The 60948-nt window shown below is 43.0% G+C and overlaps 1 pseudogene; it reads right to left on the bottom strand.

The window, feature by feature from the left end:
• Positions 1 to 645: 645 nt before the first annotated feature.
• Positions 646 to 3612, bottom strand: LOC122882693 (annotated as a pseudogene).
• Between the last annotated feature and the right edge of the window lie 57336 nt (positions 3613 to 60948).

Here is a 60948-nt window from a genome sequence, read left to right as displayed (position 1 = left end):
TTCCAATTTATCTTTACTATGATTCTTTCTTTATATATACACTAAGTGGTCACTTTAACAGTTTTGGATTGCAGATTGTACAGGTGTACCTAATAAAGTGAAAACTGAGTGTGTAGCAGGCCCCCCCGTACAAGGATGAGACTTTTACTGGTGGTTTTATGATGTTTAATCCTTTCCTTTGAACCTTAAACCATACACCATGTCACCAACGTAAGAGCTGAAATGCATACAAAACATGTGACCGATTAGTTCACATTGTTCACATACTGCTGTCTTACATTGATGCAAAAAACGAACACATTATCAAACAAAATGATCATATCTCAACTTATTTAAATACCTTTTGCCTCTTTGGAGGGGCTGCAAATATGAATCTAACGTTCATCACTGCTCCGTGTCGAAGTTACTGCCGTATTTGGGCTAACAAGCTGTACACTGCAAAAACTGCACTAGCAAGGGCGCGCGCTTCCAAAAGAAGAGGAAATGCGCGTAGCTTAAAACTGGAAGTCAACCATTTCACTATATACATTTCAAAATAAAAGACAATTACCTTTTCTATAACAAAAATTTACTTATGGTTATTTACAGAGTGTATTTGTAATCACTACAGGCAACAGTTAGGAAAGGAGTGAGCTGAAGTGAGCCTGGGCGATGGTCTGAGGAGGATGCTCCGAAAAATTGGGAGCAACTTACTCTGGGAGAAATATAGCTTTAAGGGGAGAAAGGAAAAGAGACCATTTTATAAATTACCAATAAATAAAGCCATAATATGTAAGTACTTTTTAAACTAATTTTGACTTAAACATATCAGTGTCTGTGCTTGTTGAAACATTTTCAGATTCTTAAAATACATCTTCTGATGAACCTGAATACATAATCATTAAGGCTTTGTGGAGTGAGTGCCCCACAAATCCTCTGCAGCCTACCTCAATAGGCATGCGTACGATAGTTGATGACCAGCTGTTCATACTTGGTCCTTTTCCTTTCGTGAGCCTCCTCCATGCGGTCCTTCCATGGCACTGGTCAGCTCCATGATGATGATGTTCTTGGTGCTCTCTGAGACTGGGAGGATATCTGGCCTCAGAGTGGTACTGACAATGTGACAGGGGAATCTCATCTGTTTCTCCAGGTCCACTGAGAGCTGCCAGTCCTGGGCAGTCGCCAGGATCCCTGCTGGACTCCTATGTTCTGCCCGTGGGAGCTCTCCTATCTTCACAAAAGCAATTGCTCGGGTGGTGGTGCGTGCTCGGCTGCGGCTGCTGATTCTCTTGCGGATGGCTTCTGTAATAGGTTTCAGCACCTGATTGTGGCATATCGGCCCTGGCTGAATGCTTTTGGGCAGGAGCTCAATATGTGCTCCAATGACCCTCTTGCTGTGGGCAGCTTCAGTGGGCAGTTTGGAGAGACCACTTTGCCCCAGCTGAAGAGGTTCACTGGGATAGGCAAGACGTTGTACACCACCCAAATCAGGAAAGTGATGCGGTGCGGCTCTGCCTGCCAGAGATCCGTCCATGTGACTCTCCAGTCCATGGCTTGCTCCCACCTTGTCCAGGCCCCCTGCTGGCTCATACCAGCAGCTCTGCTCGACCTCCCTTCCTCCACTGCAGCCCTTAACTTCTGCTGAATCAGCCTTTGCTTCTCCTTCCCCTTACTGTTGCCGTACTGTGGTGTTGGGAACATTCCCAAGCCCACTCTATCACGGGTCAATAGTCCCACCAGAGCTCTGTGGTGCAGTTGTGACTCAGCTTCCAGCACAGCATCCTTGGCTCTCCTCTTCCTTCCGGTCTTCACCACCACTCCTGCCTGGGCCACACTTGGGTCACTCGAGTCCCTGTACATCAGCACCTCTCTCGTCCATGTCATCTTGAACTCTACTTCCAAAGACTTTAAGAGCAACTGGAGCTTCGTGCTGTTCCTGTAGAAGGCAATGTTGCTGCAGCTTCTGGGCAACTCCAGCCATCTCCTGACAGCTGCTTTGTAGCTCAGATTGTATAATAGCAACGACAACTATTTGCTATACATTTAAATGTACACTAGTTCTGCTCAAGCACTCATAGCGCTCTCCTTCTTTTAATGACTTTTTCATTAACCCCACAGTCCAACAACCTGGAAGAATCTCGTTTAGTCTGGCAGAATCTCATTTAGTCTATTATTAAAGAAACGCATGAAGTCGTTACTGCTGAGGGCTATAGGAATACATGGTTCAATAGAACTATGACTCTCTGTCATAAGACTCTGTTAAGACTATCTTTCCAGACTAAACGAGATTCTTCCAGGTTGTTGGAACGCCATTTCCTTTCAAGTTTTTGTGATGTTTGCTTAAATTTGCGGGTTTGGAGATTATACCATGGCGCTAACCTTCTTTGTTTTATTATCTTCTTTTGTAGAGGGGCGATAGAAGCAAGTGTTGTTCGCAGTGAGCCTGCAGCGCTATCAACTAGATGGTCAATTTGGGAGGGGCTGAAATTAATATAGGAGTCCTCTGTTATATTGAGATATAGCACCTTATTAAATGCAGATGGGATCGCTTCCTTAAATTTAGCTACAGCACTATCAGACAGACATCTAGAGTAGGAGATTTTGCCTTAATGGCGTGTAGTCCAGTAATACCAGTTCAAAAGTTATTAAATAATGGTCCGATAATGAAGGATTCTGTGGAAAGACAATTAAATGTTCAATTTCAATGCCGTATACCAGTCAAAGGTCGAGGGTCTGGTTAAAACAGTGGGTGGGTTTATGTGCTCTCTGACAAAAGCCAACACACCACATGAATATTAAAATCACCTATAATAATTACTTTATCCTGGTCTCAACTCTGAGTTGTCATGGTTTTGGTCCACTAATAAACTCGGCCAGATTTCTAGATATGAGAGCTGCTCCATCCAAAGTGGGATGAATGCCGTCTCTCCTAATCAGACCAGGTCTTCCCCAGAAAGTCTGCCAATTATCTACAAAGCCCACATCATTTGCTGGACACCACCTCGATAGCCAGCGGCGGAATGAAGACATGCGGTTAAAAATGTCATCACTGCTCAGGTTTGGCAGGGGCCCAGAGAAAACTACGGAGTCCAACATTGTCTTTGCATATGTACACACCGACTCAACATTAATTTTAGCGACCTCCGATTGGTGTAATTGGGATTTGTTACCAGCGACGTGAATAACAATCTTACTGTATTTATCCTTAGCCAGCAGTTTTAAATAGGATTCAACGTCGTGCTCTGGCCCCAGGAAAACATTTGACTATGGTCGCTGGTGTCACTAACTTCAGGTTTCTCACAATGGAGCTTCCAATAATGAGTTGGTTTCTCAGTGGGGAGAACTTGTTAGAAACGTGAACAGGTTGGTGGTGAACCGTGGGCTTCTGCTTAGGGCTATGCTTCCTTCGGACAGTCACCCAACCTCCTTTGGGACTGCTAACATGGACTGCTAACATGGACTGTTAGCAGTCACTTAACAACTTACTAACACTTCACTTACCAAAATAAAACTAGACCAAAACTGATAAAATATAATCACAAATGGTAGAAACACTGGACACATTTTCAGATCAAGTCAAAATTCAATATTTAGGAGAAAAAAACCCAGAAGCGACAAAATGTGTCACTTCATGTCGCCTGTGGAACAACGCATGCAAGTTGAATTCCCTCATCTATTTCTGTACTTGACTGTCAGACCATATTTAAATGCAATGCTCATTTGACAAGTATTTACTTTTTAATATTTGTAATATTTTGTTAGTGGCTTTTCTTTTGTATGTACAGTGGAAAATAGACATAAGCTTTGAATTTCTTGAATTTGTAACATGCATTTTAATGCTATTTTGCTTAAAAATATGGGCTACAATGTTTAATGAAATGTTACACATACAACTCTAATGGTGTTTTACTGGTTAGAAAATGATTCTCCTCTTGAGGAAAAACAAAATCCCTTTTAGCCATGTCAAAGGAACTGAATTCATATTTGTATCATAGGCTATCTTCAAATCATCATTATGTTATATTATAAGTGCGCTTGCCAGTTTTTGGCAGAGCCTGTTAGCAATGTTTTGAGGTGAGATGGCTGTTTCTCTCTCTTTCACAGCAAGAAGGTCCGTTTGAACCTCAGCGTGAGCTCTCAGTGTGAGTGTGAAAGTTACAATTGTAAATGCTCTGTTAATCCAAAACCAATGTTTTGTATGTATTGTATGAGGAAGTCTGGAGTGGCAGAGAGGCATGTTAGAGTGGTGCAGGACATGTATGAGAGCTGTAAGACTGTGGTGAGGTGTGCTGTAGGTGTGACAGAGGAGTTCAAGGTGGAGGTGGGTCTGCATCAAGGATTGGCTCTGAGCCCCTTCTTGTTTGCTCTGGTGATGGACAGGCTGACAGATGAGGTTAGACAGGAATCTCCATGGACTATGATGTTTACGGATGACATTGTGATTTGTAGTGAGAGCAGCATGTTTGACAGATTTAAGCATGGCTCTGAAAAGACAGCAGGAGTCAGGTGCTGAGAAACGAAAGAAGAAGAAACTGCGAGATGATGCCCGTGCATCACTTTCAGGTAAGTCCATGTTTAATCATTCATAAATACGGGAAATGTGCTGCATGTGCGTGCTGCTGCTAATCGTAATGCGCCTCGAACTTGCTGACATTAATGTTAGCATTAGCAAACTATGTTATTATAACTTACAACTTCGGTGCAAGCTAAATTGAGATTTTACTGTTAAACATTACCTATTTTAAAAATAACTGACCTGACGCCAGCTAGCTGTTACTTTTTTTTTTTTACTATCTTTCTTTAGATATTGAGCAGTAGTTTATGGTTTATTTTGACGTGATGGTGGTTAATACTTTCTCAGTAACGTTAACAGTTAGCAGTCAGTGCAGTGCACATGGTAGGCTAACAATTCCTGTTATATATATATATATATATATATATATATATATATATATATATATATATATATATATATATAAAATGTCATTATGAATGATATAAAGCAAACATTACTGTTGATTTGTGTGCATTATTGCACCTCATTCTATTATGCTTTATATTAGATTAGATTTAGATTTACATTTATTTATTCATTTAGCAGATGCTTTTATCTAAAGCGACTTACAAATGAGAACAATAGAAGCAGTTAAACTAACAGTAGGACAACAATATGCAAGTGCTATGCCTATGACCCTTCTCAGTTTAATCTAACGCAGAATTTTTTTATTTTTTTTATTTTTAATAATAGATAAATAAGGAATAAAGGGGGAGAACTCCTTGGCTGCCATGCTTTCAGTTATAAATGTTTATAATATTTTTCTGGAATAAGATTCTTTGTTTGAATATTTTGTCTCTTTCTATACTGATCCTTTTTCTTCGTATATCGAAATTTTTGCAGGGGCAATGCTGAGATACGTACGAGGAGGAGCACAAGGCCAAGAGGAAGATACAGATGACGAGCAGGAGGAGCAGCCATGTACAAGCAGTTCAGGCACACATCAACCCCAGCCGGACAGCAGGTCTGTAGACTCCACAATAGGACCAAGCCCTGATCAACCACCCTCATCCAGCAGTTTAGGGACAGATACACAACAGATAACCACCACCTCTGAAAGCACAAGTCCTGTCATTGAGAGTCCATCAGCAGGTGACAATGTAGAGACCTGTGTGCCCCCTCCAACTGATCCTGCTTTTTGGCCGTCAAAGGTTTTAGACGCAGATCGTGTTGAAATAGTACAAAGAGGCCCATTTAAAGTCCCATCAGATTTTAATTTTCCAAAGGGACTAGATGGCAGGGCGTTTCATAGTAGCCTACAATTCAAAACACTCTCAAATGGAGAGAAATCATGAGAAGTTGGCTTGTTTACTCACAACAGAACAATGCTGTGTTCTGTTTTGCGTGTAAGCTTTTCAGTTTGAAAGCTATAAAGCTGACTGCAGAGGGCCACAGTGACTGGTCCAACATAAACAGTAGTTTGAGGAGTCATGAATGTAGCTCAGACCATGCCCAGTGCATGTTTAAATGGAGAGAACTGGACATGCGTTTACAGACAAATACAGTATGACAATAGACCACCAGGCACTGACATTGCTGGAGGCAGAAAAAAGAAGGTGGCGAGATGTTCTCAAACGCTTACTTAAAATAACCCTATCTCTTGCCTCAAGGAATTTGTCATTTAGGGGCTCCTCACAGTGTCTGTATGAGCCAGACAATGGCAACTTCTTAAAGGAAGTGGAGCTTTTAGCCAGTTTTGAACCCGTGATGGAGAACCACCTGACCAAGATAACTGATGAAAGCTCCCGAACGCATTATCTTGGACAGCAGACACAAAATGAACTGATCCAGATCATCTCCATCAAAACATTACAAACAATCCAGACACAGATTCAGGAAGTGAAATATTTCTCCATTATTCTTGACTGTAGACCTGATATAAGCCACAAGGAACAAATGTCCCTCATCGTGCAAATTGTTGATTTGGTGCCAAAGCCAAATATCAAGGAGTATTTCCTTGGTTATATGGAGGTGGTTGAAACAACTGGCCTGAACCTGTCTACTGTCCTTCTAGACAAGTTGAAGGAACTCAGCATTCCGTTTGATAATTGCCGCGGACAGGCCTACGACAATGCAGCAAACATGAAGGGGAAAAAGCAAGGAGTTCAGGCCCGACTGCTACAACTTAATTCGAGGGCGTTGTTTGTTCCTTGCGCAGCTCATTCGATTAATCTTGTCATAGCTGATGCTGCTAAGTTGTCCAGGGATGCCACTGGCTATTTTGGCTATTTGCAGAAGCTATTTTGTTTCTTCTCAGGAGCTACACAGCGATGGAGCATCTTGAAAAAACACGTCAACCTGACTGTGAAATCATGGAGTGATGTGAGGTGGGAGAGCAGGCTTAAGAGTGTCACAGCTGCCAGAAGCTAAATTAAAGAAATCAGAAATGCGCTCATCGAGGCTAGGCAAACTGTCAATGACTCAGTCGCAAAAATAGAGGCTCATGCCCTGGCAGAAGAGGTGGCATCTTTTAGATTTCTGATCTGTTCTGTTGTCTAGTGTGAAATTCTTACGACCACTAACCAAGTAAACAAGCTTCTGCAGACTAGGTCAATGCAGCTTGACATTGCTTTCAGGCTCATTGACAATGCCAAAACCTCCCTCTCCAGATACAGGCACTCTGGATTTGCTGAGGCAGTGTTATCTGCCAAGGAGCTTTGTGAGGCCATGAACAGAGCCAGAGCTCAAGAAGAAAAGGCTCAGGAACACAAAAAGGCAGTTTGCATATGAGACTGCTGACGAGCCCTTCAGTGATGCCCTCAAAAGGCTTGAGGTAACATTTTTCAATAGTGTTGTGGACTCAGCTTTGATGTCACTGCAGGAGCGTTTTGAGACCATGACCCAGGTCAGAGACAAATTTGGAGTGCTGCTCGATTTCAGCAGAGTGCACGGAATGTCCAAGGAGGACTTACCAACAAAATGCATTGAAGTGCAGAAGACACTGACTGAGGAAGGAAATTCTGATATTGATGGACTTGAGATGGTTCAGGAAATCATCAACCTTCCTCAACTGTCCCCACAGACAACTGCCTTGGAGTTGCTGACATTTCTCCATGAGAATAGCCTTCAAGAGGTGTATCCAAATCTCTGGGTTGCTCTTAGAGTTGCATTAACTCTCCCTGTTACAGTTGCCTCTGCTGAGCGAAGTTTTTCAAAACTAAAGCTCATTAAAACATACTTGCGTTCAACAATGGGGCAGGAACGTCTAAGTGGTCTTGCTGTCATCAGCATCAATGGTGAAGTGGCTCAGAAGCTGTCATATGATGACCTAATTAGTGATTTTGCAGCGAGGAAATGCAGACGTGTGGTTCTATAGAGCCTCCCAAAACTGGTGGAAATGCTTGATCCATACAGAATAGCATTATGGCTCCCTCAAAATGTATGTCTTTGGTTTATTTTGACAACATTTGGTCTAAGAAGATTTTGCATTTTACTTGAATGTGTGTTTTTAGCTGTTCTACATAGCCTACTGTGTTTACAAAGTAATTCAAGTTGTGACTTTTAGTCCTCTAAATCTTTGTTTTATTTGAGAAGACTGACTATTCTTGTTTGTACTTATTGATGATTATTTAATTTAATTTATTCAAAGTAACATTGAATTTGCAAAAAAAAAAAGTCTGGATTATTTTGATAATTATTTTATTTTGCTATTCTGTTTACTGTTTACAAAGTCAGCAAAGCTGTGAAGATTTTACTTTCTCTTTTTAGTGTTCTTAAGTTTTATACTGTGATGCTGCTATTGTGTGTTATTGGTATTGAGTTATGTTTGGTAATAAAAAGTTAAACTGGCAAAAACAAACGTTTTTTTTTTTTTTTTTTTTTTTTTTCGCGGGGTCGGGGTGGGAGGCATCATAAAGGAATTATGCTTAGGGCACCAAAATGGCTAGCAGCGGCACTGGGAGCAGGTGGAGGAAAATCTAGAGAGATGGAGGTCTGCTCTGGAAAACAGAGGAATGAAGCTTAGCCGCAGTAAGACAGAATACATGTGTGTCAATGAGAGGGACCCAGGTGGAACAGTGAGGTTACAGGGAGCAGTGGTGAAGAAGGTGCAGGAATTTAAGTACTTAGGTCAACGGTTCAGAGCAATGGAGACTGTGGAAAAGAGGTGAAGAGGTGAGTGTAAGCAGGTTGGAACGGGTGGAGAAAAGTGTCAGGTGTGTTGTGTGATAATTGAGTATCAGCAAGAATGAAAGGAAAGCTGTTCAAGACGGTGGTGAGACCAGCGATGTTGTACAGCTTAGAGACAGTGGCACTGAAGAAAAGACAAGAAGCAGAGCTGGAGGTAGCAGAGCTTAAGATAATGAGGTTCTCTTTGGGAGTGACGAGGATGGACAGGATCAGAAATGAGTACATCAGAGGGACAGCTCATGTTAGATGTTTCGGAGATAATGTCAGAGAGGCCAGATTGAGGTGGTTTGGACATGTTCAGAGGAGAGACTGTGAATATATTGGTAGAAGGATGCTGAGGTTGGAGCTGCCAGGCAGGAGGTCTAGAGGAAGACCAAATAGGAGATTTATGGATGTAGTGAGAGAGGACATGAAGTTAATTGGTGTGAATGAAGAGGATGCAGAGGACAGGGTTAGATGGAGGCACATGATTCTCTGTGGAGACCCCTGAAAGGGAACACCCGAAAGGAAAAGAAGATTATTACTTCTACTAGTAGTACTAGTGGTGGTGGTGGTGGCTGTAGTAGCCTAGTAATAATAATAATAATAATAATATTGATATTATAATAATAATTATTTTGTTTTTTGGGAACCTTTGTTGTGTTAGAACACAGACGTTATCCAGGCTTCTTTCAGAAAGGCTTTGCTTTCAAAGTTGTCAGAGTCTGTGATGTCGTGGCTTGTTGAATAAAATATCTCTGGCTGCTATAGGCCTAGACTGCCGGGATAATTCCCATGATGCATCTCTCTCCTCCTCTTCCTCTCGATCAGTGTGCATTTTTATTCCATTACTGCATGTTACTAACTTGACATCTTCTCTCTCCTGTAGATTTGTGCTTTCTCTCTCTCTCCTCTCTCCTTCTGTCACTTTCAGCAGGTATTTCTACCTCTGGAGCTGCAGAGACTGGATCTGCGGTTGTGTTCCTGCCCGACAACTGCTACTACAGTTGTTGTTAATGGCTTTGTTACTAATACTGACTATAAATTACTTTATTAATATTAATATTACCACTACCATTACATTATTACTATTACTACTACTATTCTAGGTAGAATTTGCATTGTGCTTCCCTCTCCCCCACCGCTTCACTCTCTCTTTCTCTCTCTCAACCCAACATGGCAGTGGCAGATGGCCGCCCACCACTGAGTCTAGTTCTGTCCGAGGTTTCTGCCTGTTAAAAGGAAGTTTTTCCTTGCCACTGTCGCTAAGTGCTTGCTTATCGTGATAATTGTTGGGTCTCTGTAAATAATATTATAACGAGTACAACCTAGAGCTACTCTATAGGACAAATGCAATGAGATAACTTCTGTTATGAATTGGCACTATATAAATAAGATTGAATTGAATTGAATTGCCATCCACCCTGACCACCTCCCTGCGACTCCAGCACGATACATACATGTAGTGTTTCATTCACTCAAAGAAACGTTGTCTCTGATGTGGTGACCCCTGCTGTGTCAGCTTGGGTTTGCTGTGCGATTCCTGTCTCTCTGCACACTCCACTGCAGGTGGATCGCTAGTGTAAGCTGTGTTCCCAGTTATTTAAGCCTGGCTGCAGTGCAGCTCTCTCTCTCTCTCTCTCTCTCCTACACACACACACATCCTTTACTCACGCATACTTACACCACTGACTGTACCGACATCCACACCCCACATCGTAAAAATCCTTAATTGGCACTTTAATATACTTGATTTGGTTCAATTTGGTTTAATAAAATATCTTGTTAAAACTTTATCATGGTGTATCTCCTGTTTGTTTGGCCTAAGAGCCGGGTCATAACATTGAACATAATCTAGGCAACAATTATGTAATTTCTAGGAGACAGGGTTGGCAGGGATTACTCTTTTCATTGATTACCTCAAACTTTGACAAAAATAGACTTCCACTAGATTTCTTCTATAATGGATTACACAACTCATGCAACATTCAATAGTCTGCTAATTGATTTTCATACCATATGGAAATTAATGGAAGACAATGGCTGCTTGGAATATTGGGAAGAAATACATCCAAAAATCTAAAATATAACAGCATGGTTTGCAAAATTGTTAGCTGTAATCTAAGTATAGGTGATACGAAGTAAATGGGCATTAATTTTGCAAAAGGAAGTGTTCCTAATATTTTTCTTTCCAGTGGTGGAATGTAAGTACATTTACTCATGTACTATATTTCAGTAGCCTACAATTCTGAACTATTTGTACTTTACTTGTGTATTTCCATGTTATGCATGTTATATATGTGGACATTTTCAGTATTTAGAAATAAATAAACTTGCTGGAAACCAGAAAAATACTGTTTAGAGGTAAATTTGTGTGTGACACTCATCCTTGTATTTCCAAAATTCTTCACCACACGCCACTAGACAATTGTTGACTATGGCTAGTTAACATGACACATGGAATTCCAGTGAGAAACTAGCAGCAGTATTAACACTAACACAAACTACATGATGTTAGCTCTACAGGTAGTGAGATATGACCTGTGTGTGTCCCAGACCATCAGCGGACAGCACAGGTTAAAAACACAGAAGCCTTCTTCATACAAGTTACATTAGCATTTTTTAAAGGTCCAGTGTGTAGGATTTAGTGGCATCTAGTGTTTAAATTGCAGTTTGCAACCATTTGAATACCCCTCGCATCACCCTCCCCTCCCCTTCCAAGCGTCTAGGAGAAACTACGGTGGCCACAAAACTCGTGAAAAATGCGAACACCCTGCCTAGAACCAGTGTTTGGTTTGTCCCTTCTGGGCTACTGTAGAAACATGGCGGTACAACATGGCAACCTCCTTGGAAGGGGACCGGCTCCCTATGTACATAAAAAAGGCTTATTCTAGGTAATGAAAACACAATAATTCTTATTTTCAGGTGATTATACACTAATAAAAACATACTTATGAATAGCATATTCCATTTCTACCAATAGGTCCTCCTAAATGTTACACACTGGACCTTTTAAAAAATTATCATTATCATTATCATATACTGTATAAAACTTCCGCTGTTGGCTGCACAAGTTCAGAGAAAAGAAGTCCCCTCATTCTGGATATTATATTAGTAAAGCATTAGCCAGCATGTATGAAAACTGCTATTTACCATCAAAATATACTAGACTCTAGATATATGCCAAATGCGTTTTATTAGTGCAAAATTTCAGATGACTGCAGTATATACACGCAAAGCTTCACTCACAAGAAAGTCATGTCATTACAGGATTTATAAGTATTATTTATCAGCCACACAGGATCATAAAAAGAGACACAGCAAACCTGTTTGATTTTTTTCCTCTTAAATATTCTAATAATGTAATGCATTTTCCATCCAAAGCCATGCATCTGATCTCTATCAGCTGTCACCAAGTCCCACACTGAAACTCTAAAAGCATGTCAAACTGTTCACCAAAGCATTGATTGTAGAGCCTGACAAACGTTAGTAATATTAAATAGACAGCCAGAAACATGCAGTAACAGTGTGAGCTGTCTTACCATGAAATAGGCGTTTCTTCCTGCAGGAATATTCTGCACTTAGAACTACAATATAAGGGAAGTTTCCTTCTGGAATGTTACATATTTTCCAGCCAGAACTTTTGTGGTTTGTGCAGTTTAACGCACAAAAACAACTATACATTTTGATCTTGTTATAATGCTCATTCATTTTGGTCTGTTTTCTACCCCCGCGTGCATCACATGATGATGTTGCTAGGAAGAAACATTTATAGTTATACATATATACATATAGTTTATAGTATACTGTTATATTTTACTATATCAAATATAATAATAATAATAATAATAATACATTTTTTTGTATAGTGCTTTAAAAGGTACTCAGAAGCACTTTAGAAGACAACAAGAAGCAATAACAGAATAAAAACAACTACAACAGTGAAAAAGGAGAAGGGGGACTAATAGATCACAGATTAAAAGTGGATTTAAATAGGAGGGTTTTGAGTGTGGTTTTGGAAGAAGGGAGTGAGGGAGAATGTTTTGGATGTATTGTAGTTTGTTAAGGATTTTGGTGGACGTGCCCTACAGAATGCTGTTGCAGTAATCGAGTTGTGAGGTGATGAAGGTGTGGATGAGCATTTCAGCAGCTGAGAAGGAGAGGGAGGGGCGAAGATTTGGGGCCAATGATGAGGATTTCAGATTTGCTGCTGTTGTGTTTGAGAAAGTTAGCTTGCATCCAGGATTTTATAGCAGTGAGGCAGTTTGTGAGGGTGGAGTGAGTGGCAGCAGTAATGGATTTGGTGTAGATGTAGAGCTGGGTGTTGTCGGCATTACAGAGGAAATGGAGGCCATGGTGGCCTATGATATGACCAAGGGGAAACATGTAGGAGGATGAAGAGGAAAGGACTGAGCACCGAACCTTGGGGGACACCTTGAGAGACTGGAGATGTGTTAGAGTTGGATTTATTGATGAACTGATTGACTGATGAACTGGTGGTGGTCGGAGAGGTATGATTTGAACCAGGAGAGGGCAGTGCCAGTGATACTGAGGGAGGACTCGAGGTTGGAGAGGAGGATGGAGTGCTGAGGTCAAGTAAGATGAGGATGTTGAGGGAGTGGAGGAGGTCATTGGTGACTTTGATTAGGGTGGTTTCTGTGCTGTGGGGCGACTGCGGCTTGGTAGAGCGGGTCGTCCACGGCGGTTCGATCCCGCCTTCCCCCAGCAGTGTCGAAGTGTCCTTGGGCAAGACACTGAACCCCAAATTGCTCCCAAGGGCTGTGCCTTTAGTGTGTGAATGGGTGTGAATGATTAGTTTCTTTGATGAGCAGTTCTGCCATGAATGGGATGAATGTGATATGTAGTTAAAGGCGCTATATAAGTACAGTCCATTTACCATCTGTGTTGGGACTGATATGGTTCGTAGAGTTGGGGGTTGGGAGTTGCGCTCCAGTAATTTAGATGGAAAGGGGAGACTGGAGATGGGCATGTAATTGTTGGGGATGTCAAGGCCAGGCTTTTTGAGGATAGGAGTAATAGAGGCGAGTTTGAGGGCGTCACACCGGAAGTGCGTGGCGCCGGAAGTGCGTGACGTTATGGGTGGACCAATGAGCGTGAAGCAGGCGTGGTGAGCAGGAGCTGGGATGGGAGTAAAGTAGGCGTGGGAATGAAAAACCCTGTAAAAGAAATAATATGATTAAATAATTCAATCAATTAAGTGAAATCAATAGTATCAAAAGTATAAAAATAATTGGTAAATTTACCATCTGTAAAAAAAACAAACTAATCTTTCAGGAGCAAAAGACACGTCCTTCTCTGTTGTCTGTCCAGTGCAGAGTGAGGTGTGAATGAATTGGAAAGATGTGGGAGGGTAGGCGGAGTTTGCGTGAACCAATGGGAGGGTTAGCCAATGGGAAAATAGGTTAGGAGGAGCTTGCATGCATCGAAAAAATAAATAAAAGCAGAATATTTCTGGTCTGAAACATCAAACAAGATGAGTCAGTTGAAGATGATCAGCCAGACGCCTGTGACGCATTATCAAAACGCAACACTAGGGGGCGCACCCAAGAAACAGGTGTTGTATTTGAGTGGTATGTGTGTATACCGACGAATTGTTCACAGTAACCGAACGTATACCTCGCCAACCCCCCGTGTGCAAACTGAAAGATTATGACGGAGAACCTATCCAAGGCTCGTTTTACGAAGCAGAGTTGCAAAAAGTCAAGGTTGGTAAAGACAAAGCGTTTCAAGTTAAAGAAATTCTGGACGAGCGTGTTGTCAGGGATAAAAAACAAATGCTGGTGCGTTGGAAAAACTGGCCTGAGAAATTCAACAGCTGGGTCAAGGCAAGCGACCTGAACAATGTATAAAAACAAATAGGTACGCCGAATCTGAATCATTACAACATGGACCATATCACAGGAGAAGGGTTCTACGTTGTCCTACCCTCCAACGCCAGTATCGATGTATTTAAAAATAACACGATCTCCAGGTACCACGCCGATTTAGCACAGCATATTGATTTAGAAGGCCCGTGGGAGGTAGCTCTGACAGAGATTTCATACCCCCACACCTGGATTAACATTTCTAGTGAGGATGCTTATTTTGAATGGAGGAATAAACCCCAAGATGATGCTTCAAAGAGCGAGGTGTTCACCCGTCAGGGGTTTAGGGGAGGTTATTATCACAACCTGGACCAGCTCAAGATAGAGCTGAATGCCTTTCTTAGAAAAATTAACTCCGATATTTATTTAGGGTTTAGCTCTATTCAAAAGAGATTTGATTTTCAGGCAGGAGGTCAATTTCATTTACGATTTTAGCCCCTTTGGCTTACATGTTGGGGTTAAGCCGGGAAAATGGCTTGTTTTCAATCAGAAGTTGGCTACCTATCTGACTGATATAAAGGGAGGATTTTATCACATGTATTGTTATAGTGATGTGGTACGACATCAGTTGGTTGGTGACGCTTACGCTCCACTCTTGAGAACGATCCCTATAGAAGGGACATACGGGGACGTCATCACGCAGTATTTTAATCCACCCTGCCCTTCCAAAAAAAATCCTCTGTGACAAAAACAAAATGATGCATCAGAGACTAGAGCCTCACCGTTTTGTGAGTTATTATGAGAATCAAGTAGGGGGCGCTCTCCCTGGTTTTTACGGGGTGCTTGTTATGTACGGGAGAGGAATCGGTTCGATTTTTTCTAAAATATTTCGTTTTTTTATTGCCGTTGGTGAAAAAAGGATTTTCCATTGCTAAACCTCATCTTAGATCAGCCTCAAAAAACATTGCCTCTGAGGTGATAAGCCACGCTGTTAATAGAATAGGGGGTCGATCGGCCGACGGGGCTCAAGAAGGATCCGGTGGTATGATGGTTTTAGCCAGACGACTGAGGAAGAGACCTCCCAGGCAACGAGTAAAAGAGCGTAGATCAAAAAAGAGAAAATCAGTAGGGAGAAGTAAGTCCAAAGGAAAGCACGCTGTTGCGAGCTCCGGAGATATATTTTAGAAAACAAATATGGCGCTTTTACATCACAAATCGGCCGAATGCACTATGGGGGAGCTGGATTTATTTTCAGCACCCATAACGCAACTGTCTATCGAAGAAAAGCTCTACACAGAAGTCCTGCCTTTGTCAGCCATTACTGACAGAGGTCCTATTGAATTTTTTATCCCCAGAGATGGGGAAAAATACTTGGATCTGAATGATACTTTGATTCATCTTCGTGTGAAAATTACCAATGCAGACGGATCAAACCTAGCTGCCGACGCAGCAGTGGGTCTCATCAATTATCCTCTGAATACAATTTTTAACCAATGCGACGTTATTCTGGGAGATAGGTTAATTTCCCAATCCAGTGCAACTCACCCTTACAGAGCGATGATAGAGACCCTCCTCAACTATTCAGACGATACGCTAAAAAGTCAATTCACTGCAGGGTTATTTTACAAAGACACAGCCGGTGCTATGGACTCTATAGTACCAAATAACGGGTCAAACAGGGGGTTAAATCAGAGAGCTCGGTTCACCTCGGAATCTAAAGAGCTTCACCTGCTATGTCCTCTTCATGCAGACATATTTTTCTGCGAGAGGCTCTTGAACTCTGTGGATTTGAGAATTAAGCTGACCAGAGCTAACGACGCCTTCTGTGTCATGGGCAACGCCACAAACACTTTCCGTTTAAAAATACTGGGGGCCTCGTTGTTTGTCAAGAAAGTCACCATTTCCCCCGCTGTGCGTTTAGGCCACGTATCAGCATTAATGAGGGGGAACGCTCTCTACCCTTTATCACGCATGAACATAAAAATCTACTCCATCCCTGAGAATACCAGAATATGTAACCAGGAAAATCTCTTCCTGGATATCTAAATATCTAGTGATAGCCATGGTGAACCATGAAGCCTTCACAGGAAAAAGAGATCTGTCACCCTTCAATTTTATTCACAACAACGTCGAATACATGGCTCTGTGTCAGGACGGGAGACAGGTGCCCACTAAAGCTTTCCAACCTCAATTTAATCAGGGTTTATAATATGTTTATAATATGTTTACCGCTACAGGGAGACACTTGACACTTGACAAGATTTACCTCTAAGCATTGACAGGGAGGAATTTCAGCAGGGCTACTCTTTGTTTGTTTTTAATCTCAACGCCTGCGAAGATGCCGACGCATTGTCGAGCATTTCCAACAGAAGTTTAAGACTGGAAATGAGATTCAGAGAACCGTTGCCCCATACTACCACTCTCATTGTTTACACTTGCTACGAGTCTATATTGGAGATTAATTCCAAATGACAGGTGCTTGTGGACTATTACTGAGACAATATGAACAATCACCAATTGGACGGGTTACTACGTCATTTACTAGGAGATGCTTTTTGCGGAGCGTGGGCCGCGGATCAGTTACCTTTACTGCGTCAGTCCTTTAGATTTCCAGCCTTTTTTATAGTCAACACGCACCCTGCACACGAACCAGGAGAGCACTGGTTGGCCCTCACTCTTGAGGAAGGCAAAAAAGGCAGCTTTTTTGATTCTTTTGGATTCTCCCCGGATTTTTCACATTATCCTAAAAGCATCTTGCAATTTTTAGAAAACCGTTGCGAATCTATTTTATACCACAACAGTCAGCTTCAACACGCTCTGTCTACGGTGTGCGTTCAGCATTGTGTTTATTATTTATGCCACAGAGCCTGCGGTTTATCTTTTGAAAATGTGCTGTCTTTGTATCAAGATGATGTGATGAAGAATGATGTTATGGTATCAAAGTTTGTGAAAAAATATCAAAGTTGTATGAGGTTGCAAAGAGCCGGATCTTTTCACCACACCGTCTGTTCTTTACAAATGTTTAAAGATTGTTACAACTTATAAATAAAGAAGGATCTGGAGACTGTTAAATTCGTTTGAATCATTTTTTATTCAAATAAAGCCAGCTAGGGGATAAAGGTATATGTTTCTTTGGTTTTCCTGATCTTAACGGTGGAGGTGATGTTTCCATCTCATAGTCCCAGCGCGGTGCTAAGGGCGTCTGTTTTTTCCCCTTCTTCAACACTAGGAGTGACCCCTCATCGTCGTCGTCCCAAATCAGTCCTCCCTTTTGAAGTTTATGACATTGCTCGCGAGCACGGGGGTTACTCATCAAGGATGAAGGGATGTTGAGCTCCCATAAGTATTTAGAAACCCCATCCATCCCTTGGGCTCTCTAGATTTTTTACGCGTGACGGAGAGATTTTTAAACAGGTCTAGCAAGTGTGAGCCTTTCACAATCTCTCCTTTATGAACAAACTCTCCAGAAGGAGCCCATCCGCTCTTGGTTAATTTCTTCATAATGTACTCTGCATTGTTACGGTAGCGAACAGGTAGCTATTGCAGCACCTCGCTAGCGGTTTCATCCAGCGTTACTTGTTTGTCTTCTCGCTGATTTTCTTGTTCCCCTGATTCTTGGGTTAGAGTCAAAGTGATACGACGGTCATCTTTCTCATCTTGTTTGAGTAATGCTAGGTATCTTTGCAGCAGAGCGTTGTATTTTTTAATTTTATCATGGGCGTTCAAACCCTTTTCATTTAACACATCCCTCATTTTTACATCCAAATCATTTTCTGCCGTACGTCTCATCGTTTCCCCGCCGCTGGGAGCAGAAGCTACCAACTGACTTAGACGGTTTAGCTGTTTGGCGAAATCAAAAACATCTTTTGACTCATGATTTATCTTCTAATAAGCCCTCCCAGCAGCTCTCCAAATATCGGTACAACCGCTGACAGCAAAGATAAAAGAAAACCTCCAGACTGTTTTCTCATAGCCTGGTGTTTGATTTTTAGACTGTTTTTTTTTTATCGGCCAGCAACCTGATAATTTTCTTTTGTTTTCTGAGTTTTTTATATTGAGCCGAGGACAGGGGAATGTTTCCTTTTCAGAGGTTTAAGGAGAGCTCGCACAGAGACTGCAGAAAGTCAGATGAACAATGGTTGAGAATATCTTTACGTTTCTGAGGTGTGGCGTGACATAAAGCGAGTAGTAAAGGCGCATTTCTTTTTAAACTCTGAACTTTTTTTGGAATGATGTGTTTTTTAGATGGAAGCCTTCCTTATCTCGCACAATACTGTGTTGAGGTATTCCAAGGACCCCCCTCTTGTCAGAGTTTTGCACATAATCCTGAACCAGGTCTTTGATGCTATCAAAGTTGACAATTTCACAGCATTGGTGTGTCTGTGTAATGCCTTTTAAGCGTAAAACAACCTTGTTGTTTCGAGTTTGGTAAGCATAACTTTTTGGACCCGCAGCCACAAATCTCCCAGGTAATTACCCAGCTTGAGCAGCGTCTCTTCCTCTTTTATGACATAGATGAGGCTGTCTGTATCGCAGTAAAGGACTCTGTCTTGCAGTTGTTCCAAATACCTGTACAAAGTCAGACGTCCGTAGGCTTTGGTGAAAGCGGCTATAAAAACGTTATCTACCTTGTTTGGTAGCGGGATACAGCGGTCTCCGTAAGACCACTGAACCAAAGCCACGTTGTCATTGACGAAGGAGAAGTACTTGACTTTATATTTTTCAGAAAACGTGAGGTTAAAGAATTCTTCCGGGTCTGTGACTAGTTTGGTTTGTGTTTGATTGCATCTCTGCATGAACTTATCCCAGAAGGAGTTCAGACATAATTTAGACACTTGTCTTTTAGCAGGGTTTGGTCTGATTTTATCCGCCTTCAGCAAAATCCCTTGGTTGCATGATAGTCGCTGATGTACTTTTCTCTGCTTTCCTGATCTACAACGTTGGACGGGTAACCCGAAGCTTCCTGTTTACCTTTCAGAAAAGTGTGCATATAGTCAACAAAAATAGAATCACTCTGTCTATCAAAATGCCATACCTCAGTTATTTCAGCTATCCGATAGCCCATCTACAAAGCCTTGTTAAATTCAGGAGTGACCCAGACACCGGTCAAAGCCCTGTCATCATCGCTATGCCGACACGGACCCTCCTGCAAATTGAGCTCAGCGCATGCTCGACAAAGGGTAAACACAAGCTTACCCCCCGTCGTTCTATGAGGCAGGACTGGAAAGTACAACTCTCTCGTGGGGTAGACCCTTGCCCTGATTAGCCCAAAGTAGCTTTGAGGTTCTTGGAAATCTTTATAGATTATTTCAGGGTGTCCGAGAGGATAGGGGAAGTTGGTGTTACAGTAAGGATAGAGAGATGTCATATCTACATAAGAGATTGTCTCGTTCGACGCAGCGCCGTGTCTCAACTTTACAGCAGAAGTACGCCCTCCGTACAAAGCTTCGTGGGGTGACAACGGTTGTGGGGCATTATATTGTTTGAGAAACTCCTTCAACCCTTGATGAGATTTCTTCATCATCCTCCATGTATGCTCACGCATGATGATGAGTTTTACCTTGCGCGTGGCTTCTAACTCACGTACTTTCTCCTCGCAGCGCATCTGCAACTCTCCGAAGAGTTGGGACGGCCCGTCAGAGGACAGGTGTCGTGCACTACCGTGATAGAAACATCCTAGAAACTCATAGGCATATTTCACCCCAGCTATTTCAGCATACCCGTCTACATAGAATCGCCCGAGCTGTTTTTCCCCCTTATTTAAAGCATGTTGGATAGGGATGTCGCGGGTTTGTGACAACCACTCTAACCACTGGATACCGGCGATTGAAAATGTTTTGAACTGACGCCTGTAGTCGTCCGGAGAGGGGATTGCTAATGTTTTCGGTGGTAGAAAGGTTGTCAGAAACACCTTCATGCATGCTGACGCGATGGTCGCACGGCTGAAGGGATCAACGGCGGTTTCAGCAATATACTGTTTTCTGAACAGCATGCAACCCTCAGCGAGAATGTCTACAACATTTTGACAATAGAGGCGAGCCTCTTTCATGAAGTTGAATGTGCCGTGTCGCACCGTCGCATACCAACTGTAAAAGTCTGTTAGTTGCTCTGTTGTCATGGTCTCAATACTGTAAGACTGAGGGGGAGGGTACTCACCTGTATAACTGAAATGGGCCTCTGAGCTGAAACCATGAGGAAAGTACCCCTTTATTTTATCACTGAAACCAAGTGTGTTTGGAAAATTAGCTAAACGTATGGTTAAAAAGGATAAAGAGTAAATGTATCTTTGTTTGTAATCATTATCGGTGACGCAAATTACTTTTGACCCTTGCATAATCAAAGAGGGCTTTTGCGTTTTTGTACAAAGGTCCTCTGAAATGCAGTAGAAACTATTTGGCACAATCTCTACCCTGAGAGCTCCATGTTTTACCATCTAAGGTTCGTGTACACACTAAAAACGGAACGTGAACGCCATTCTTGTTAACGTAGGTTTCAAAATCATAAAACACCACGTTTTCATTGTGTTTTGTTTCAGAGGGTAGCGTTTGCATGTAGCACTGATGAACCTCTGTCTCAGAGTCAGAGTCAGAGATCAATTTCTCGCCGCAAATTTTACATTTCGCAGTCTGATATTTGTGTTGTTTACCATTATCGTTCATAGCACAGTAGTACAGCCTTGCACATTTGGTACATTTTTTGTACAAGGCACAAGTGCTGGCATATGTTTTGACTTCTCGATCTCTCTGTAGGTTCTTTGTGTTTGGCTAAACAGAAAGGCGAGCGACACGTTCTGTTGCATTGGTCACACACACAACAGGTTGACACGGCCTCTGTGTACAACTGGGATCAAAGCATACGGTGCAACGAGCTTCGCAAGTATGGCCTAACACGGTGTTAAAACCTGTAAAGCAGTGCTCCCAAACATAAGGCGAACCTAGAAAGGCTTTGAGATTTTTAACCGCGTAGTAATGATTTTGGAAGAGAAACAAAATCAGGGTTTTACTCCGTCTTGGGCTATCTGTCAAGAATTTGCGGAGAGCCCTGTCTTCCTCGGTTCTGTAAAACACTACAATTTTACAGTCTTTACAGAAAATGTCTTTTTTTTTTTTTTTTCACTGTTTAGCATTTTCCCAAGGAATCGTTTCCCCCCACCCCTAGAGTTCTGGATCACTTCTACGACAAGTTCTAGCTGACCATCGGCCATAACGGCCCAGTTAGACTGCACAACACGGAGTAAGAGCCTTTCAAAGTCGGATAGGCTGGGGAGTCTGATTTGATAATTTGCAAATCGGCTTTGCCGCACAACGCGTGGTTGTGGGGAAATATGAGCACCTCCTTGTTGCACAGGAGGACTGGGTATGCTGAGATCGATATAGTTTTGGGGTGTCTGAGGGTTTGATACAGCTGGACGTTGTTCGAGCTGGACGTTATTGTTTCGTTCGGTAATGATTCATTCTCTAACTGCTCAAGGCTGGCGAGAGCTTGATTTAAAGCAAGGAGGGGATCTACCGGCTGTTCGGAGCTGTTAGATGTAGTGGCTGTGTCGCTTTCATTCAAATAATTTTCAGTTAAATCGTTTTCAAAACCCGACTCATTCTGAAGATTTTGTGCTCCTGAGTCTGTTAAACTCTCTAACAATTCAAGGGCATTATTTATTCTAAATGTTTCGTTTGGTGATGATTCATTCTCTAAATGCTCAAGGGTGGCAAGAGCTTGATTTAAAGCAAGGAGAGGATCTACCGGCTGTTCGGAGCTGTTAGTTGTAGTGGCTGTGTCGTTTTCATTCAAATCATTTTCAGTTAAATCGCTTTGAAACCCGACTCATTCTGAAGATTTTGTGCTACTGAGTCTGCTAATCTCTCTAACAATTCAATAGCTACTAGTGTGTGTTGATCCATGACCTAATAAAAATCAAACGCTTTTAAAAACCTTAAATCAACATCATTGCAATTTATACAGATGATAAACAATCACAGTCTGAAACAGTTTACAAATTGTCACTTTGTACACCTAACTTCTGACAGATGAGCCAAAAGGCTCTAGACATCAGATTCAATTGCTGGCGTGTAGTTCTGCAACACTGAGGGCACCTGGATGGTCTGGATCTGGGTCTGTTTGCTGGAGACAAAAAAGAAAGAGAGAAACAAAAAAAGAAAACATTAACTTTAAAACAAAAAAAGAAAACATTAACATTAACACTAACTTAACATTAACAAAAAAAGAAAACATTAACACTGTGTGTGTGTGTGTGTGTGTGTGTGTGAGAGAGTCTGTGTGTGTGTGTGTGTGTGTGTGTGAACGAGAGTGTGTGTGTGAGAGAGTCACAACTTGTTGTGAAGACAAGGGTAAGGACCAAAAACAGCTATTTTTACTTTAAGAGAGACTGATGAGAATAACAAATGCAAAAACCCAGAATGTCATATTTATAGCATCTTATAACTCAACTAACACCATTAATAGTTTATAACAACACGCAGTCAAATATCCCTTTTGAGACTCGGCTTTGTAGAAATTACATTTTAAAACACAACCTATATAATTTCACACATACAAAACCTTCTGTGTATGCTTATGATGTAAAATAAGAGAAAAGGAAAGGTACATTGCGCTCCCTTCTGCGAAATTATTACATTTATACGGCGTGATTGATTCGTCTCTCAAAGCACTGTAAAACAATTTAAGAAAGCAAATAGACTTACAGCATGCCGATGGAAATCCCTCGCTGGAAGCCGCACGGGATCTCAGGTGTGGATTCTCAGAACTGGAACTGGAATTGGTTCTCCTGTGGTTGCGACCCGATGAGAATCCTGGATCTCTGTCCGCTAGTTGAGGCCTAGACCTCTCCGCGGTCATCAGTGGTTGATTAGGGGTTGAGACAGACTCCTGGTGAAATGGCGGTTGTTCTTCAAGATTTTGATGTGGTATCACACCCCCCGGATCTCCTCCGGTTAACCGGGCAGCCTCTAGAGAATGTTTAACGTTTTGCCGCCTGAGGTATCCCCGGTTGTGTCATGCAGTGGCTGTGATGATGGCGTTAGCCCTTCTTGGAAATATTGATCCAATTCGCCCCACGGATCTAGCACGAGAAGAAAAAAAGCTTTTGATAAATATTCTGTGTAAGTTTTAGGTTAAAAAATTAAATTTAAAAAAATGTAGCAACTCACAGGGTAATACCACAACCTCTGAAACCACAGATGAGGAGTCAGTATCAGATGAGGTCTCAGATGTTGAGGTATCAGTTGATGACTCTGAAAGATGTCATTTATAATCACGGTAGGAAATAAAAGTCTTTTAAATATTTCAGTATTAAAAATACATGATGTAGACCTATACTTACCTCTGCTGAAGGTTCAGCTTGAAGGTTCAGCCCTCCGTTGAGAGTCACTGCAAAGAATGAAAAAAGTCCCTATGTTTTGGCCTAAAGGTCTCAACACGTAAAATATAATTTTAAAGATATAGAAAATTTACCGGATGCTTGAGCCATTCTCTGTTGTCAGATTCAGAAGTTATGTTCTCTGCGTCTCCCTTTGTAATCTGTCTACATCACTAGGTACCCCTGTCTTTATAGTGTCCTGTGTGAAAACAAGGGTTGATCTCTTGATTTTCTCTGGTCCCTGTGTGTGCGTGTGTGAGAGAGAGTCTGTGTGTGTGTGTGTGTGTGTGTGTGTGTTTGATGCAGAGATTAGCCTCTGAGATTTAGCATTTATTTTACTTTCTTGTCGTTTTTGAGATGTTTATTATCCAGACCTCCAACACAGGGCTTCACAGAGAAACTTCACGTACATTTGACATCAGGCTCAGTGTTAAAGATGCTAATTGTAATTTCCCTTATGATATTGTGAAACTTTAAAGTATAATCTTTTCAACATAAGAGTGAGTAAAGGCCCCCAGGTTCCTGATTTTATGGGTAATTTATCTTATTTTGTACAAAGTGTGTATGAAATTGTTGTCTGGCTGACACGCATTCAATATGCCTTAAGGCCATTGTGGAGGTGGGTATGGTTAGCTTTAAGCTGCAGAGGGAGAGGTGGGGGAGTTGCTCAGGTGAGCAGCATCAAGGAGAGATAATTGGCACAGCTGAACCCAGTGAACTAATTACTCTCTCCTTAAATACAGTAGCATGCTGGACAGGGAGGGGGAAGAGAGGTGGTTGGAGAGCGGACGGAAGAAGAGACAGAAAAGAAAGCAAGAGCATCCAAAAATAAAGAACATACACTGCAACCCTGGTGTCAGCGTGGTATCTCAGGGCCAAGACGAACTCTCGGTAGCACGATTACGCTACACCATTAAAGAGACGTTCCTTGATCTGTCTTCACACAATGGGTCTCCAGAAAGACCGGGAAACATTGATCCTTCTAAGGACAGGGGACGTATAGATGATTGACAATTGCCATAGCCTCCATATAGTTTTTTCTAATTACTCTGTGTGTGAGGTGTTTCACACGCCACTTCAAACTGCCTTTAAGCTGTTGGTATTACAGAGGAAATCTGATGCCCTCATTCCTTGATCTGTCTTCACACAATCTGCACAGGAGTTGTAAGGAATGCTGCATGTAGGCATTCATCAAATGGATATCCGGACATTTTATTCAGCTTTCAAAACTTTAATCATATTATTTTTTAGTTCACATTTTCACAAAATCATCACAAGTTCCTCCTAACCTATTTTCCCATTGGCTAACCCTCCCATTGGTTCATGCAAGCTCCTCCTAACCTATTTTCCCATTGGCTAACCCTCCCATTGGTTCACGCAAGCTCCTCCTAACCTATTTAACCATTGGCTAACCTTCCCTTTGGTTCACGCAAACTCCGCCTACCCTCCCACATCTTTCCAATTCATTCACACTTCACTCTGCACCGGACAGACAACAGAGAAGGACGTGTCTTTTGCTCCTGGAAGATTGGATTTTTTTTTTTTACAGATGCACTTCCGGCGCCACGCACTTCCGGGGGGAGTTCCTGGGAAAAGAAAGTATTGTTTATCTCTCTCTGTGGAGAAAAGGACCTTAGGGTTAGCGGAACCGGAATGGATGAGGCTAAAGTAGTAGGTGGAGTGTGCAGTGTTGAGAGTATCTTTGTATTGCTACATGTAGTCTTTGTATGCCAGAGTGAGGCACTGTGAGGCCAGTTTTCTTGGAGAGCCGCTCTAGTTGATGTTTCCGGGAGTTCGGGGGTATACCAGGGAGCAGTGTGGGTGAAAGAGATGGTTCTGGTTTTGAGGGGGGCAAGCTGATCGAGGTAGGAGGATAGTGTGATATTGTAGAAGTTTACCAAGTCTGTGGGGGAGGGGCTTAGAGGGGGGATGAGGGATGTTGGCAGTAAAGGGCAGCAATTCCACCACCGTGACCATCAGGGCGTGGTTTGTCCAGGTAGTGGTATCCATTGGGGGTAGTTTGGTTGAGTGTGAGGTGGTCCAGGGGTATTTTGCCAGAAGTGGAGGTGTAAATAAACTTGTGCTGGGAGCCTCTGTGAACATAGCTGGGTCGGCGAGCAATCCCACAGTCCTTGAGAGTGTTTAAGACAGTCGGGGTGAAATTGTTATTTAAACTGAGGAGATCAGAAGTGGAGTAACACAGAGCCATGACAGTTGCTAGCCTGGCATCAGAAACAATGTCACGCAAGGCTCGTGGCCAGGAGCTAGGTGCAGAGTGCAAATGGAGGACCGCATGGCAGCACAGGAAAGTCCACAACACAGCAGCAAACAAGCCGATAGTTGCGGGCCCATGGCCCTAGCCCACAAGGGCCAACCACAACAGGGCAGGGGGAGTCCCGCCAGGAACACACCCCACATCAGAACTGGAGACCAAACAGCTGTGAAGACTGGGAAGAGGCGATCCAGTCTGGGCGAGTCTGCTAGCAGGCTGGCCAATGCAGGGCCACAGATCCACGCACCAGGACAGAGGAATCAGCTAGGGGATACACACAGCAGCGGAGATCGATCGGGGATGCAGCCCAGGTGAGGCAGCCAGGTGGGGCCAGAGGAAGCGGCAGGCGGCAGGCGGCAGGCGGACAAGCAGGTCAGTGATGTTTGGATCAAGTAGTCCAGGCAATCGGGAGCAGACACAGTAATATATATAATTATGGACCTGCAGCTGATTCACTCTGTGGCTCTCAAACTAAAGGCTATATAAGAATATAAAACATGATGTATTGTTATATATTTAACTACCCAATAGTATAACAAATAGTTAAGATTAGCTCCATCTTTACCAGCTAAAACAGTAAAATGCTGCTGCTCGTATGTTAATGCATCATCAATAATAATAATCTAGTAATATAATATTTAGTAATATAACAATGAAACAATGAAATGGGACAGTGCACAATGAGTACTTTTACTTTAGATACTTTAAGAACATTTGACTGATTATACTTACATATTTTAATTAATTTGGAATGCATTTTACTTATTTTACATTGTGGTATTGCTACTTTTACTTAAGTACATGATCAAAATATTTCCTCCACCAATGTCTCTTTACATATGCACTGTCTGTTAAAATGTCCAGACTCAGTGAATCTTCTTACAGACATGACAGGTTTCAATAGTTTCCTGGATTTCAGTTAACAGGATATCTTAATTAACACATGAACAATAGAACTGATCTTTAAGGGTGTGTTTATTATACATGGTAAGAAAACATAAAAGCAACTTCCTTGCCACTCTGGATAATTGGTAAATAATAAGGCAATGTTTCCAAAGTTGATTAAATTCAATTAAATTTGAATTTAATTTGATATTAAAATGTTTGACTTCAGTTGTTTGCCTGAGCTGGAAATTACAAGCTGTGTTTTCATTTTTCTGAATATAGCCTAAGGTGAACTTGCACCTTGTATTTTGTTTCCAATCAAGTGCTGCAGCCCCAGCAACATCTTCAAGATTCAGCTGCACTTAGATAACATTAGATAAAAAACTATGACAAGGTAAAGTCTGCAAAGTTGTCTGTGCCTGTGTGGGCTGGCCTAATTAGGCTTAGAAATCTGGCCAAAATCTATGCAGTAACTGCTAGTTCCACTCAGACTGTGACTTGACATATTCCAGTTTTTACCCCAAATCACCAGGGGCATTTCTTGGAGAACACAATCCTTAATGCTCCAATTCATCAAGACCCAGCACTGTAACAATGGCACAATGCAGGAAAAAATAAAATACAGCAGAGAGAGTGCAAACTTTCAGGTTGTTAAAACTCTAAGCTTATCCATTTGGCATCAAGGCCCTTTTGCTCTGCACTCACATTAGTCCAATCTCTTATCACTCTCATGGTCCAGACACACACACACATATCTGGGCAGCAGAGGGAACATTGAGTTTTATATAAATCAATACTATGTCCCCAACACTTTGCTGCTCCCATCACCCCAGGGAAGATTATAAAATGCTTGGCCAGATCATCTCTCCCCAATCATTTCTTTCTGAGGTGGGAACTACGAGCTGAATTGAAGAATGTTTTTTTTTTTTGAGGTGGGGGACACAAAGGCAAACAATGTGGTGTTCTGCGGGGTAATGTGGGGTCAGCTCCATTTTCATGACAGTCAAATCTCAGTTGCTGGACACATTGTTACAAGTGAGTGTTGTTATTGAAGTCATGAAATAGTTGCTTTTTGAACTGTTTTTTGCCTTAAGTGCAATCTTCTCCCCCTAGTTCTGCAGTTAGACCAGTGAGAGGCTGCTCCAGTTTTAATGCCAGTGAATAAACCGACATAGTGTTATTGAAATCTTATTTGAAAATGTTATTGTCACAAGACTCATGGCTAACAAATAGTGAGCTTAGGAAGCCTTTCAATACGACAGGTATTCAGACTTTGGGGAGATGGGAACAGGTTGGATTAGATGGGATAGTCTGTTGCCTAAGCAACTGCTACACTCCACTGTGTTCGAAGAAATTACTTTATCTGTGAGGATTACACTGGGCGCAGGGAGGGAAAAAAAGCTGTTTACCTGGAGACTAACGGTTCAGCTTCAAGGCCAAAAGCTGTGTCAGTGTAGGGCTAAATCCTCCCTTGGTTTACACAGCAAACAAAAGAACGTAATCTGTTGACAAGGCTCGAAAACAAAGTCAAGTGAATCAAAGAAAGGGTGACAAGGAAGAGGGAGGAAAGATAAGAAGCACAAAATTATGCTGATGTATGCTAAGTCCACTCCAGACAAAATCATCCTGAAACAGCGGCAATGCGTACTTAAGCTCTTAGGTGAAAAGCGACTGGATTAGATAATTTTTTTTAGCTGACAAGTAGAAACAATGAAGCCACATGGGATGTATCACAATACGCAAAAGCTCTTCCAGCTTTTTCCCCAGTGAGGTGACATTTGTTATTATTAATTATTTACACCTTGTTTCATCATACAATGTACCTACATTGGAGGAGCTGCGGCCTGTGTTGTGGTGGTTTACGATTCTAAATTTCCATAAGGAGATTATGGAAGTTGTTTGATGACAGAGGGATAGAAAAACAACCTTCTATCAGAAAACAAAAATAAAACCACAACCTTGCTTTCATCTCAGGAGTTCACAGGTTTTGACTTGTCCTAATACTAACTACACCCACACACACAAACAAACTAACATGTTTTTGTGGAGCATGGCTTCTGCTAATCATAGAGAGTTAATGACTCTGTATGCTGTTATATAAACAGGCAAACTGATTATACAGCGATATTACACAATTTTTCTTTTTCAATTCAATTTTATTTATATAGTGTCAATTCATAACAGAAGTTATCTCATTGGAATTGTACTATAAAACAGGTCTATACCATACTCTTTATAATATTATTTACAGAGACCCAACAAATCCCACCATGAGCAAGCACTTGGTGACAGTGGCAAGGAAAAACTTCCATTTAAGAGGCAGAAACTTTGAGCAGAACCAGACTCAATGGTGGGCGGTCAGCCGCCGCTGCTGTGTTAGGTTTTGAGAGAGAAGGGGGCGGGGGGGGTCCACAATGCAAATTCCACAAGTCATAATAATAGGAATGATAGTCATAGGAATAATAATGACAATAATAGTAACAAGGCCAATAACAACAATTGTAGTAGCAGTTGTCGAGCAGGAACATGAGGGCAGCAGGTGGTCCACAACCAAAGATCCAGTCTCTGCAGCTCCGGAGGTAGAAATACCTGCTGAAAGCGACTGATGGAGAGAGGAGAGAGATAAGAAAGCACAAAACTATGGGAGAGAGATGTTGAGTTAGTAACATGCAGTAATGGGATAAAAATGCATACAGATGGAGAGGGAGAGGAGGAGAGAGGAAAGAGGTGCATCATGGGAAGTCCCCCAGCAGTCTAGGCCTATAGCAGCATAACTAAGGGATGGTTTAGGACTCACCCAAGCTAGCCCTAACTATAAGCTAGTTAGTGGGCTAGATAGTGTCTGCCTCCCAAACCCAAACTGGGACCTGATTCCACAGGACAGGAGCTTGATAACACACAGACATGATAAATATATTTTTAGATTCAGTGTGACTTACAATTTCTAGGAATATCATTACCTCTGATGTCCATCATGAAAAAAGATGCTCCTCATAACTCCAGAACTTTCCTGAGAATCATCATGTTGTCTTCAGTATCATTCAGTGATAGTTGTCCATGCATTCATGGGTATATTGCAAACAGGGACTGCTAATACCTTATTTGACTTACTTTCAATAGTGTCAAAAAAAACAACACTGTAGCCCACAGCATTACTCACTGAATCCATGGTGACATTATACTAAACAAAGACAAAAAAACACAAGCAAAAATGCATAGGGTTCAAAGGGTTATTTGAGATTTTTAAGCAAGTAAACCAGCAACCTTATAGCACTTATCAAAACAAAAGTTTTTTGTGCTTTACTGGAAAAAGAAAAGGGAAAGAAAGAGATGGAAGAGACAGAGAAGACAATATATAAAACAATGAGAGTTAACTATTAGGACATGCCAAGGAAAAATAGTTTTATGGTACTGTTTTAACTTTTCAGATGATCCATGGTGACTTTTAGACGTAATGTAGTTTAGTCATTTGATTAATTGGAGGGCACAATTTAATAATTTGAAGGATTTAATAATTCAAGGGAATTTAGCAGACTAATTTGAGATAAAAATGTAATGAATTTAAGGGAATGTTTATAATGTAATGTAATTTATGTGAACAAATTGTAATTCAACAGAACAATGTAATTTTCTTTGCTCCCAGAAAGGCAGAATAAGTAGGATTTTCCTTAAAAATAATGTATTGACTCGTACAAAAATAATCCCTCTCAATCATCACTTATGACCCATTAGACGTGTGTGGCGATGTCTGTATCTGCAGAGACCCTGCCCTCTGCCTGTATTTTCTTATTAGTCAACCTTTGGGCAGTAGTGTGTAGCCCCAAGCCAATAACAGCAGTGTGTCTGGGTCATACATGTATCTCCAACACTGGCACAGCGCTAAAACGAAGTGTGCAGATAGGTTAACCTATGCAGACTATGGATGTATAAAGAGCAGCAGGTCTGTGTTTCTATTTGACCGAGAGTGGGGCTGAGCTACACACATGCAGAGCAGAGAGCAGCAGACAAGATGAAGCTGGCTCCTTCCCGCAGCGTTGTGTGAAGGTGTGGGCAATTTTATTTATGCTTTATAACATAACCGTCGTGAAACAATCAGAAAATAATGTTTTACTGCTCTGATTCACTGCTTTGTTCTCACTAATGCCACTCCCTCTCTTCATTCATTCTCTTGCTTTCTCTCTCTCTCTGAGCTGGGGAGGAGGGGCCAACTTAATACTGAAGAATCTATCCATCCATCCATCTATATGTCTGTCTTATCTGTTTATTTATATATCCATATATCTACTGTATCTATCTCTCTATCTACTCTAGATGTCTATCTGATAGTGCTGTGGCTAAATTCAAGGAAGCGATCCCATCTGCATTTAATTTAGTGTTATGTCTCAATATAACAGAGAACTCCTATGCACATCGCAGCCCCTCCCAAATTGACCATCTTGTTGATAGTGCTGCAGGCTCACTTGCGAATGACACTCGATTCTATCGCCCCTCTAAAAAGATAATAAAACAAAGAAGGTTATCTCCATGGTATAACCCCCAAGCCCACTAATTAAAGCAAACATCATGAAAACGTGAAAGGAAATGGCATTCCAACAATGTGGAAGAATCTCGTTTAGTCTGGCAAGATAGTCTTAAAACATTTAGGAAGGCCCTCCGTAATGCCAGAGCAGCTTACTACTCATCATTAATAGAGGAAAATATAAACAACCCCAGGTTTCTTTTCAGCACTGTAGCAAGGCTGAGGAGAGTCATAGCTCTATTGAACCATGTATTCCTATAGCCCTAAGTAGTAACGACTTCATGAGTTTCTTTTATAATAAAATTTTAATAATTAGAGAAAAAAATTCATCACGTCCTGCCATTAACAGGTACCGATTTATCTTCAAACACAGAAACAACTGTAAAAACTGATATATATTTTGACTGCTTTGCTCCTATTGACCTTCTTCAACTAACTTTGATGATTAATTCATCTAAGCCATCAACCTGTCTCTTAGACCCCATTCCAACTTGACTGGATATGATCAATCTGTCTTTATTAACAGGCTATGTACCACAATACCTTAAAGTAGCTGTAATTAAATAGCTTCTTAAAAAGCCCACCCTTGATCCAGGCTCATAAACGTTCATTGTTATGCGGATGATACCCAATTATATCTATCGATCAAGCCAGATAAAACTAACCGGTTAGCTAAATTTCAAGCATGCCTTAAGGACATAAAAACCTGGATGACCTGCAATGTTCTGATGTTAAACTCTGACAAAACTGAAGTTATTGTACTTGGCCCCAAACACCTCCGAGACACATTGTCTAGTAGGCTTAAGGCTTTCCTCTTTGATAAAGCTTATAGTTAGGGCTGTCTAAGGTGAGCCCTGAACCATCCCTTAGTTATGCTGCTATAGGCCTAGACTGCCAGGAGACTTCCCATGATGCAACTCTTTCCTCTCTCCTCCTCTCCCTCTCCATCTGTATGCATTTTTATCCTATTACTGCATGTTACTAACTCAACATCTTCTCTTTCTTGTAGTTTTGTGCTTTCTCATCTCTCTCCTCTCTCCTTCTGTCACTTTCAGCAGGTATTTCTGCCTCTGGAGCTGCAGAGACTGGATCTTTTAGTTGTTACTAATACTGTCATTATTATTCCTATAGCTGTCAATCCTATTATTATTAATTTATTAATATCAATGTTACCACTACAATTACATTATTACTATTTAAAAAATTCTAGGTAATATTTGCATTGTGCCTCCCTCTCAATATATAAATATGCTATATAAATACATTTTAACTGAATTTAATTGAATCTATGTAAGTATCTAGGCCTGTCTGTCGGTCTAAAATTGATGTAAACTAAAGAAATACATTAGGAAAAAAGGAAAATAATTCAAATGAATGATTCAGAGACCCACCCTACCCTCACCCCTGATGAGGGAAACCCCTTATGATTCACTGAGCACTATTTGGATTAGACATGCTGGAGAGGCAACAAGACCGAAGAGTTCACAGGAGAAGCAAGAGGGTAGGTTAACCTTGATGTTAAACTTTTATTTATTTATTTATTTATTTTAGTTCACATAAAAGTTGTAATTATTGTTGTCGCGGATCTGCTGTAATTCGGTAAGAATGATTTATCTGCCTGATGGTTGCCTTGAATATTTTTAGTTAGCTAACGTTATGGCTTGCTATCTGTCTAGCATTTTGGTTAGGGCTAACCCACTTGTGCTAGTTAACGATATTGCTAACTAACCTGCGAAAGTGTACGCTCAATGGCAGGGCAATAACAGCAGAGCAGACCCACCAAGGCTGGAAACGGAGCAGTACTGGAAAAGTATATGGGAGAGGGAGGCATCACACAACAGCGATGCACAGTGGCTGGCGGCTCTGAGAAAGGACCACAGCAACCTCCTGAACACAATCCAGTCACCATCACAGCGGCAGACATCCGCTATATATATATGTGTGTGATATATATATATATATATATATATATATATATATATATATATATATATATATATATATATATATATATATATATATATATATATATATATATCATGGATCACTGAATGCTTAGAGATGTACAACATCAACAGGACAATGGCAAGCCACTTGCACAAGTATCCATCAAATGTGGCATATACCAAGGAGATGCTCTGTCCCCACTGCTGTTCTGCATAGGACTGAACCCCCTCAGCCAAATAATCAACAAGACTGGCTATGGATACCGACTCAGGAACGGGGCCACCATCAGTCACCTCCTCTACATGGATGACATCAAGCTATACGCTAAGAGCGAGCGGGACATCGACTCACTGATCCACACCACCAGGATCTACAGCTCTGACATTGGGATGTCATTCGGGCTTGAGAAGTGCAGTCGAATGGTGACAAAGAGAGGGAAGGTAGTCCACACAGAAGGGGTCTCACTCCCAGAAGGAACAATAGCAGACATTGAGGACGGTTACAAGTACCTTGGAATACCACAGGCAAATGGCAACCTCGAAGAGGCAACAAGGAAGACGGCAACGGCCAAATACCTCCAACGAGTAAGGCAAGTCCTAAGAAGTCAGCTCAATGGCAAGAACAAGGCCCAGGCAATAAACAGCTACGCCCTGCCAGTGATCAGATACCCTGCAGGAATAATAAGGTGGCCAAAAGAAGAGATGCAGACCACAGACGTTAAGACACGAAAGCTCCTCACCATGCATGGAGGGTTCCATCCCAAATCCAGCACCCTGAGACTGTACGCTAGCCGTAAGGAAGGCGGCCGTGGACTAGTGAGTGTGAGAGCCACTATCCAGGATGAAACATCCAAGATCCACAAGTACATCCAAGATAAGGCCCCAACAGATTACGTGCTCAGGGAATGTCTCAGGCAATGGGGAACAGAGGAAGACGTGCTGGAGGAAGGACCATCATGGGAGGACAAACCCCTACATGGGATGTACCACCGGAACATAACTGAAGTGGCTGATATCAAGAAGTCCTACCAATGGCTAGAGCGGGCTGGATTGAAGGACAGCACAGAGGCACTCATCATGGCTGCACAGGAGCAGGCCCTGAGCACCAGAGCAATAGAGGCCCAGATCTACCACACCAGACAAGACCCAAGGTGTAGGTTGTGCAAAGAGGCCCCTGACACAATCCAGCACATAACTGCAGGGTGTAAGATGCTGGCAGGAAAAGCATACATGGAGCGCCATAACCAAGTAGCTGGCATAGTGTACAGAAACATCTGCACTGAGTATGGACTTGAAACCCCGAGGTCAAAGTGGGAAACACCTCCAAAGGTGGTAGAGAATGACCGAGCCAAGATCCTGTGGGACTTCCAGATTCAGACTGACAGAATGGTAATGGCGAACCAGCCTGACATCGTTGTGGTTGACAAACAGCAGAGGAAAGCCATTGTGGTTGACGTGGTGATACCAAGCGATGGCAACATCAGGAAAAAGGAACATGAGAAACTAGAGAAATACCAAGGGCTCAGAGAAGAGCTGGAGAAGGCCTGGAAGGTGAAGGCAACAGTGGTGCCCGTGGTCATCAGAGCACTCGGGGCAGTGACCCCCAAACTGGAGGAGTGGCTACAGCAGATCCCTGGAAGAACACCAGACATCTTGGTCCAGAAGAGTGCAGTACTGGGAACAGCAAAGATACTGCGCAGAACCCTCAAGCTCCCAGGCCTCTGGTAGAGGACCCGAGCTCGAAGGATGAGAACACCCGCGGAGGGTGAAGGACAAAGTTATTTTTTTTTGTGTGTGTGTACCATGCAATGTTTTTAGCACAAAGTTTTTATTTGGTTCCCAGAATGTTCTACTTAGGTAGGATAAGGTAGAATAACATTTTCCCTCAGTGTCATTTCATCTTGGTTTATGTGATTTTCCCTGTCTTTGTTCCTTCTGTTTTTGGACTGTTTTCTCAGACCTTGCCTGTTTAGTGGACTTTGGATTTTCTACCTGAGGATTTCTTTGCCTTTGTTTGACTGATTCTATGGTTTTGACCTCTGCCTGTCTCATCATCTCGTGAGCCTTTTATAAATAAATCATTGAACTGCATCTGCTCTGCCTCAGTAGCTGCCCAGCTCTTTGCCCTCACTGCTGCCCAGCGCCCCAGAGACTCAGCTGTCCAGTGTCACAGAGCTGTCATCAGTCCTGCCTGGCCCCAAGTCTGCGGTCTGGCCTACTCCTGCTCCTGGCTCTCCGTTGGTGAACCAGTCAACTCCTGGTCCTGGTCTCCAGTTGGCTGACACAAGTTCCTGCGCTGCAACAGTGATGTTGGATCGACAAGGATGGAACTGCATTGTGCCTCCCTATCCCCTTCCCCCAAATCTCTCTCTCTCTCTGGTTCTGTCCAAGGTTTCTGCATGTTAAAAGGTGTTAAAAGTTTTTCTCATGGTTGGATTTGTTGGGTCTCTGTAATCAATATTATAAAGAGTATGGTCTAGACCTGCTCTATAGGAAAAGCATTGAATTGAACTGCCAGATTAAAATGTGTCTCTGAACACATGATTGCACAGCCACTCATCACTCACCCTGGGACGCTCCCCTGGACAGTCAAACCCCCTTCCTTCTACTTGCCTCTGCTCTCCTCTTTTTCAAACAAATAAACTCTTTTTGAAGAAACCTGTGTGCTGCTAAAATGCCACATGCCTGGGAGAACTCCTAATTACAATTGACCTCTCCAGCACAACTTGATTCTAAATTTACCACAGCTTTTACACCAGCTGCTTCCAGTGATGGTCACAACTCTCATTTGGTATATTCATATGTTACATCCCTGCCAAACTCTGTTTCTGCATTCATATTCCTTAACTGTTGCGTCGTTGTATGTGTAGTTAGCGTTGTATTGAGTCATTGTTGTGTCTTTCTTTGTTAGTAATGTTTTAAATATAAATTTGTTGCCTCGGTTTTCTATAACTTACATCCAGTCACTTTACATATTGTTCCTTGTTTATCGTGCTACCTGAGTTCAGATTAATTTCCAAAGCAAATTTGTGTGATATAGACACTCTTGGCTGCACCAAGAGAAACTGTTATCAGTTCTTGTTGTGTGTCTGAAATTATATTGCTGGACAAATTGTTAAAGTGGTTCAGTTTAATAATTCTGATTAATGCTATAACTGAGCTAAACATACATAAACTTACATATTACGGTGGAGAATTCTTGAAACTACTGCCGTTTCCCAAACACACAGATTTTCCTACACACCGCATATTAAAGAGGATGTTGATGATGATGTAACATGATGAAACAATCATTTATGGAGACAGAACATTAGGTTGAACAGATACGATTAATTCTACTCAAATGCGATTCCAGATACCCCTTTGCATCTTCGGAGCCTACCCAGTAAGATACTGTGATCAATATTAAACAAGTCTGCTTAATAGACAATGAGACCATGAACCTTTTATTAAAGCTGCATTAATCAATATTTTTATATTAACAATCGATTCATTGGCTATGTAATGTGAAAAGGGTGGCTTGTAGAGACTAGACTCACAAAGAATTAGCACCCAACTCTGCAGTTCTCCTCTTCTTGAACATAACTGTTTTGGTTTACTCCTACCGCTCTCAGCATCCTTGTTTAGCAAAATAAAAGCTCTGACTAACCCACCATATGCACAAAGAAAATAGTTTAAAGGTGCTTTTTAAAGATGAATACTATTTTGGCTTCTTTGAGAGTTTGCAGGAGGCTGTTCTATTTCATATAGGCTTAGCCCTCTAAGGCTATCGCTAGTGGGTTTATGCATGCGCAGCACTTAAAAAACTTTAGTCCACGCACACCTGTTGTGTGGGCCCCACCTTGGTCTCACCTTGTGAGGTTCCACACTATCTCGTTTCCGAGGTTCTGGATCTGCTCGACCTGGTGGAAGGACCGGATTCGGACAACTCCGCCGGATCTCCCTGTGGGTCGCCCCTAGCTCCCCTCCCCCTGCTGGAGGAGCCAAAGCTTGGCACTGGCCCAGCAGTGGCACACACACGGGACCCTGGGGTCCCCATCGCCGCCTCCACCGCGCTGCCAGCGATAGGAAGTCTACTGCGGAAGCTGCCAGATATCATCGGTAGGGCAGCTGCCCACATTGACCTTGTCGTCCCGCCGGCACAGACTGCCCCTCCAGATGAGATGTCTGGCGACATTCCTCTGGCTCAGCCGACCAGACAGGGCCCGGTCTTGCTGCGTTTTCCTGTAATCAGGAAATATCAAGAAGGAGCTGCGGCAGATCCCAGGAACCTTAAGGCTCCGGTTTCTACCTACTCCCCCATCACCAAGGTAGTGGGTTTTATGGATGGTTTCCCCCATGGGTCTCACAGGAAAACACCCTAACACGCGCTGTCTGGCTCTGGCTCGGCTCGCTTCCATGTATGCCTACTTACAGAGCATTACTCAGAGTGGCTGCACGTATGCTCCGTGGACAACAAAAATGTTATCTTCTGGGTCCCGCAGGGAGAGGAAAGGATTTACTCACACTATTTTCTGGTTCCCAAAAAGGCAGGTGGAATGAGGCCCATTCTCGATTTGTCACTGTTCAACAAATCGATAATGGACAGACCCTTTCACATGTTAAGAATCAAACAGGTACTAGAATGTGTTCACCAGGGCAACTGGTTCACATCCATAGACGCGTATTTCCACGTCTCCATCATCCCGAAACACAGGAAATTCCGGCGCTTCTCATTCCAGGGAATTCAGTATCAATACCACCGTCTGCCGTTCGGTTACTCCCTGGCTCCACACACTTTCACCAGATGTGGGGAGACGGCTCTGGAGCTGTTACGCAGGAGAGGGATGAGAGTATTGTTTTTTCTGGACGACTTCCTTTTGCTGGCTCATTCCAGGGAGGAAGCTGAGTTACAGACAGTGACACTGGTGACCCATCTGTCGAGCTTTGGCTTCACAATAAACTGGAACAAGAGCTCTCTCCCCTCCCAGCGCATCATTTACCTAGGAGTGGAATTGAACTCAGCTAGCATGAGGGCGCAGCTCTCGCAACAGAGAGCAGAAGCTTTGACAGCTCTCCTCCGTCGTGTCATGCCTCACAATGTTATGACAACTCTCTCTGTCATGCAGCTGCTCGGCATGATGTCAGCGCGTCACGTGGTGATTCCCCTGGGCCTCCTCCACATGAGACGGCTACAGAGATGGCTCATTCGCCTGCGCATCAATTCCGTACGTAAGCTGAGACACATGGTGTCCATTCCTCCCTCAGTAGGTTCTGATTTAGCCTACTGGAGAAACCCTCACACCCTGGCAGTGGGAGTCCCTCTGGGCAGAGTTACATCACTCATCTCAGTGTTCACAGATCTCTCAGGGTAGGGAGGAACGTGTCTGACACTGGTGGTGGGAGGACAGTGGCCAGCTCACATGTCTCTCCACATAAATGCGCTGGAACTCCTCATTGGGTGGAAAGTAATCCAGCACTTCGCTCCGTTGCTGCAGAATCAGCACGTGCTGATTCACACAGACAACACAGCGACAGCAGCCTACATAAATCCTGGGCGCACACACCCTTACTCTCCATCAGAGCAGTGCATATTCCTGGCAAGTTGAACAGAGGAGCGGATATTATGTCGAGGGCATCCTCGACAGGGAGACTGGTTCCGATCTTTGGATATCTTTGCGGTGCGCGGAAACGCGCAGTGCGCTCTCTAGTTCTCTCTGAGCGCACGAGACAACCCTCCACTGGGAGTGGGCATGTTTGCGCATCAGCCATGGCCCAGGATGCTCCTCCCACCAGTCCTACTGATCCCTTGGTTCCTAGACCGAGTGCAGGAAGAGTGGCTATCAGTGATCCTGATAGTGCCAGAGCGCAAAGGCGCATCGTGGTTTCCGTGCCTGCAGCAGCTGCTATCAGGCCAGCCGTGGAGCTTCCCGTGGCACAGAGACAGGGGGAGCGATCAGGAATTACCCAATGAAAGGCCACTGAATGGAAAAATTTAGAGAGGCTGGGTCTCTCTCATGAAGTTGTGCACACTATCCAGAACGTGCGAGCCGCATCTACCAGAGCGTCTTACACAGCCAAATGGACTGCTTTCCAGTGCTGGTGTGTGGAAAAGAGCCTGGATCCCACTGCGTGTCCCCTGTCTCAAGTGCTGTCATTTCTCCAACTACTAGTGGATAGGAATTTGAGCTATTTATTCCCAGCCCCATCCCCTCATGGAGAATATTGGATATTCTACTATGCTGTGCCACTGAGGCACATATGGGGTTCTGTGATGCGCCATTGCACATGATGCACTGGCTGGGCATGGAACACTGTTTATTTCGTCTGTGAAGTAGGATGTGTTTGTACTTGTGATACCGGGCAGACCCAGTGAGGCACGGACCATATCCTGCTTCGCCCTTAACCCACTAGTGATAGCCTTAGAGGGCGAAGCCTATACGAAATAGAACGTTAGTTACGTATTGTAACTCCAGATTCTGAGTATAGACGCAGCCCTCTATGTTTTGGGCCTCACTGGCTCCTTAAATAGTTAAAGAAAAAGTTATTTTGGGAGCTGATTGTCCGGTCACTGTCCAATTTATACACAAGGTGAGACCAAGGTGGGGCCCACACAACAGGTGTGCGTGGACTAAAGTTTTTTCAGTGCTGCACATGCACACAAGGGATAAACCCACTATTGATAGCCTTAGAGGGCTGTGCCTATACTCATAGAATTTGGAGTTACACTACGTAACTAACGTTCCAGAGTCAAGGAGCATCACCCACCACAGTCATCAGGTCACAATCACTTGAATACTGATTACACACACCTGCCACCAATCAACCCACTGCACTATAAAGCAACACTTCCCCGGTTCACTCACTGTCTGGTCTCAACTCTACCATGAGATACTACCCAACTCACTTCTCTTCAGAAGAACTCCGCGTATTCAGGCTTCCCCTCAACCTGTTTGTATCCTCGTCTCCTGGTTCTCCTGCTCCCCGTCACTATCAGCGATCGGAACGGACTTCTACCACAGATAAGACTCTCATTGACATTTCTAGTCCTTGCATCCCTTGTTTGCTACTTTGCTCCTCCTGTGTACGTCTACTACTGTGGCAATAAACCTTGTTTCTGCACTTACCTCCGTGTCCTGTGTTTCGTCTGCTGACACTCGTCTCGGCTTTGAAGAAATATTCACAGAAAAACTTGGTGATAAGTGAAACATTTATTTATTGCTAAATATCTATAACAAGTGAATAAATGAGGTATTAATGATGGTTATATGGCATACAATTACAATCAAATAAATACAGTGAATGAGTCGTTTAAATGTCAGTTTAGGTTAATATTCAGTTTGGTGATATTAAAAAGGAGTACGTGATTTCAGATATCAGAGGGACCATTGCTAGATTATCATTTCAAGATTAAATTATAGAGTTCTATCCGTCATCAAACTCTGCAGCAGATGTAAGTTTTGCCTACTTTTGCAGTGTAGTTTCAGGCGAATATCTTTCAGGAGGGACCCCAAATTGTCGTTCTGGCTCTGGTTTACTTCTGTGGTAGCAGAGCAGGTCAGATCAGACAGCGGTGTTTCTCTGGTGGTCCTTGGATGCCCACTGTTGTGGGATGCAAAGTCTGCTGTAAGAATTAGGATGTCGGATAGAAGCCCTGCTAAACTTATACTTAAACCTTATACTTGTTTAGATAAAATTTGTTATCGACACTACTTTCAAAGTTATTATCAAAGCGAGATTGACTGGAATACAAAAAGGCTTAACAAAAAGAAACTAGGTTTGCTTTCACTAAGATTAAAATACACGTAACTTAGGCGAGAAAGAAAAATGCAGGAAAAGAAAATCTCCAGAGAAAAGGTTAATTAAGAGGAGCAGCAGTTAGGATCTCCTTAGGGATAAAGAGCGAAAAACAAAGAGCGATGGACATAGTTTTATCCACGGTATAGGTGTGAATTGGAGGTGGAGAAGTGAACATTTCGTGCCAACTTGCTATGCGCCTCTCTTTTTTGTTCTGATAAGAAAACATGGTTTCTTTTACTTTTATGGATTTATTTAATTTCATATTTTATGCGCAATCGTCCCATACTTCTTCATCACTATAGTCAATCCACCATGATTCTTACATCGAATAGTTGTCATGGTTAGCCACCCTGCCGTGTGTTCTCTGCAGTTTCCCTCTCCCTGTGTGTCTTGTGAGTCCTCTGTTTGTCTGTAATGTGTGTCTGTATGTATGTGCTCCGGTCTCCCTGGCTCCCACCTGCTGCTGATCACCAGCGCACCTGTCATCAATTATCATCAGTCTCCACAGCTTAAAGATTGGGCTCTTCCTCCTCTCCAGTGCCAGATCATCTCCGTATATCTGTACGAGCACACGTAACGGCCCCCGTGCCGTTAAGTTAAGTACTGTAGTAGCTCTGTCTTGTAATCTCCTGCTTGGTAATTTCTGGTTTGCTTTTGCCGCATACATCCCTCTCGCCGATGATCACAGCCACATCACCTCACGGATTTCTGCTCACCTGTTCACCCGTCTAGTTCCTGCCCTATGAGCTAACCAGCAGTCTCTCTGCTTTGCCGGCTACCCAGCGAAAAGACTCTATTCTTGCACTTACCGTGGTTTGAATAAATACTGACTTTTCTATTTCACTCCTTGTGTTCTGCATTTGTGGGTTCTGAGGTCAAACCACAACCTGGTTTACCTCAAACCCTGCTATGTGCCTCTGGTTAAAAGGCAGCCTGCGACCACAAGGACAGGGGAGGCCTATGAGACACTGCAGGAATGTTTTGAGGTTACAAACTGGGATGTACTCTGTGAGCCTCATGGAGAGGACATTGATGGGCTCACTGAGTGCATTACTGGCTACATTAACTTCTGTGTGGACTGCAATGTCCCAACTAAGATGGTCCATTGTTTTCCAAATAACAAACTGTGGGTAACAAAGGACATCAGACATCCTGAATGCCAAGAGGAGGGCCGATACTGATGGTAATAGGGAGGAGTTGAGGGCAATCCAGGCTGACCTGAAGGTGAAGATCAGGGAGGCCAAGGAGAAGTACAGGATGAAGCTGGAGTGGAAACTCCAGCAGAACAACATGAGAGAGGTCTGGAGCGGCATGAAGAGCATCACTGGCTTCAGACCGACTGGCAGCAGAGGAGTTGCAGGCAGCTTGGACAGGGCCAACGAACTTAATCTGTTCTTTAACAGATTCGACACGCCGGCTCCTGCTCATCCCCCCTCTAACTCAGCTGCTGTCGGCCCTCAAGCTCCTGTGAGTACTCTGCTCCCCCCTCCTCCATCTTCCTGGGAGAGTCCTACTCCCCCCTCAACTGGCTCTCAGGCTAACGGCCCTCTTCAGACTGACGACTCCCCCCCTCCCCCGCCTGTAACCTCTGCTGTGTGCCTGAGATGAGAGAGAGGACAGTTGATGAAACTCCACTCAAACAAGGCTGTAGGCCCCGATGGCATTTGCCCCAGGGTGCTAAAACCCTGTGCCCCCAGCTATGTGCAGTCCTTCAACATGTCTTCAACCTCAGTCTTCAAAGAGTCCCTATTCTGTGGAAGACATCTTGCCTCGTTCCTGTGCCGAAGATGCCGCGTCCCAGTGGCTCCAAGGACTACAGACCGGTGGCACTGACCTCCCACATAATGAAGACCCTAGAGAGACTGGTGCTGTAACAGCTGCGGGCCATGGTCAGACCCCTCTTGGACACCCTTCGGTGAGAATCATGTTTTTTGATATCTCCAGTGCTTTCAACACCATCCGGCCAGCCCTGCTGAGTGAGAAGCTGGCAGCGATGCAGGTGGATGCCCCCCTTGTGTCCTGGATTGTTGACTACCTGACTAGCAGACCACAGCATGTGCATCTGCAGCACTGTGTGTCAGACATGGACTACATGTGGACAATAAACTGGACTGGGCTAAGAACACTCAAGTTCTTTACAGGAAGGGCCAGAGCCACCTCTATTTTCTGAGGAGGCTAAGGTCCTTCAACATCTGCCGGACAATGCTGAGGATGTTTTATGAGTCTGTGATGGCCAGTGCTATCCTGTATGCTGTTGCATGCTGGGGCAGCAGGCTGAGGGTAGCGGACGCTAACAGACTCAACAAACTGATCCGTAAGGCCAGTGACATTGTGGGGGTGGAGCTGGACTCTCTGGCGGTGGTGTCAGAGAGGAGGATGCTGGCCAAACTACATGCCATCTTGGACAGTGTGTCCCACCCACTCCATGATGTGCTGGTCAAGCAAAGGAGTACCTTTAGTGGAAGACTCATCCCCCCAAAAAGCACCACAGAGCGCCACAGGAAGTCATTCCTGCCTGTGGCCATCAAACTCTTTAACTCCTCCCTCTAAGTGTATACGACCCTAAGTCATTAAACTGGACATTGATCATTAACATCACTGCAATACTTGAAATAATTGTGCAATATTCTCTGTTTAATATTCCAGTGCAATATACTCCGTTTTCAGTTTAATTTATTGATATTTATTCATACTTCTATTACTGCTGTGCGATATCCACCATCTCATAATCATCTTAATAAGCTACACTTAACTTGACAGTTCATGCACTATTACTTACTACTTGTATTATTACATTGTATTATTATACCGTACATACTTATCATCAACTGGTAAATCCACTTTGTACTTTCCACTTATTTTAATTTTATACTTATATCCACTTTGTACTTAATTTATCTTACCTGTATTATAGTGTATTACATTCTGATTTGCTTATAACTTCTATTCCTGTGTGCACTGATGTGATAGTGAGCTGCTGTAACAAGAGTTTCCCCTTGGGGATCAATAAAGTATTTCTGATTCTGATCAATGGTCACTAGATGACAGTATGGTCACATAGTAATCCAGGTATTAAATTCATGAATGAATAATTCAGTTCTATATTGTACAGACATTGTAGTTGGGCTATTCTACAAGAAAACATGTGCTAAGTAAGGTTAGCTAGATTACTGACTAGTTTGACATTTGATTTTACAGTAATTCACATTTGGTTTAGCAAAAGATGATTCTTCCAAGTAATTTCTTCAGGAGTGTATCCCAAGATTTATCTCACATCTGCTGAGATCGTTATCTTCCTTTCAGTAAGAGAAAGGGGCCAATTTGATCCTTGTGTGTGTGTGTGTCAGAAAGTGTGAAAGTCTTATACATGCAGGGCACAACCTTTAGTTTTAATTTGATTGGCACTTATTCAGTCTTACAAGTAAGACTCCAGTCGTCCTTTGGGGAAGGTAATTCACTGATTATTTGGTAGGTTTTGTTTTTCCTTTTCGTTGTAACCAGCTGATTTAGAAGATCGAGTCTTGTCTTGTCTCTCTGACTCCAAAGGGAGCCAGAGAGTCTCGGTACCAGGTCTGGAAGGTGTCGGAGTGACACTTGTTGATGAGTACTAAATCACTTATAAATGGAACGTCATGGAAGGATGTTTATTCAAATCCTAGAGGAATTTTGCAAGGCTGTAAATAGTTCCTCCCTTTTGGCCTTCTCAAAACACTCAACCCCAGTCCTTGTGTCTGGATGATGAAATTTAAAGATAAAGGACTGATCCCTACAACAGCATCTTTAGTAATCTACAGTAATTACAGCAATCTTCTAGTTTTCAGCCTTGACTTTGGAGCAGCCAGAAACCCTTGCTTTGAAGACATCAGGCTCTGTTTAAAAAGCTCTGACTAACCCACTGTATGCACCCTTCCCTGCACCAAGCCTCTGAGAATCTATACAATTGGTGAAGACCAAACCAGGGGTAAAAGGAGAGTGAATATCGGCCTCACATTTATCAGGTGGCTGGAGGCATGCCTCCAAATGAATGCTAATGTTGCTCCATGTCTTAACATTAGCCACCATTTAATGTAGTTAAAATTCAGCTCAGTTTTACACTAAGCCGTTTCTTCAAGAGATAATGCACAAATTTTCTTTGTGAGGGAATTAACCTGAAATCAGGTAGCAAAAGGTAAAACAAGGAACGGATACGTAAAGTGACTGAATGTAAGTTACAGAAACCAAAGGCAATGATCTTTATACGTGAAACATTATTACACACACAATCTCACAACACAAAAAACTAGACACACAAACAAATGCAAACATGAGTGAAGATGGCTACAGCAATGAATAATTAATGAATAAATTAAGTGTACCAGATAAATAGATAATTTTGGCATTGACCAGTGAAAATCACCCTTTAGGCTACTTGTTAACCTATTAGCATCAACCCAAATATAACACAGGAAAAATAATGTTTTCATCTGGTGGTTCAGATAGCTAGGGTAAAAGTTGCGCTGGAAGAGAGGGGGGAGGTGCAGTCGGGCAGCTCGGCATGATTGGATGCGCGGAGTCCCATGTGCAGTTCGACCAGTGGTTCCTCTCATGGAGCTCCCAAGAGCTTGGGCTTCTTCGGGCATTGTTGGTCCCGCAGAGCAAATCGGCTTGAGTCAGTCAGTAATTTCAAACTTTGCCATTTTAGAAAGCTGGATGTCGGCCTTCAACACGTTCTGATTCAGATTCAGTTGATTCTCCTAGGCCCGCCCGGGTTCTGAAGAGAAGCGAAGACTGCAGTGCCGGAGGAGACACGGGCAAGAAAGGGCAGAGGGCAAGAGAGCTGGACTCTGGACAGATGGCCCACAGGCCGCCGTCTGGGCAAGTCACAGAACTTTGTAAAGGGTCTGCAAAGTATTGAAGAGAAGAGCACATAGAAGAAAAGAGAAGACCTAGACTATTTTGGGCTTTCTCTGTTTTAGTAGTCTTCTGTCCAGGGGGTGGCAATGCGTCATCGGCACAACACTTCACACCGACCGTAGATCTGTTCTGTCTTAATTATTTTCCTGTTCTAATTTCTCCCTAAAGAATCAATTGTGATGATTATTGTGGAGGGGGTCCGGAGGAGGGATTTAGATCAGGACCGGGGTCTAGCGGCTGGAGATCTGAGCAGGAGGCTGGCGACAGGACAGCAGGACTGGAGACTGGCAACAGAGAGACTGACAGAGGAGCTGGTGGAGCCAGTGATGCTAGAAAACCAGGAGGTTGCACCTCAGGAGGTTCAGGAGACTGATGCAGCTCAGGAACTGATGACCTCTGCAGCTCAGGAACAGTGGATTGCAGCAGCTCAGGAGCTGGATTCAACTGCATCTCCACAGGAACAGGAGTGTGCTGCAGCTCAGGAGGTTCAGGAGGCCGCTACAGCTCATGAGATTCAGGTGGCTGCTGCAGTACAGAAGGATCAGGAGATTGCTGTAGTACAGCAGGAACAGGTGACTGCTGCACTACAGCAGGAATAGGTGACTGCTGCACTACAGCAGGAACAGGTGACTACTGCACTACAGCAGGAACAGGTGATTACTGCAGTTCAACAGGAGATTGCTGCAGCTCAACAGGAACAGGGGTCTCCTGAAGTTCAGGAGGTTGCAGCCCATCCAGAGCAGGTACAGGAGGTTGTGGCCCAACCGGAACTGGAGATTAAATTAAAATAAATTATATTATATAGCGCCAATTCAAAACAGAAGTTATCTCATTGCACTTTTCCTATAGAGCAGGTCTAGACCATACTCTTTATAATATTCAGATGGTTGCGGCCCAACTGGAACTGGAGATGTTTGCGGCCCAACCAGAGCAGGAGGCAGCTGTAGGCTGCTGTAGCTCAAGACCTGGTGATTGCAGCAGCTCAGACACAGGCGACTGCTGCAGCTCAGCAGAAGCAGATGAATGCTGCAGCTCAGGAACAAGAAGCAGCTTTCAGGCAGATCGCAGACTGGGAACCCGACAGGACTGGAGACATCTGGAGAAATGATTGCAAAAGTCCAAAATCCTAACATCCAAAAGTGAGGTCCAAGAGAAACAGAATAAGTTCAACACACTTGGGAAATAAAGGCCAGGACGCTCGACACGAAGACAAAGGACGAGCTGACAAAGAGACAAGGGAAGCACACAGACTAAATACACTCAGGTGAGGGGAGATAACAAGACACAGGTGAAACTAATCAGGGTGGGGCAAACCATCAAAACTGGCAGGAAACAGCAAACAAAGACAGAAAGTAACTAGAGGACACATGAGGGAAGGAGAGTCTTCCAAAATAAAACAGGAAATAACCATCAAACCATGACAGGTGGTGCTTTCACAGTAAAAGCCTTCCAGCAGCACTCCCATGTTTCTCATCTTTTACTACACTGTAGTCTTTTTTAAACTTCCATTTCATGATATAACAGCTCTGATATTATTTGGCTCGTCAAGCCTCAATTACAATTATGCCTTAGTTGACTAACCTTGTGATGGAAATGGGCGCATATTAAACTTATACACATCCACAACCACAAACATGGAATGGCAGCTCAAACAAAAATGCTACAGCTGAGCTACACAGATTAGCTTTCCTCAGAGGTGATCTCGCAATAGAGGCTGATTTGTACTTGTGTGTGGCATCACGTATGTGTGTGTGCCAAAGCTGTAATACAGGGAGCAGTGACACTGATAGGAGCTGCTTGACTCCTGCCATGTCTTCACAGTGGAGACTTGGATACTGTAATAATGAGTGGTGTGTGTTGTATACACAACTCCACTGTGATTGGATTCAGCAGAGAACAAACAAATCTGTTACACTCGACTCGCATGTGCTCACACATATACCCACAACTAGATACATCCTCAGAGACACAATTATTTAGAAATAAAGAAATAATAGCATCACTAATGTAAATATGAATACAGTGAACGCTCCATTAATGTTGTGATAGGGTCTCTGCTGAGTTGAACCCTGCTTGTTGTGTTTGTTTAGTTTGTTGTATTGTGATCTGGACACAACAGTGAGACCTCCATTTACTCAGGGTTCCTGGCAGGTCAATGCATTAATGGCAAAACTCTGAAAGCTGTTAGACCATTTGGAACGGTGAGGAGATGTTTCATGTGGCGCTCAGTGGTGAATGTGGTAGGACTTCTTGGAGTAAACTCACATGCACACACACCCGCACACTGACATATTCAGAACAGAACACATGAGAGATGTAGCACACATAAGCAGTGATAGAGACTTAAGAGAAGCTTTAATGGTGTGTATTTTAAAGCTGCATAAGGTCTGTGTGCTTTTTTCGCAGCTAGAAATTTTGGCCCCCTGGAAACAGCCCAAAACAGCTGTACAGTGTCAATGTGCATTGACGAATTATGCCCTGCTGTTGTTTGGTATGTAACAATACAATCAGCTCATGGTTTGATGTATGATATACAATACAGGGTTAACAGTTTGATGTCCTGACAACATTCAACACCATCTCCTAGAAATTAAGTTTATATACTACAAATTTGTCTTTCCAAATACATTGGAACAATACAAATTGCGAAAAAAGTCTGCTGCATGGATTATGTCAACTAGCAAATTGTCAACTAGGAAATTTTCAGTTATTTTCCAGTTAGATGTTCTAACAGATAATCATAAATCTTTCATACAAGAAGGATAGAATCTCACAAGGTGTATAGTTTAAACACTACAATTACTTAGAATTCAGAACTTGGAAAGTTGAAAATTTCACAGCTGAATGCACCCTTTGTCTGCATTCTTTTCCAATCAAATTTGAAGGGAAACACAGACATATCTGTTGCTGCCAGTTGGGGTCACAAGGATTTGGACAGGCAACTTAAGAAACACTCCAGATAAGGACTCCTCACAAAAGCGCTGTGTAATTGCCGCTGAGCTAAGATAAGCACATTGTAAGATAACCTTAGTGACACCACTACACTACCACAGACAGTACCAACAAGATGTTAACTCAACTGCCTTTCCATCTCAAAATAATAATAATAAAAAAATACAATGCAGGAGCATCTTCTAGTACGTTTTGGCTCCCAAATCTCAGGAAATGTTGCTGATGATGATTTTTTTGTATTGGATCTGATACTTCAAACAAGGGTATCAAAACATTCTCCCTATTAGCAGTATGTTGTCTGGTATCCAAAATGGCTTGTTAGACTTCAACAAAAGATAATGCAACCACAAGGGGGCACAAGCCAGTGTCTTCTTGTGCCAGTCCCAAGTCTGGATAAATGCAGAGGGTTGTGTCAGGAAGGGCATCCGACGTAAAACACATGCCAAATTAAAAAATGCGAATCGTGAAAATGACTTCCATAGCAGATCGGTCGGGGCCCGGGTTAACAACGACCGCCACCGGTGCTGTTGACCTGCAGGGTATTGGTGTGAGTGAAGAGGATGCAGAGGACAGGGTTAGATGGAGGCACATGATTCCTGACCCCTGAAAGGGAACAGCTGAAAGGAAAAGAAGAAGACTTCTACAACGATGACAGTGAAAGAAGCATGCATCACTGATATTGTGAAAATGTATAGCACCTTTCTAGTCTTTCTGACTACTCAAAGCGCTTCACATTACATATCACATTCACCCCATTCACACACACACTGCTCATCACAGAAACTACTACAAAGAAACTAATCAGTCACACACACCCCTTGGGAGCAATTAGGGGTTCAGTGTCTTGCCCAAGGACACTTCGACATGTGGGGTGGGGGAAGCCGGGATCAAACTGCTGACCTTCCAATTGGTGGACGACCCCCTCTACCACTAAGCCACAGCCAATTCAGTGAATTTTGCACAATAATTCTGTTCATAGTTTGAGAATCTAAAGCATGCAAACACAGGGCTGGTACAGCGTGGGTGCAAATGTCACATCTGAATTAACAATGAAATGAAAGCCTTGTGATTGGATGTCAAAATTTTCAATTTTAATTTAATTTTCACTCGTCTCACTCACTTCTTTGAAATGGATTATCAAGAGGTGCTCCAGCATGTTGTCAGAAGGTGGCTGTCACTTTTGCCAGTTGTCGAGCGCATTCTGCACAGCTGGCCTGCTCCTCACTCCAACTTCCTCTCCAAAGAAGGACAACACTACATTAAGGTGTTGTGGCATACCTACTCTCCAGAGGACAACAAGTTGCTGCCTTTATGCTATGCACATTTTCCTCACAACAATCCTGAAGTTGGTGAGAACTGATACATCTGTATCAGAGTTGCACTCACAGTTGACCTCCATGCCAAACTGATCAGAAGGAAGGAGGATGAATTCTTTTGGAATAAAACCAAAACAACTCGCAACAAGATTCTGCCAGCAGAAACATGGCAAATGCAAAAATGTATACGTACAAAAACAGCTACATTACTGACAAGGTGCATTATATATTTATACAAATGGTAAGACTATAGTTCATTTTTGAATCTATGTCCACTCTGTCACTTGACATGGCCCAATATTTGCTCTCTCTTTCTCAAAGACATACTGTACACATTGGCAACTTGTATGATGAGGAGGTAGAGCAGGAGGAGGTAAAAACACACAGACCAAAAAAGATTGAGATCAGAGAAAGTCCATGATTCTGAAGCCCGATGGATCTGGCTGAGTTAAAAATGTTTTTACTTTGTTACGACCCTTGGTCGATGTTTTTGTGTTGTGATTTTCTTCGACAGATCTCTCTCTCCTCCCTATTGCTTGGTGTGTGTGTGTGGGCCAAATGAGCTGCAGGTTGTGTCATGGTTTTGGGTTTGTATTCTATTATTTCTTGTTTTATTTTGATAGTCTCCTTCCCTCCACTGTCTTTAAGTATTGGTTCCTGTCTTTGATTGGTTGATTGTTTTCACCTGTGTCTCGTTGTCTCCCTAACCTAAGTGTATTTAAGCCTGTGTCCTTCCTTTGTTCAGTTTGTCATTGTATATTTGTCAAGTACCCTGGTTTCTTGTACCTATGATGTCTGGAGTCTTTGTCTCCCTTGTACTTTGCCTGTCTGTGGATTTTGTATTTTGTCTATTCACTGTTGGACTTGTTTTTCTGTTTTGGACTGTTTACCTGCTGAGAGTTGCTTTCACCTGTCAATTCAGTGTAAACCTTCTTTTGTTAATAAACTATTGATCTACACCAGCTCTACCTACTAGTCTGCGTTTGGGTCCTATTCCATTGTATTCCCTGTTTCCTAGCTTGACTAATTATAACAGGTCTTGTAATTTGACCATTCCAAGAATTGTCTGTTAGTGTGCTAATTCTGCTGTTTTGTTGATAGCAGATTTTGGAATTTAATTTCACTATAAATTCTGAGCACTGTGCTTCTAGAGTAGTATTTATTTTTTGGGAGTGAGTAGCCTTTTTTTTTGTTTAACAATTTCTTGTTTTTAGGAGGTTTAGATTAGACACCTGTAGTACTGCTGGTCATCCCTGGGAGTGGGTAGTCTCTATGCTGCATGTTATGTGAAGGTTCCTCTAGGCCAGGGACATAACTGTTTCATTTGAGTTGTATGACTTATTGAATGTACAGAGAGAGGAGCAAATGGAGTCGGTCAGGAGGAAAATACACAGCTTGCTCAGTGGGATGGAGCTTTATGTTGAATTGAGGCTGTTTGCCAAAGTAAAAACCAACCCACTGAGTCACTGTTATATCTTTTTTCTTTTCTTTTTTTTCTGGAGAAAATCAATTCCATGTATTATACCTTATGTCTTTTTCTAAAACTGGGATGTATCGTTACGTGACTTTGTTCCAACATTCACAGCAAACTACAGAATAATACACTCGATCGATACACTTGATTACAAATTTCTCCCGGGAACTGTGCTCAATATATATTGTTAAATTGACCGTTAACGTCACGCCAGTGTTGCTTATATCCCTGAGGTAGAAAGAAAAAGGAAACTCTAGAGAGATGAAGAGAGAGGAGCTCTGTGTTCTTGTACAGTTATCCTGAGTCAGAACCTCATACACACCTGGTGCTATCATGCCATCTGTGTTGGGATAGTTACGTCTGATAACAGGCCTTTGCATTCACACTAGTATATTACCCCCAGTTGTGCATGTGCACACGCCTACATGCATCATCTAACCCTAAAATATACCTGGTCATGCCTGTAGGGGTCGCTAATGCCCCACCTGGGGTGTGTGTGTGTGTGTGTGTGTGTAGTTACTAATGGTTCACCGCTTTTCTTCACGTTTGACTATTGTCTAAACGGCGTGCCAATGGCTTCTCACCACAGTAAGTAACCTTATAATCAGTTTATCTCATACTGTCATACTACTCTAATAATCATGGTGTAATTTAGTGAAATTATATTTTTGTGTTTTCTTAAGTTTCTTTTGTTAGGCTACCGTTTTGTGTGTTAACGGCCAGGATGATATTGAAAACGTTCATTCTACTGATAGTGTTAAATAGTTTAAAATATAAATGTATAATTTTTTATCTCAGTACTGTCTACGAGTGGTGACAGAACACGTTTGCAGAATAGTGGGATTTCGTGGGATATAAAATAAAACATTCAAAAGGGTGTATCCAGTACATGTTAGCAAATGAATGGGACACTAATATTTGATACACGTATTTATTATACTCTGTGTGTGTGTGTGCCCCTTTAAATCTAAAAGTGGCACAGCATCAGACGTAAAAGGTTGCTTTCTCTGAAGGCAATTAGGATGGAGCACGAATTAGCCAAGAGCTGAAAGGTGTTGGAGGGGCTACATGCTGAACAGAATACACAGTGTGTAACACTAAATATGACATCCATGTTGTATTCACAGTTGATTTATATGAGTGTTTTGATATGTCTTTTTATCCAGATTATTTTTTTTTTTAAATCAGATCTGCTGGAGTGGATCTGGAGTCAGCCCTTGCATCAGTTATGTAAATGTGGTCATTGCGGGGATCTGTTAAAATAAAGACATACAACATCAGTGTTTCATTCAACCAGAAAAACCATCACTGCCCCAGACTAAATATATCTTTTATGACTTTGAAACACAAACACATAACAACAAACACAAAGCTGGGCAACTGATTTTGAAAACCAAATTTGGTGTGCCTCTAGTGAAAGTTACGTCGATCTCTTTGTGAAAAAATGTAGGCAGCCAAAGTACAAAAACTACACGTTCATGGCACACAATGCGTCAAGATTTGATAATTACATCATGTTGGAATGTCGCCGACCAGGGGATCACCCCAAGACTAATTATGTGTGGTAGCAAAGTCATATTAATGCACGACAATGTATACAAACCAAGGTGGCCCTTCCAATGCATTTGTCCGCATTCCAAAAAAGGTTATTTCCCACACCTATTCAACGCAGCTGAGAATGCTAACTATGTAGAACCGTATCCAGATCCATATTTTTATGGATATGCCAACATGTCAAAGACGGGGCAACTTTCATGCAGTGGTACAATACAGTGCATCATGGAGTGTTTAATTTCCATGCTGAGCTCTAAGCGTATAGGATCAATGATGTTGTTGTGTTGCGTAAAGCATGCATTATGTACCATGAAGCTTTTATCAAGTGTGTCAAATTGGATCCTTTTGATTACACCACACTTGCTTCATGTTGCATGGCTGTGTTTAAAACACAATTCTTGATCCCTGACACACTGGCATTGACATATGATGGTGCTTACATCAATCAAAACAAGTCTTTCTCTAATCTAGTCTATACAGTGGCTTGAATTTTTGAGGCTTTCAAAAACAAGTTAGAAATTCGGCATGCCCTCAATCATGGTGAAGAACAAATTAATCCATATCATGGTTGTCCCAAGTGCTACATAAGTATACATAAAAATTCTGTAAACGGTATTGCATTTGGTGTTCTTTACAGACAGTTTAAAGCAAACTCCACATCCAGGTGATGTGGGAACAAACCAAAAAAGAGACCAGATTCTGCAGGACTTCTTGAAAAGTTACAAGATGCCTGAAAGGCTCGACCGACGAAAGGAGCTGTTTGGGGGCTGAACTAACGCATACAGACTACACTACAAAGGGTAGGCTGAGGGTGAGAAAATATATTATTATGACTTCACCTCGTTGTATCCAACTGTGCAGGCTCGTAAAAGCTCGTAAAAGCTACCCAACTGGACATCCTGAAGTAATTTTCAGCAACTTCAAGCCGATTGAAAAAGACTTTGGGAGAAGAGCAATGAAGAGTGATTTTGCAGAGAAGAGCAATGATTTGTTCAAAGAGTATGTAAAAACCTTAATATAGCAAAAACAGAAGGCTTCAGGGTACCCTAGTTTTGCAAATGATGAAGAATCCAAAGCAAAACACATACAGGACTATTATGATAAAGAGGGTATTTGGTTAAATCCAGATAAAATAGCAACAAAGCTGTGCGAAGCATCAACAAAGTGTTGCTCAACTCCTTGTGGGGTCATTTTTAAATGAGTGAAAACCAGGCTACATGCGAACTAGTGGCAGACCCTGAGCATTTTGCCAGCTATATGTTTAGTGACCTGTATGATGTCAGACAGTTTGCATTTGCTCTTGTTAAATGGAGATACAGAATGGCACAGGCTGTTAAAATTAAAAACAAACATTTGTTGGCCTTTACGACAAGACTTATGCTTTATGATTTGATGGACAAGCTAGGGGAGAGATGTATCTATTCTGACACAGACGGTGTTGGTTTTATGGCAAAGAATGGAGATTGGGTCCCAGAGACAGGTCCCTTTTTTAGGGGACCTAACTGATGAAATTAATTGAGACACAGGTGGTGATGATTACATTGTGGAATTCATGTAGTGAATTTGTGTACGAGTTTGCGAATTGTGACGATACACCACAAAATATAGTGACAATATCAGACACAATAGTGAGGAATAAAAAAGCATTTGAGCTAAAAAAAACAAATCAGTTGTTAAACGGCTTCAAGTGGTGTACGCCATGTCTCGTGTCTTCTCTAATCTGACAACCTTACCCTACGGCTATTAAAAATGGGTGGTTGTCATAGTTTGAGGTTTGGTCCTGTTTTAGTTTGTAGTATTCTCCTCCCCTTGTGTGTCTTGTGGTTTTACTTCCTGTCTTTGTTTGCTTTCCCTCTGGTTTAGATTGTTGGCCCCTCCTTGATCAATCAAGGACGGGCCAACAATCTCCAGCCTGAGGCAAGGTTTGCAGCCCTACCTGGACTCCCAGCCCGCTAGCAACCAACCATACTCCTACCAGGTCGGCTTCGGAGGAAGCGGACATCATCAGGCATCATATTGGATGGACACGACCTGCTCTGCGGCCTCAGCATTCCTCCAGTCAGTGGCAGTGGTCAGTGGCAGTGATCATTGCCAGCAGCAGAGACGCCCCTCGGCTGCCACTGGGGCTGTGCCTTTAGCCCTCGCGCCGCCTCCTCTCCCACCATCGCCTCAGCCAGCCTTCCCAGCTGCGCGGCAGGCTCCCCGGCGACCTCTCACAACTAGCCAGGTGGCCTGCTCGTTGTCCAACCCTCCTCAGGAGCCGCCCAAGAAGCAGAGCAGGTGACAATGATAGGTTGGGGGGGTTGTGTGTGGTTCCTTGAATGCTCTTTTTGCACAAAACTGTTGAAATAAAACACAAACATCGTCCCCTAAAGAGCAGTGTTCCCATGATAATGCAGTCTGTCCCTGAATCTACTGATTCAGCTGCAGCTGTGAGCCAGCAGCCTTTAAACTTTTGGGTAATAGGCAGCACAGACTCATGACATTTAAGCAGCACTCTTCCTCTGTCACACATTCAGAGGTTTCCCTCACACATTGTCTTTCTGATAGAATGTGTAATTATGAGCCCACGAGCACCATCATTACACCTCGAGAGGACAGTGCACACACACCTCTGTCCGCGCTCAATGTCTCCTCTCCTCTCCTCACCCTACAGTGTGCGAGAGTGTTGATATCTTGACACTGCTGCCACAGTGCATTATGCACTGCCTTCCCAGCCGTGCTCAGCTGCGAGCCTGTGTGTAATGCAGCCTCCGGAGGCTTCCTCTCAGCCCTTTCGGTGAGAACCCCCCATAGGTTGCTCAAGAAAATACCCCGACATGCGCAACGGCGGCTCTGGCTCTGGCTCGGCTCGCCTCCATGGCAACCGCAGTACACCAAACGCATGCACACCCGCTTTCAGAGCATTACTCAGAGTGGCAGTGCGTATGCTCCATGGACAGCTGGATGAGCAGGCTGGCTACGGGAAACGATCCTGTCATCGCAGGAACAATGCCTCACTCTCTGCAGGAACTCCTGATGAAAAATGTTATCTCCAGGGTCCCGCAGGGAGAGGAAAATCTCAATTTGCCACTCTTCAACAAATCGATAATGGACAGACCCTTTCACATGTTAACAGTCAAACAGGTGCTGGAATAATGTTCACCAGGGTGACTGGTTCACATCCATAGACCTGAAAGACGCGTATTTCCACGTCTCCATCATCCTGAAACACAGGAAATTCCTGCGCTTCTCCTTCCAGGGAATTCAGTATCAATACAACCATCTGCCGTTCGGTTCCTCCCTGGCTCTACGCACTTTCACCAGATGTGTGGAGACGGCTTTGGAGCCGTTATGCAGGAGAGGGATGAGAGTATTGTTTTTTCTGGATGACCTTTGCTGGCTCGTTCCAAGGAGGAAGCTGAGTTACAGACAGTGACACTGGTGACACATCTGTTGAGCTTGAGCTTCACAATAAACTGGAAAAAGAGCTCTTCTCTCCCCTCCCAGCGCGTCATTTACCTAGGAGTGGAATTGAACTTAGTCAACATGAGGGCGCGGCTCTCGCAACAGAGAGCGGAAGCTTTGACAGCTCTCCTCCGTTGTGTCATGCCTCACAATGTTGTGACAGCTCTCTGTCACAACATGTGACAGAGTCTGTACTCACACTCATCACCACCACTGATACATCCCACCACAGCAGCATCTGAAAACGTCTGAAGGTGGCAGGACTCTGTGTGGTAGCTGAAGTCTGTGGTGGATGTGGATGCGGCTAAGCAGGAAGATGATGGCATCCTCAACTCCCAGCCGGGGATGGTAGGCGAACTGAAGGGGGTCTAGGAGGGGTCTGACCATGGGCCGCAGCTGTTACAGCACCAGTCTCTCCAGGGTCTTCATTATGTGGGAGGTCAGTGCCACTGGTCTGTAGTCTTTGGAGCCACTGGGACGCGGCGTCTTCGGCACAGGAACGAGGCAAGATGTCTTCCACACAACAGGGACCCTTTGAAGACTCAGGCTCAGGTTGAAGACATGTTGAAGGACTCCACATAGCTGGGGGGCACGGGCTTTTAGCACCCCGGGGCAAACGCCATCGGGGCCTGCAGCCTTGTTTGAGTGGAGTTTCATCAGCTGTCCTCTCTCCTGGTCAGTAGTCAGGCACATAGCAGAGGTTACAGTCAGGGAAGGGGGGGAGTCATTAGTAGTGTGAAGAGGGCCGTTAGCCTGATAGCCAGTTGAGGGGGGAGTAGGGCTCTACCAGGAAGATGGGGGAGGGGGGAGCAGTGGACACAGAGGAGTCTGAGGGCCGACAGCAGCTGAGTTAGAGGGGGAATGAGCAGGAGTCGGTGTGTCGAATCTGTTAAAGAACAGATTAAGTTTGTTGGCCCTGTCCAAGCTGCCTTCAGCTCCTCTGCTGCCAGTTGGTCTGAAGCCAGTGATGCTCTTCATGCCGCTCCAGACCTCTCTTATGTTGTTCTGCTGGAGTTTCCGCGCCAGCTTCCTCCTGTACTTGTCCTTGGCCTCCCTGATCTTCACCTTCAGCTGCTGTATGCGTCCTTAATGTTAGCATACAGCAGGTCCAGTGTCCTCTCCTCTCTAGTAGGACAACTCACATACTGGGTGAAATTAGTCAGTGTTGTTGAAACACTGACATGGTTGAAGTCACCCGAGATTAATATGAGTGCACTCGGGTGTTGAGTCTGGAGTTGTGCTATGGCGGTGTGAATGGCGTTGCACGCTGATGCTGGGTTAGCAGAGGGGGGTATGTGAACAGCAACAACAATGGCATGTGAGAATTCATGTGGCAGATAATATGGCCAGAGTCCCACAGCTAACAGTTCAATGTCCAGGCTACAGATACTCTGCTTAGTAGCGTGACCAAGGTTACACCATCTGTTGTTAACTAGAACAGCAAGCCCGCCACCTTTCCGCTTACCGCTCCCGGTATGATCCCTGTCGGCCCGAACAGTCTGAAAGCTGTTGATGGCAACGTTATGGTTCCGGATATCCTGGTGTAGCCATGTCTCTGAGAAGCACATCAAACTACACTCACGGAACTCTGTTCTTCAATGCTTTTTATTTGAAATTATCATTGTTATACAACATTTATCATTAGATTACACATCTATATTCCATATTGTGCACATGTAAAATTATATCCATGGCATACATCAAGTAGTATCTTGTTGACAAACCATAGCATCATTACATTAGTTCAGTACAGACAAATTTTAACCTAGAATATGTCATTTGACAAAAACCTGGAGCATCTGATCGGCGCTCTACTACCTCTGGTGCCAGACTTCTTTTTGGCACCTCTGGATGTTTTAGCAGTTGTTTTACGTTTTTTAGACGCACAACGGTTACGCCCACATCCTACCGGGGGCTTTTTTAACTGTCTTGGGCTATATACCATCAGACCATTTCCATCCTGTTCTCCTGATGCAGCGATTCTCGCGATATTGGACGCCACATCCCCCATGATGTTTTTGGCAGCTGTTTTTTAAATGAGGCTTAGCCAAACAAAAACAAAAGGGCACATCCATCCTAAATAGATTGCGAAATATACCTGCTAGCCCTTGGCCGTATTGTGTACTTGTCCCAATAAAGCGAGGAAATTCTCCACCCGCTTGGTTTATATAGTACAACATATATTTACCATAATCTCGGGTGTACGGTGTGTGCGTCATTTTTTAATTTGCTTTTAAAAATACTGCCTCACAGATCTGAAGTGTAGTTTGACAATTGCTTTACCGTATGCGAAAGGTATATACTGGTTTTGGTCAACGACCATTTTCTATATCCTCAGTAACTGATTTAGAGAGTGATGTGTAGTGTGGTTTGTCATAAGTCAGAGTGGGCATACAACAAACCTCCTCAGATACATTTATACAGGGGAGGAGTGGAACATAAGAATATGCAATAAGCTGATAATCCACTATATCGCTGTACAAGAAAATATTGTAACTGCCGCCGTGAACGGTTCCCCTGGGTGAAAACCAAGTATTACAGCTAATCATCCTTTAAATGTTACAGTAGTTCCTTCTGCACCCAAAAAATAAATAAGATTTGTAATATTGTTATACTGTAGACATATGTGGGATGTTGCCTGGTGAAGAATGCATTTTGAATTAAATTATTTTACTATTCTAGGTATAGAGTCATAGAAAGAGTTATAGTCAATGTCTGCTGTGTTTTATAATCATAGTCACGTCAGTGTCTTATGGCGAAAAACTAGCCCAGGCCCAGGGATATTGGAACTCGATAATGCCCACCTTGTATGGCCCGCTCAGAACGATTGGCCATGCTAATTTTGTCCTGTATCACCATATCGTATATTATTTGACATTGTTCTGACACGGATATGCCTCCGTTCAAAAGTGAGCGCGTAAGCAGATAGCATACACCTTTTATTGCACTTCAACAATATTTTTGTAAGGGAGCCATATGTTAAATTTGTCGGGCCAGCCCAACCATTTCACCAGAACCAGCTTTTTACATCCTGATCTTTTTCTGGCGAATATTTTTTCTATTTTTAATGCTTTGTTTTTATTGACAATTACTAGTTGTAACTCTGATTCATAAAATGTACCTTTCAACGCTTCACCGGCATAATCAGTTAGTCCAAATACAGGTAGATCTCTGGCTATGCACTCCGTTATTGTAAAAAACTCATCTGTGAACGTTTGTTGATAACCTTTTCTGAACACACGTTTTGATATTCTCACTATATCCCCCCAAACGAAATTTAAAAGACACCATCCTCCGCGGTTTGTGCTTGTACAATGTGTTAAAGACTGTTTTCTTATTGTCTTTATTTACAGCTACTGGCAGCATCTTTATTGATCTATGATGAGACTTGTTATAGGCTTCAACAAGGTCCTGAATCCTGTCAACGTATCTACGTGAATTAACAGCTGTTAAATATCTCCACATACATGTCTTGAAGGTTCTGTTAAAACATTCACTACACTGGCCTTAGTCTTGTTTAATGTTGTAAAATGATGGATTTTATATCGATCCATTAGTTGTTTTCAATAGTAGTAGTTTGTTATCAATTTCCTGATCTAGAAGGGCAGTTAGCTCACATGTACAGCACCCTGACGGCCCTGACAGTTCTCTCAGACAATTTCCCATGAGATAAAGAAAAAATATATGGTATGGTTAGAATTTTTCCAATACTCTTTGTACTCTTCTAACCCTCTCCAATAGTCACCAACCCCGCGAATTTGAACTACTTTGACAAAGTCCTCACTGATCATGATGTCATACATTTCTTTGATTTTATCCAAGAACCTCTCCGATGATTTCAGCTCACGTAGAATAGTCTCTGTAACACCTTGGACTCGGGCTTCATCTGCGTGGATGTAATTTGAACTCACAAAGCGCTGGATGGACAGAATAAACCTGTCAATCCAGAGTCTTTTCATAAGCTGATCAAAGTGGCTCTCATAGAACCATTCAGGGATCTCCGACACGCACTTGTGATGTTTCTGGCTTGGGTGATTAATCTGACAGCCGTAGCAGATCTCAGATACTTGTA

Source organism: Siniperca chuatsi, linkage group LG10 (genome assembly GCF_020085105.1).
Source record: "Siniperca chuatsi isolate FFG_IHB_CAS linkage group LG10, ASM2008510v1, whole genome shotgun sequence".
Lineage (NCBI taxonomy): Eukaryota > Metazoa > Chordata > Actinopteri > Centrarchiformes > Sinipercidae > Siniperca > Siniperca chuatsi.
The sequence above is the reverse complement of the archived record's forward strand: the minus strand, read 5'-3'. Positions and strand labels throughout refer to the sequence as shown.